General features: G+C 40.5%; 1 protein-coding gene across 1 annotated transcript; it reads left to right on the top strand.

Annotated features, from left to right (window-relative positions):
* The first annotated feature begins 15892 nt into the window (after positions 1-15892).
* Positions 15893-66302, top strand: SCAF11 (SR-related CTD associated factor 11). Its single transcript, XM_054399392.1, has 15 exons — positions 15893-15930; positions 34064-34142; positions 34965-35119; positions 44417-44494; positions 46158-46255; positions 46838-46905; positions 47513-47568; positions 50425-50531; positions 51462-51551; positions 52676-52782; positions 56074-58608; positions 60271-60614; positions 63589-63807; positions 64557-64676; positions 66062-66302. The coding sequence occupies exons 2-15, from the start codon at positions 34082-34084 to the stop codon at positions 66188-66190; spliced, it is 4167 nt and encodes a 1388-aa protein (XP_054255367.1). The 5' UTR covers positions 15893-15930; positions 34064-34081; the 3' UTR covers positions 66191-66302.
* Positions 66303-72089: the final 5787 nt, after the last annotated feature.

Below are 72089 nucleotides of genomic sequence, written 5' to 3'. Positions count from 1 at the left end.
GCAAAACATAAGGTTCCTAATCAGAGCTGGTCAAAGAGAGCTGAGGCTCTACATGCTCAGAAGGCTTTGCCTTCATCCATCATTTGCAGGCAGGAGCAATGATGCCATGTCCCTGCTCTTCTGGGGGTTGGATATAGCTCTAGTAAAGAACGGCCTAGCAAAGATTGTGCTGTCTCACCAGGAATTCCTCCTTTTCATCCTTGAAGTCTGTGGGGGCTGGTTTGAACACCTAATTCAGCCCTTCCTCTGGGGCAGCAGTTTTCCAGGTGAAGGAAAATGCTTGGAGAACAGCATATATTTAGCCAGCATGACTTCCCAAAACACTCAGGAATAAAGGCTCCTGCAAGTGACTACTGCATTAGTACATCCTTCTGCTTACTCTTCCCCTTCCTCCTTGTGCACCCATTGACCACACCTTATCTCAGTTTCACCAAAGAGCAAATTTACCTTAAGACAAGAAAAGCTGCCTGAAGAAACAAGGCCAAAGTTACTAATGTAAACCACCCTTTTGAAAGGTGGCAGTGACAGAATTAGGGCTCACTCCAGCCTCCCTCAAGTATTTTCAGCACTGCCTTAGTCCTAAAGAATGAAAGAAAAAACTGCACCTCCTGCAGTACCAAAGGAGGGTGTGAAGGGTCAGATGTCTTAGATGCTGGGTCTCCCCACTAGGGATAAATTGCCACAAGAGCACAGCTCACATTTAGGTCAAAAAATAAGAGCATATTTTTAAGAAGTGCCTCAACTTGCTATTACTGGCCAAGACATGTCAGTGTGAGCCCTCTCACAGAGAGTTCACTATCTCTTTGTAAATCCTGACTACTCATTTGAGAGCTTAACTGGGGACACTGGAATAAACATAGAATCGTAGAAACACAGAATTGTTTTGGCCCCTTGATCCCCTAATCCCATACCTTCAGCATGACATCTGGTCTCCTTTGGTCCCATTCCTACCTCACTCTCCACCCTCCCGGGACAACATTTTTTGTGTCCCTGAGAAGTAATACCAGGTAAGAATGAATTTAAAATTGATTCAGTCTAGGCAGCAATGTTATAATTATCTCTATTTTCTATTCTCTATAGCTTGCACTGCTGATGGGTAATGAGATTTGCTTTTCATCACAATCCTCCAGGTTGATGCCTAAGAAGAAGATTTACCAAGCTGGGAGGCAGGATTATGTGGGTTATGTAAGCAAGAGAGCAAAATCAATCATGAACAAAATTTAGACTCGTTCTAGCATTGTGTTGAACCCTGTCCTCTTCCTTCCAATTTGAGGAGAAAAATCGAGAGATCGGTACAATGACTTGAGAAGTAGCTTTCGAGCACTGTCCCTCCTACTCCTTTCCAGCTTGGCTGCTCACACTGCCAGCTGCTGCTGGCATCTTCTGCTTCAGTTATGCAGCACGTTCATCAGTACCACAGGCAGCAATCTGTGCCAAGGGGTTTCTCTCACACAAGGATGAAAGAAAAGTAGCACCACACGAACATGCAGTCCCAGCTGATTAAGTGTGCTCCTGGTTCAGCGATCAGCAAATCTAGACTTGGGCAAGGCAATGGTTTGCCCACTGAGCATGTGGTGACCATGGGGACAAGTACAGGCAGCCCTAAGCTCTCCAAGGATGACCATGGAGATGAAGAAAGTTGCAGAGACCTCTCAAGACTTCAGAGATGTCAGGCCTCTGTGATGCCCCTGTTGTTTGCCTTAAGAAACCTACAAGAGGCACTGTCTGGAATTGCCATTGTGTCACCATTTGGTGAGGTGGTTACAGCATGATCCTCTCGCTGAGAGGGCAAGGAGGGCTGCCTGCCTGTGTCCCTACCACAGCTGACAACCATCCTGCCCTTTCCTGTGCATCAGGTAGGCCACCCTGAAAAAGCAGCTGTGGCAGTGTAAGCCACCCATCAAGGTCTCAGCTGGTATTTTCCCTGCTGCTGGAGCTAAGCATTTTACCCATTTTCCTTATTAAAAAAGCAAGAAAGACGTTTTGGGTTTCATTGTTTTATCCTCCAAGCTTGACAACCAGACTGTTCCCAGTAACGGAGTTAAATTCAGACTAATGTATTTCCATTGTCAAGACTAATGTCTGACTCCACAAAGTTGTTAAGGCTCCTAATAATAAACACAAGCACCGGGATTGCCCTAAATTTCCAAACTGAAATGCCTGTGAAGATCTGGCTGTGAGTGGCCACATCAGTAGTTCAAATTGTGAGATCCCCTTAAATGTTCCAATGCAATGTTCAGTTCTGAAAAAGCTCCAGACGGTAAAGATGATATAAAAATAAGAATTTTTTATTTTAATTTATGTTTTGTCTAATCCAGTTTATTGTGATAAAATGAGCAAGTAGAATAGATAAAAATACTGTATTTCAGAAGTGTTATTGCTTCATATAACCTAAACTATTACTGGTTTAGCAGTACCTTTAAAAGTACTAACTCATTTTTAAATATATAGGATGAGATAGCACACTGATACAAATAAGAAGTTCACAGATATTATCAAAGCAGCTTCAATAATTGTTAAGTGACAAACAGATCCAATAGTATCTGTCCTCTATTTTTAGCTTTACTCCAGAATTCCCCATTGTCCCTGACATAGTAAAAATGACACCTTCCACAAAGACAAGAAATTCATTGACTTCACATTCTAAACAAACCATTGTTAAAATAGATGGAAATCTCTTAACTCTTAACAATAGTGAGTCAGATGGATCTGACCTCTGTGGGTGGGACTTGAATTATGTCTGCTGTGTCTAAGAAAGTACAGTATTGTAATAATATTATTCATTGCATACCAAGAGTTCCATCAAAGGCTTTACAATCCCAGGAAACGATGCACATCCTCATTTACAGTACTGCTAAAATGCTAAATATGTCCGGTCATATAAAGCTTGAGCCTGTGAAGTTTTGGCATTGTCACTCAACAACATCTCCGTCCGTCCCTTTCCCCATGGGACAGTCATTGTGCTCAATCACAGCTTGCCGCCTCTAGCCCACACTAAAAATGGATAACTGGGATAAAATCACAGCAAAACCAAGTGGTATTTCTGCTGCACAATGAAATGTATGTGAGGGGTGGGAAGGAAGGTGATGCAGCAGGGAAAGACAGGGGTAGGTAATTTATAGGCTGTAGAGGAAAGAAGGACTCTTGGAGAAAGGGAGATTGCAACGTGACATAAAAGTGGCGTCTCTGAAGAGCCTGCAGTCTCTGCTAGCCAGCTGGGTTATGAATTGGAGTTTCCGGCCACCCAACCACCCTCTCCAAGGGTGACATGCTGCCACCTACTGCTGCGGCGTCCAGCGCAGAGCTGAGGGCAGCTCAGCAGCGAAAAGATCCATCGGGAGCAAAAAATATCTCAGCATTTCCTTCAAACGAAGTGGCTAATTGATACTTGCTTGATAATTGTTTTTTAATTAATTTCATTCCAGTGAACAGAAACCTTGTCTGAAAGGAGTTACTGCAGGGATCATGTTGGGCTGCTTCTGGAAATGTAGGATGCTACTAATCAGTTATACTTCTTACTCACAGCTGATTGTGTCCACAGAAAATATCACACCCATATTCTGAGTCATAAGCTGTGTTGAAATATTTTTTCAGGTGGAAATTAGCCACAATGTTCAAGCATCTCTACAAAATTAAACTTTTCTTCTAATCTTGTATTTTTGTCACAGCAGTTGGGTCTGCAGATGAGGTCCTGTGCCCACTGGCATTTGCCTTTTGTTTTGGTTTGTTTTTGGGGGTTTGTAAGTTATCAAGCAAAAAAAAAAAAAGTACCAGCCGTTGGGAGGCAGCATCTCTCCTCCGAAAGCCAGGAGGAGCACCTCTTAGGATGCTTTGGCATTCCTCTCCTCAAATACAGCTCCACCCTGTGGTTAGTGGAGTTACTTTGCATCTTCTATAACTCCAGTGGTGTAACAGCTGCTTGGCGGCTGCTTTGCAAGAGCTGCCCCAGCAAAATTGTGTGAAGAGGCTTTCCAGCTACTCATCCCGACTCTTATTTATAGAAGAGACCCTATTCAGAGCGGATTTTGCATTATCTATGATTCTATTCGCACAAGCTCCATGGTTTTGAGAAGCAGCATGGGAGGACTGTCCACCTCTCCCACCACATAAAGGGGAACATGCAGAAGATGACAGCTGCTAGGTGGCTGGCAAGTGGAAGGAACAGAATAATTGCTCCTCCTCTTCTCCAGGCTAAACACCCCCAGCTCCCTCAGCCTCTCCTCATAGGGTTTGTGTTCCAGGCCCCTCATCAGCTTCGTTGGCCTTCTCTGGACACGTTCCAGTACCTCAACATCTCTCTTGAATTGAGGAGCCCAGAACTGGACACAGTACTCAAGGTGTGGCCTGACCAGTGCTGAGTACAGGGGAAGAATAACCTCCCTTGTCCTGCTGGCTACACTATTCCTGATAGAGGCCAGGATGCCCTTGGCTCTCCTGGCCACCTGGGCACACTGCTGGCTCATGTTCAGCCTACTATCAACCAGCACCCCTAGGTCCCTTTCTGTCTGGCCACTCTCCAGCTACTCTGTCCCCAGCCTGTAGTGCTGCTTGGGGTTGTTGTGGCCAAAGTGTAGAACCCTGCACTTAGCCTTGTTAAATTTCATTCCATTGGCCTCTGCCCACCCATCCAGCCTGTCCAGTTCCCTCTGCAGGGCCCTTTTACCCTCCAACAGATCAACACCTGCTCCTAACTTGGTGTCATCTGCAAACTTACTGATGACGGACTCAATTCCCCCATCCAGATCATCAATAAAGATATTGACCAGGATGGAGCCCAGCACTGATCCCTGGGGGACACCACTAGTGACTGGCCGCCAGTCCCTTCTAATTTCTGACATTACATGACAGTTACAACCCAGTCACTCTTATGGATCAGGTTATTTCTTGGGTCCATTGAAGAGACAATATGTTTACTTTTCAGACAGTATTCCAAAATCTGTCTTTCACCTCTGTGTCCCATGAGCCTCATTTGGGGGACATGTTCGTATGGTGGCAGTCCCACTGTTCCCCTACAAAGAGCAGAGAGCAGCAGGAATGGAGACCCTCACAGCATGTGCTGTGCCCTAAAGCTCAGGGATCCTGAGACTGCAGCACGAGGAGCATCAGAAAGTGTCCAGCCCACTTAATTCCTTTTGGGGAGGTTACCTCACTGTTTTTCATTATAATTTACAGGGATGAAGGTGCTTACAGTTTTGGTTTGATTTTTAGTGTTTTTAATTCAAAAGACTAAGAAAAAGGCTAAGAAACTTTCAGGTGGGAAAAGCTCCAGTTGGAAAAGTCATAGCTTCAGTGCTGGAAATAATTTTTTTCATGCAACCATAAGAGAACAAAAAAATCCCACCCAACAGTCTAGAAAAACTCCAAGGCACATGATGATGGACCTAGGAAATAATTATATTTGTGCTTAGTTTTACCTCCTGTGAGTTAAGCTCAGCAATTTGACAAAACTCCTCAGAATGCAGAAAGCTAAGCACCTCCTCCAGCCCAGTCCAAACCGTGGCTGTATGAGCTTGAGCACCATAGCATTAACAACTCTTCCACCTAGCTGTCTTTCCCCATAATGTCAACCCAAGCAGCTGCAGATAAACAGAGGGTCTTTCAAGTGTTATTTTGGGGAAGTGCCAGAATTAATTTATTTCAACAGACTTTTGAACATGCCGTACTATTATTCTTAGAGTGTATTAAGTGAGGTGTATTTTTAGTAGAGTGGATGCCTAGTTCTTGTTTTGGGTAAAAATATCATTTATCATGAACTAAAAATACACCAGCCATATTTTGTGTGATTAAGGGTGCCTTTATTAGTGAGTCTGTCATGAAAAATGTGTTTATGAGATAGCTAACAGCAGTTCAGTTTGTATTGGACCATTAGCTAACAACCTCATGGGTGACTCTACTGCTGTTTCTGGGTGATCAAATAGGGATTATTGCCTAGAGAATGTCATAACATAGCCCAGGTTGGGTGCAGTAAATCACTAATGTCCAAATTATGTTATCAGCATAAAGTATTTGATAATAATACAAAGCTAAATTACTCTTTGGAAAAGCTGATGATGGTGGTTGGCATTGATGTAATTCATGTGAGCTATACAGCAAATAATCTGAAGGCTGCAATGACATTTTTTAAAGTTATGTTCTTATTTTAGTCACTTAGATTATTGCCTGATGTGCTTGGGACTTGACATTTGCTGAATGCATTTAAAGAAACATACACAACTCTAAAACTAATCAATAGAATTTAACAGAAGAAATGGTCTGAAGGTCCTGTGAGAAGGTGCCCATTCCCTTAGAGCTGCTGCTTCAGAGCAGCTCCTCTTTCCACTTGTGTGACACTGAGCTACACTTCTGTTTTCTGCCTTCTCTGAAGATCCATGCAACCAACACAGGAAATCAACAAACCAACCCGACAGGCTCAGGCTTACTGAAAAGAAATGAGTTATTTCAAAAGAGAAATGATTGAGTAGTAAGATCCTTCCTTGTCATCACCTCACCAACTCTGACAGCTCTACCATGGATCATCTGCCCTCTCTGGGTATTTCCTACAAGCTTTGTTGACTCAGGTAGAGCAATCAAATCAGGTATTACTATCTCTATATCTATCTGCTTTTCCCTTTTGCTGATGGTTACCACCACATAAGAGGCAACAGAATCAATGTTTCAAACTGCAGAGTACATTAATGTAAAGCACCATCATACTGGAATTTATTGATCAATTTTTTTGTGTGTGGTGGGTTTTGCTTCCTGAAATGGAAACCTCCAGGAGAGAGGCAGATTACACAAGAGAGGAATGCCTCTTGGTATGAACAGACAGACATTTTCTAGAGATGCTGTTCTACACTATGTTCTTTAACGTCTCTTGGATCATGACTAGATGGCACAGCAAGTTGGATTTCACAGATTCCTGTTCATCCTCCAAGTTACTGCCATTGCCAAATCACAGTTATGCATACAGACCTCCTCAACAGGGGGAACTGCAACTGCGAGAAATTTTGAGAACTTTTCAAATCCTCCAGAAGGGCAAATGACAATGCAAGACTCAAAATGTTGAGCAACTCAGGAAGAAAAATATTTCAAGCTAGTTTTTTTCGGTTTTGCTGGGTTTTTTTTTTTTCTGAGCACCTTTGAACTGTAGTAGTTAATCAGTACTTTGGAGAAAGTAAGTCTGTGATAAAGATTTATCATTTTACATTATATATATGAGATGCTTCTAAAGTAAAACCAGTAAAGGCCAAAGAGTGTTCCTAACCTCTTGAAGCTAAATAAGGAAGATCAGATAAATTAATCCACCCTTACTTGTCATGAAAAAAAATCAACTGTCTGCATCTATTTAAAAAATAAAATCTTTTAGATATTCATCTGAGTACAAAAGTATTGATTCACATGAAACAAAGCTACTAAATTGCAGTGTTATAGTACTCTCCAGTATGGTTCAGACTGTATAAGCTCTTGATAGATGAGATGCTTTCACCCCTTATGGTAAAAAAAAAGAAGGGGAAAAAAGATAGGTCAGGAACACTGTTTTACAAGTTTACTGATGTAAGACAGCGCTGGTATACAATAGGAGCAATACCTCCATCTATGGAGTCCAGCTGTATGGTACAGATTATGAGTCAACATCCAAATAAAAGAATCCCAGTCAATGCTCCTATGTGACAGGGGTCAGAAGAGTTTTATTCCATAGGGTTTCACTAGGAGCACTTAAATCATTACGTATTATCAATAAACACATGAAGTAAAGAAGTCAAACTGATGAATTTGCAGTGAACAACTGCTTTAGTTGAAATACTGTGAAACTGTCAGAAAGGTGCAGTTTACCCATCCCCTAATTGATCAAGAACATTCATGACTTTATTCCTGTCAAAAGGAAAGAAAAGATGAAACCTTACATGAAGTACGTTAAGAAACAGCCATTAAAAAAAATCAGTATATAACTATAAATGTTCTTCTTTCTACTGCCATGTGGGGAAAGGACACATCATTTTCATTCCTATGCTTTCTATATCAAGATGATTATGGTAAAGAGTTTCCCAAACAGACGACTGAATCTGCTGCAGGGACAGACTGAAACAGAACCAGAAACACTTTGAATGTTGGCTGAGAAGGACGTATCAAAAGCTGTCTAACTGAGCTGCCTATTTAGATAATATTAAATGATAAAAGACAAGGGCACTGATCTATCTTAAATAAAACACTAATCACCCATTATTTGAGTAAATGTTTCTCCCTTGAGACATTCAAGATCAGACTTGATGTGGCTCTGTGCAGCCTGATGTAGTTGGAGGCATCCCTGCCCACTGCCTGAGTTTGGACAAGATAACCTGATGGAATCTGTGAATCTGTAAATACGCAAGAATTAGATAGGTAGGTAGATAGATAGATAGATAGATAGATAGATAGATAGATAGATAGATAGATAGATAGATAAATGAGTATGAAAGTATGAAACATAAACTAGTGCTTTTAGAAAGGAGGGAATGAAAACACAGAAAGGGACGGTCAGCATTTTGCCGTTCCTCTGTCTTTGGAGACTAAAAGGGTTTTGAAGAAGTGACTTATGCAGCTGCAATCATGTAGCACATCCTTGGGCAGTATCTGAAGTTAATCATAATCACAGCTACAGCCTGAAGCATGCAATCCCTGGCTGTAGCTTGTAGTGCCACCAGCTCCTATTATGTACACCTTCACAATGTACAGCTTGCATGCATGTTTCATGTCTGGAGCATAAGCCCTATGAGGAGCAGCTGAGGGAGCTGGGGTTGGGTAGCCTGGAGAAAAGGAGACCTTATTGGTCTCTACAACTACCTGAAAGGAGGTTGTAGCCATGTGGGGGTCAGTCTCTTCTCCCAGGCAATCAGCACAGAAAGAGATGACACAGTCTCAAGCTGCACCAGGGGAAGTTTAGGCTGGATGTTAGGAAGAAATTCTTCACAGAGTGATCGGCCATTGGGATGGACTGCCTAGGGAGGTGGTGGAGTCACTGTCCCTGGAAGTGTTTAAAAAAAGTCTAGATGAGGCACTTAGTACCATGGTTTAGTTGACTGGGTGGTTGGGTGGACCTGATGATCTCAAAGGTCTTTTCCAACCTGGTTAATTCTGTGATTCTGTGATTTTGTGATGTCAAGTTGGTCTCTAGCACTTGTGAAGGACATCTGTGTGACTGACTTAGATGTTAAGAACCATTATGTCACTTGATGGGAACAGGTAGCTAAGCAGTGTGAGATTCTACAGCTCAGTGTGAGAAAAGATTGCTAGAGGAGTAAGGAATCTTTTGTTGTATTTTTGCTTATTTTTGTTATTTGCACAACTGTAAAAGACTTGGCTTCCCCAAATATTCCAGCTGTGCTCTGTTTTCTCTTCCCATGATCAGTTAACTCTGCTCACTCTCATCCTCCTCTTGCTCTATCACACACACAGTCCCATAGCAAAACTTCTCCACCCAAAGAGTTCAAGCACATATGTGCCTTTGATTTGAGCTTAACTTGGCTTTTACTTAGCTATGTTCCACAGTTCTTCTAAGATGAAGGGCAGCAGTTACACCCAACACTTTCAATAATATTTATCTCAACCTGTTACAACAAGTTTGAGTGAAACCAGCAAGCCTGTTCAGGGTGATGCAGAAGACCTTGGCATAATGTGGTTCAGCTTAAGTCCAGTGTGCTAAATTGGTTAGACAGGTCACCACCCCACAAATTCGAGCACACAGTTTGCCACAAGGAAAGAACGCAGGCTATTTTTGCTAAGGACTGCACTGTTGGGTTTTTTTGTTAGAAACTGCAAGGTGTGCACATACTCTATGATGGTGTTAAAAGCTCTAGGCATTTTATGTCTTAATATTGTGAATAAATGTGGTTAGTCATAGCTCACTGCTAGAATATTTGTAAAATGCTTGTGTGAACTCTTGGAATAATTAAAGAATGGTGTCTCCAGGACACAGTAACACCCATCCCATTTCTTGCCAAGGAAACAGTATGGTCATATATTACAAATTATGGGTAATTATTTCACATCCTGTTTCCTTGTAGGCCTAAACACAGGAAGCCTTCTCTTTTTCATGATATTCAAATTCTGCTGTTAATAAAACCTTTTATTTCCACAGTGGGACATGCCCCAGAGGATTGCAGTCTATCTTCACAGAGCACAAAGTGGGACCATGACCTGGCATGGCAAGAGGAAAATTCCAGCCAACACCATTATAAAATTCCCCTGATCCTCCCTGAAAGGATTGCTGCTATCAACCAAGAACTAAGAAAATCTGATTTTGTAGGGTTTTGTTCAAGATCGTCAGCTTCAGAGCCAGAAATTACTTTAATTGAACAGGAAAGTCCAAGGAACTGGTGCATGGTGACTGTGCATGGAAATACTGTGAATCTGAAATGTCTTCTGCCAAATTTTATTTGATCTGATCCCACCCATCACATCCTTTTGAAGCACAGTTTTACCAAAGTTTAAACCAATGGGGTTTTTTGTGTTTACTTTACTGAATGGTAAACATGGCTGGTTCAAACACCGATAGCAGGATCAATAGTAGCTGATTAATCTCTTCTAATGAGTTTTAAAAACCAAAAAAGTCTGATCAACCAACCAACCAAAAATTCAAAGCAGAGGTTTGATAACTTTGCTTCCAATATGGCCTCCAGCATTTATTAAAACAAATACAAGGGGGAAAAAAAAGAACACTTGTCTATATTCCGACTCACATAGAAAAAAAAAATAAAAACAAAAGATATTTTTCTTTAGGTGTTAGACCAACCTTTTGCATTCCCTTTGGCTAAAAAGCCTAAATCTTTAATTCATCGTTACTGTATGTTAACTCATCCCACTTACTTTTATTTATAGAGTATCATGCTGTATTTCCAAACAATTGAGCTTACAAGCAAGGGCATACTGCATGTAAATAAAACCCATAATATCTCAAACAGTTTTTTAAAACAAGGAAAGAGTGAAAATCTCTAACACTGAAATAATATCCTCAGTGCAGCCAAGTATCTGAGGCATCTTGACATACAAAACACACAGCCTGCTTACTTGGATAGATATCCATATGGCAGAACTTCAAAATCAAAAATTCCCTAAAAAGCAGTGAGAAGACAAGTACCAAACACAGAGACTTCAGATCACTACATTATTAGAAAAATGAGCTAATCCACCTAGCTGATTGTCAGATATATTTTTTTTCATTATATATAAACACAAGCCAAGGTTGAATTTGAAATGCAAGCAATAACCAAAATTTATTTCTAGAAAGAGGGAGAGAGAGAGCCCCAGCACATTTCTGAAAAAAATAATCAACTAACTGATTTGTAAGTACTTCAGACATAAGAAGATAAGGACCAAGACTAATTTTTCAGGACTTTCTGGTGCCAAACCAATCTTACTTCCTCTTCTAGCAAAGAAACAGGCCACCTGGACAGATCAAACAGAACACTTATATTTTTATTAGTAGGCTTTTCAGTGCTGTTTAACTGACAAAGAAGATTGAGAAGGGATTTTATAGTTAAAAGCAGATAAAAACCTGTTGTAAGGAGAAAGGGGACAATCTGATCCTAGTGCTCACACTGAACAAGAGCAAACATACAGGTTTCTGATGCTGTAGGATGCATCCCAGTTATGAATCAGAACAGCTTTCCAAAAGCATAAATTTTAAACCAGAGAAAGAGTCTTCTTGAGGTGGCTGGAAGAAAAAGCCCACTACCAGCAACCTTGAAGAACAGACCGAATGAAGGAGCAACATATGCATGACTGACCCTGTGGGGGGCAGAGAGGGTGAATGAGCTCTGAATAAACTTTCAAGAGTCTGCTTCAGACTTTTTTAAATTTCATTTGAATATACATACATTCTAGAAAAACTCAGAATCAAAGAACCTTTAATTGCTCAAATGAGCGTCTGAAACCAGACGGCAAAAATATTGTATTATCAATGGTTCTTTTCTTCCCTGGGCATAGGATATTTTGTGGCTTGAATCAATCACTCCCAAAAACTGGAGTACAACTCCCAATTCACTATAGGAAGCACAAGTCACTATGCTAAATTTTTTCGCCGTATCTCCTCCAGAGAAAGAATGAAGTATTAGCAGCTTCAAGACTTCAACAATACCACTTTAGGTTCATCCAGGCTTATTACATTGAGAAAGTAATAACAATAATAATAATAATGGAATCACTTACCTTTTGTGCTTTTCTTGCAGTGTTCTGTAAATGATAAATTGCATAGGATGGCACAAGGTACTTCCAAGCTAATATTTCAAATTCACAGCATAAAAATGCAAGTATTTTCATCTCCCCCCTGTGCTACATGCCAACCCTAATTTCTGCACTCGTGGATAACTACCAGTTTGTCCTCCAAGAGTCCCACCTGTTTCCATGTCCCTGCTTTCTTGACCTGCCATCTCCTCTCCTAAGACATACTATATTATGTTCAAAATCTCTTAGGCTGTTCTGCCATCATTTCCCTCTCCCTTTCCCCCTTACACCACTCTTATTTCTAGTATCACATTCGGTTGCTCCCCTCTCCCAAGGACCATGTCCTCATTCACACCATTCTCCCTGCATCTCTTCCAGTTTTCCTCTGGCACATATAGCTTCTACTTGTTCTCACAGCTGCGCCACAAATACAGCACTGCTTCTGTTTCACACAACACAGCCCTCCTGAGAGATGTGCGAGTCAGAAAGTGTCTCAGCTTCAGGGAAGCTTCCAAGGGAAACTCTGAAAACACAGGCAGACTACAGCTCTTAAACCCAGGGCATACACCAAGGAACTACAAAGTACTGCAAAACACCATCTGCCTCCTACAACTTGGAGTTTACTCATGATCTTTGTGTAGAATATTCTGGAGCAAACTGGAAAATAAAGAAACGGTCCTACTTATGCCTAACTACAAAGACAACCCACAATAGTAACTGTGTTCACTAGTCCTGTCCTTCACCTACAAAGGATTTAGTGTTTGTGGTGTCCACCTTCACTAAGGACAATCTCTGCCATCAGTCACTTGAAGAACACTTAAAGCTAAAGGCTTTAGAATACATAAAAATAGACTAAAGAAATTGTTTTTACCGTCCTAAAGCATGGGGACAAAAAAGAAGGAAAAAAAAAAAAACAGGTAGAAAAAACACAAGCTTGGCTCCCAAATAATGATTCTGAAAGTAAAAGACTCCTTTTGGCAAAACTGACAGGTGCTCCCAACTCATCCCCTAATCCAGAAATTGTAACCATTATTTCTGCAACCAGAAGCTTTGTCCCAGTCTAATACCTCTTTTCCTGCCAGCTTCACCTCAACTCCCAATGATATTTCATCTATCCCTTCAGGCCAAACTGTCCCTCTGTCTTGATTTTCAACAAATACATTGACAAGTACATGAACTAGTAGAGCCTGATAAATTTATGAATATGCCAATATCATAACGTTTGCAGAAAATCAGAGTTCAGGACACTCTACTTCCATATCCCTGAACAGAACCTGAACCTCTGACTCCTTTCACCAAACACAAAGCAGGCAGGAGTTGCATCTCATGCTGCCCTCCTCCATTGACAGAACTTACCAACTGTTCATCCTTCACAACTTGGCCTGGGGAGCAGACATCCAGCTGGACAGCACTATCCTTCAGCCCCAGCTGGTCTGGAAACCTTTGCTGGTTTCAACTTCACCTACACATGGCATAGCTCAGGACATATTTGCCAGAGCTAACAGCAGTGAAGTCTGATTTTTTTGCCTCCATCATAAGGAGTGTACAGTACATGACCATCTCAAAAGGTGTTATGTTACTGCATATCTTCAAATTGTGTGAGTAGCTACAAAGGCCAGTGCTGGAATGGATGCAAGATGTACAGAGGATCAAACAAAAGTACAGATGGCACCTCAGAAGTGATGAGTGTTTCTCTTTGCATTCCTTTCACAGACATCTCTCTCCAGCTTGCCTGGCTCTTCTGTGCAACATGATTTATGCAGGATGAGTAGATGAGAGCAATGTCTCCATGACTTGTCATAGACATAGTGCATACCAAGGCCTTCTCTGCATCTGTGAGTCCCAAGTGACCTAGCAGGAATTTTAATTAAAAGACTTAACACTAAAAAATAGTAACACATAGCAGTTCTGTATAGCATGCCCTCCTTGCAACAAAACGTAACCTCTGTGGTCAGCTAGTCAGACAGCTGTTTTTCTGCTGCCATTCTCCCTCTTCTTAATAATTTCTGTATCTTGTTTTAGGATCATTCAAGATTCCAGGCTGGTCAAGCACTGAAAGTCATCTTTCTTACTCTGTAAACAGTTTATTCCTTTCTTTAGCTGACCCCGTTGAAGATTTGGGGAGCTCATTAACCGTAACAACTTTAAAGTCTGACTAACCTTAAATATTTTATTGCCATTCCTAAGTCTGGACTTTCCAACCTATGGCTACAGTCTTGCTTCTTACTACATTTCCCTGCATCCTGCTAGGAATCCAGTCCTTTAACTTCCTGTGACTGTCCCCACAGGCTGCTCTTAATTCGAGCTCTTCTGAGCTAATCCTAAATTAATACTCTGTCGGTAATCATGGACAACTAATAACGTATCATCATTCCTGAAAGACTGACGTTGACATATTTTACTCCACTCAGGCTGCAAACTTCGTTCTGGAGGCGAGAAGACACTCAGCCAAGCCTGCGTGTTTGAAGCAGCCGGTTCCCCTTCCCCGATGTTTGTTTCTGTGGCAGCTGCGCTGCCTTGGGGGATCAGCTGAGGGGTTTGGAGCTCCGCGGCGCCCACCACCTGCCTGTGAGCGCGTGTGGAGGAGCTACCGGGAGACTCGGAGAGTCTGGCAGTGCCGCCATGGAGATGTATAAACAGGACCGGCACGCCACAGAAGCTGAGGCGCACAATCACTGGCTAGCACCAACCATCACTGGTGCTTGCAGCAGCTACGCCGCCTCTTCTGGCACAGCAGCGGGGGGCGCCGGGGGGCTGTGGCCGTGTCGGTGGCTCAGAGCAAACACACAGGGACGGTGCCAGGCGCTCATTTACGGGCACAGGTGAAAGCTCCGCACCTTCCTGCGAGCCGCCAGGGCAGCGGCGAGCAGCGTACTGAGCCCCAGCCTGCCCAGGCCTCTCTCCCCACAGCTGCCGCTGCCGCCATCGCCCCTAGCAGAAGAGAGCAGGCCCAGGCGGGGCTTAGGCCGGCTCGACAGCTCCCATCGCCTTCTTACACGGGTAGCGTTTCTGTGGTCACACGACTCTATCCAAAGCTGGTTTTGTATAATGTTATTTAAATAGTTTTATTTTATTACATAAAGAAGGTCACTCGGGATTGCTCCACGTCACGGCCTGATGACATTATCGGCCAGACGTCCTACGACCACGCCCTGCGGCCCCACCGCCACAAGAGGGCGCCCGCGACGCGCAGCCACCCCCAACACCCCACTCCCCTTTCTCCTCGGCCGGCCCCGCTCTCACGCCATTGGCTCCTCGCCGACTGGCGGCCACGGGTCACGTGCCCCTCCCCCCCCCCCCGCCTCCTTTCGCTCTCTGGCGACTGCCCCGCCCCTGCCCCCTTCAAACGGCGCTGGAGGACCTATCCCACAATGCTCTCGGCTGCGGCGCGGGACGGTTTGGAGGCTGCTTGCTGGCGGTTCTGCGCCGCCTTCCCGCTGCCACGCCACCGCCTTCCCCCGCCCCTCCCCCTCGGCGGAAGGCGGCAGAACAGCGCCGCCCAGCGGTCTCCGCCGGAGCTGCGTACTCCCGGCCGCGCGCGGACATGTGGCCGGGCGGCCGCTGAGCGGGGCCTCGCCGAGCCCGCCCCCCCTCCCCCCGCCCCGGTCGCGCCTCCCGTCCGGGCGGACGCTCCTCGGCCTCAACGGCACGGCCTGTGCCGTTCCCGGAAGCCCTGAGGTGGGGAACCGGAACGTCCGCTTCAAGCGGGTGGCCGCGGAGCAGTGACCGCAGGAGAGAACGCCGCGGTACCAGGTGAACAGCGGGGGTCGGGGCTCGAGGCGGCGGGGGTCAGGCGCCTCCCTCGGGTCTCCGTGAGGCCAAGGAAAGTGCTTGGGGTTGTTCTCCTACGTGGACCGGCGGCGGGCTGGAGCAGGGTGCTGGCGGGAGCGACTGAGGAATGGAGGGGAGGAGGGCAGTGCTGCCGTCCCGCTCTCGCTGGGGCCTTCGCCTCCGCTCGGAGCCCGCCGGGCTCGAGCGTTCTCTCCTTCTTTTCGCTCCGCCGGGCAGAGGGCGGGGTTTGGGGCCGGCTCCGGCCTCGGGTTTTCTCCCTTCCCTCCTCACGCCGCCCTCGTTGTGGTGCCGGCCGGGAGGCTGGACCGGCCCGGGGCTGGTGCTCGGCCCCCGTGACAGGCCGCTGCGAGGTGTGGGGCGGGGGGAAGCGTCGTCTCCTGGGGCGAGAGGGGAAACAAAGGGGGGCGGCCGCGGCAATTCGCGGTGCCCGGGAGACCGCCGGCCCCCTCCGCGCCTTAAGCTTTTGTGAAGGCGCAACGGGGGGAGTAGCAGCCCGGCCCGGTGATACGTGAGCGGGGTTGGCGCGGGGATTTCGCCGCCGTGAGCTGCCCTGAACAAAGATCCAGGTCCGGGGAGACACTGCTGTCGCTCTTTTTCCCGGGAGCTTCAGGCTTCTGACGAGGGGAGTGCTGAACCGGCCACCCGGAGTTGTAAATCCCGGGAGCGTTTGGTGGAAGAGCAGGACTTAACTGGAAGACTTTGCAGTTGTGGAGGAAGTTCATGGAGAGACTCGGCGTAAAGCCCAGCTCTGCTCTTAAGGAATCGCGACAGACTGAAACATCAGTCAAGTTGCGCAGAGTAACGCTGAATCTTGGAAGTGATACGGTTATCAAGCCACTCAGAGACTCTCCAGTACTTGTGGTTTAGAGTACATTGTGTCCTAATTTTCTTTTTCCCCTTTGGTGAGTATTAAAGAATATTATTAGCCTGAGCTCCAAATGTAACTTATCTTCAACAACCTATCTCCACGTTTCTAACTTCAAAAGAAAACGATTTCGATAGGGCTAAAATAGATTCCCTTCTCAGAATATTTGTATTTTAGACTGCTAATTAATCTTAAATTTTTAGGAAGAATGAGTCAACAGAGAGAAAGGCCAGGTAGTTACTGTTTGTTTGGTATCAGTAACTAGGCACTGTTGGCAAAGAATGGTTTCTTTAAAATGTCAAGAGACAGTTAAGACTGTGCACATCTAAGTAGTAATTATATATAGTGGATCAGAATGCCTCTGATTATTGAACAGCTATTTTAAGATTGTCATTTTGTAGCTTTTTAGCTACAAAATCTTAAAGGGAGATCTAGCTAAGTTACTGTCTGATGGTTTGTGTATCACTAATATATTGGGGGTTTTAATTTTCTTTCAGTGGATCATAGTTTTAAGTGAAGTGTAATCTAACTAAAGAGTTTTACTATGTGGTATTGAGAATCTCTTACACATGAGGGAAGGATAGGAGAAGTATTTAGTCACTTTATTGTGGATTTATTTAGATCTTAGCAGAAATAAATAGTAGGCTTCTTAAATGACAGGATGACAAAAAAGTGCTATGATTTGGCTGATTATACATGGTAATAAATGTTCTTCTATTTTAACTGTATTTAGGGATTCACAGGATTACAAAATTGGATAGTATCTTCTTCAGTGACATGGAAAAGACTTGGAAATCATCCCAAATACTTTTTCAAATGTTTCCTTTAGAGTTTCTAGGAATACAGTGTTTGTTTTTCTGTTTCCTTTAGATAAAATGAGAAATAAGGGGATGGGGCAGGGAGCTACTTAGGCTTTTAGTCACAGTGTTAAATCTTTTGCAGCTTTTCTTTAGTGGTGCATATTTGCTGATACGGCAATTTCAGAAGTGATAACTGGTCCAAATAAGAAATACCTCAGTTTTCTTTCACATTCCACTTACCTTAAGGTCTGTTCGTGAATCAGCAGAACAGACAGCAGCTGTTGCCTTGGGTGGGATTGGGAAGTGGTGGAGGAGGAAATTTCTCTTGCAAGTGGTCTTGAAAGAGAATGTTTTTCAGACCTTTTTAATAGCAACAAATCTGGGTTCACTGGTTTTTCTCACACTCAAATTGTCTTTAAGATTGGGAACACTTTTTCAGGATTTTGATTTTTTTTTTTTTAATGTGAATTTATAGTGCTAAAACACAGTCTGTGAAGGTTGTTTAGTCTGACTCAACAAGAAGATGTAAGTTTTATCTTCCAGTTACTCAGCTATCACTTCTGAAATAGCCACATAATAGAGTTTTCTTTCTGCTTTTGACAAACTGTAGTTTGGCTCAGTTGATGCATAAGTTCTGCCCTCTGGTTTTATAAAACTGTTAGATGGTTCTGTTCATGACATGATGGTTTGGCTCCAGTTACAAATACCTGTTGGAGTTTTTGTTTTTTAAACCTGTTACAGGGATTCCTTACAGAATCTTCTCAGTTTTCCACTGTCCTGAATAAAAAAAAAAAAGTATGCAAAAAACCTTAAGATAAGGGACTTTGGCTTTTAGTAATTAAAGGGTGATTTTAATGTTGTATTTAAGCATCCATTACATTAATGGGGGTGAAAAACACTGCTGGAAGAATTTTCATGGACTGACTTCCCATGTTTGCACCAAAATGATTGAAGCATGGTCTTTTGTTAGTTCACTGTTGGGATTTTCTATGCCAGCAACCCAGGGAAATAGAAATATCCTTCAGTTAATAAAAAAAAAAGTGCAGTCCAGTTCCTGCTGATAGCTGAACATTATTCAGTACTGTCAACCATTGTTACCAATTTGCCTGAACTACTTCTGAAATTGTTACAATAGATTCTATAAATCTCATCATTGCCCAATTTTTTTTTTACCTTTTTTTGCAAGTTGGAGGTAGAGTGTTAAACCAGTTTATACCCTACCCCTTCTTTTGCAGTCATGTATACCAGCAGTCTCTGACATGCATATTCCTTAGAATGCTTCGAAGCAAGGCCTGGTTCATGGCTTTTCAGCAGTGTAGGCACATTTTGTTTCATCTGTATGTACTAGTTGCCCTGAAGAGCAGTGGCCTTGATCTGAGAAGATAGGAGTGCGGTATCTTCCTTGTCTCTTTTTGCCCCAGCATTTGAAGATATCAGAGTAGCTTGCAACTAGAAGGCAACAAACATCTCTGCTTTGATTGTGAAAGCTGCTTAGATTTGGTACCCTGAATCTATTTAAGTAGGGTGGTTTTCTTGTGTAGGAAGTTAGCTGTGGTTGTAAAGTAACAAATGGAGGACTGTAGCTGCTGGAATGTGAATGTGTGTCTGCCTTTCTAAGTTCCCTAGAGCTGCAGCTCTGCTGTTCTGAACAGTTGTCCATTACCTCTGCATCTGGGTCTGATAGGGCACTGAAGGTATAGTAACTGCATTGGAAGGGCTGTCAAAGGTTAAACATATGTAATCTGTTCTTCAGTGGCCCACACTGTGTTCAACAAGTAGCTCTCCTGTCAGGAGGTATTCTCTTTTGTTTTGAAAAATGAAAATGCTAAGGAAGTTGCCTCCTACTTTTAGAAATACTCTGCTTTCCTACATCTTATTTTTATGGTGCATCAGATAGTTTTCTTTAAGACTTTTAGTTGGAGAAACAAATTTAACTGAATGTGGATGTTGTCACTTGTACACTGAGAAAATTAACTGACTTGATAAAGGATGATGAAAATGCTGCATTTAATTCTGTATAAGTAGGCAAGATTAAAATAAACTTTGTATGAAATGCACTTACTCAGATCACAGGATGTTAGGGGTTGGAAGGTACCTCTGGAGGTCTAGTTCAACCCTCCTGCCAGAGCAGGTCCATAGAATCTAGCACAGGCTGCATAGGAACCCATCCAGATGGGTCTTGAAAGTCTCCAGAGAAGGAGACTCCACAACCTCTCTGGGGAGCCTATTCCAGTGCTCTGTGACCCTCACAGTAAATAAATTCCTCCTCATGTTGAGGTGGAACTTCCTGTGCTGTAGTTTATATCCATTGCCCCTTGTCCTATCTCAGGGTGCAAGTGAGAAGAGCCTATCCCCTCCCTCTTGACACCCAGCCCTCAGATATTTATAAATATTTAATAAATCCCCTCTGTCTTCTCTTTTCTTTGCCAGACTAAAAAGCCTCAGGTCTCTCAGTTTCTCCTCATGGGGTACATGCTTCATCATCCTTGTAGCAGAGTAGAGGGGGAGGAGAACCTCCCTGGATCTGGGCACACTCCTCTTAATGCACCTCAAGATACCATTTGCCCTCTTGGCCACAAGGGCACATTGCTGACCCATGTTTAAGTCGTTATCCACCAGGACTCCCAGGTCCTTCTCCACAGGGCTGCTGTCTAGCAGATCACCTCCTTACCTGTAGTGGTGCACTTTATTATTCCTTCCCAGATGCAGGACTCCACACTTATCCTTGTTGAACCTCATTAGGTTCCTCTTTGCCCAGTTCTCAGTCTGTCCACATCTCACTGACTGACCACACAGCCTTCAGGTTTATCAGCCAAGCCTCCCAGCTTGGTATCATCAGCAAATTTGTTGAGCAGACGCTCTGTCCTTTCATCAGTGTCATTGATGATGATGTCAAGCTGGACCGGACCCAGCACTGATCCCTGGGGGACTCCACTAGTTACAGCTCTCCAGCTGGACTTGGCACTCTTTGGACCACCACTCTTTGGACTCTATTTTGTAACCAGTTCCTAATCCATCTCACTGTCTGTTCTTCTACCCTGCACTTCTTGAGCTTGCTCACAAGGATGTTATGGGAGACAGTGTCAAAAGCCGTACTAGGGTCAAGGTAGACCACGGGTCTTCCTGCATCTACCCATTCAGTTATGACATCATAGAATGCTATCAGTCAAGCCTGATTTCCCTTTGGTAAATCTGTGCTGACTGCTCCAGATCATCATATTGTAAGTGCCTAGAGATGACCTCTGGGATGAGCCTCTCCATTGCTTTTCCATGGGTGAAGGTGAGGCTCACTGGTCTGTATTTTCCTGGAACATGTACACGCACCTCCATACCTGTAGGCATATGTGCGTTTATGCCTTACATTTGTGTGTATTGTGCTAAAAGGAGCATTTTCACCCATCTGTTTTTAGCAAGTAATGCTGTCTTTCGAATTATCTTGATGAAACTGTTACTGTTTGCACTTTTTTTCTCCATGAGAACATAACGTTTGAATTTTAACTCCAAAATGCTCTCAGCAAGCATGAAAAAGTAACATCTTTAGTTTTATGATTCTGTGCCCAGTAGTATTTCTTAACTTTCTGAGATTATTTCAGATTATTTCATATCTCTGTGTATAAATTAAAAATAAATAAAATTGCAGTATCTGATCACTTTTTCTAGTAGACACTAATAATGTCTGTCTTAATGTAGTTTTTATTTAAGGAGTGGTGAACTCCCATTAAAATGCAATCATTATTTCTGTGTTATTAGGTCTATAAGTACCACTTAACTGTGATTTGTCTTCAAAGGTGCCATCTGTGAGTGTAAACCTGAGTGATGCATTGAATGATATTTGGAACTTTTCCAAGGTTGTATGAAACTGCTTGGAAATTACTAGTTTGTTAATACTTGTCTCTCTGCTTTTTACCTGGCTTTTGTTACACTGCCAGCAGTATTGCAGAGTATGAAATTCCATGGGATCAGCATCTGATAAGTCTTTGAATATGTCCATACCTATACGTAGCAACACAGGTCAGAACTGTAGCAGTGGAAACTTGTACCTTTCTTGGTGTGTCACAGGAGAGATGGAGATCCTTACATGGAACTGAGCTGTAGTGGTATTCAGAACTTGAGTTTGAAGGTAGAATCTGAAGGCAGATGAACAATCCTAATTGGACCTCTCACTATCCAAAACAAATTACTTCCGCAGTTCTGGATGCAGGAGGGACAAGAAATTCTCTGCTTTTTATACATCCACTGAATAAGCACTTCTTGTATGCAGATTTGCTTGTCAAGAACAGTCGTAGTTTACTATGTGTGACCCCTGGGGATAGATAAGTATGACGGAAAGCAATTGGAAGTCCTATGAAACAGTAGGAGAAAAGCAGTCTATTAGGACTACCCTGAGCTCATTGGAGTTTTGATTTAGAGATGTTACCAAATGAGGATACCTATGGCAATGAAGGTAAAGCATATTCTTCTCTGTAAGCCTATACAGTTGCAATTTTTAAGATGTAGTTTTATCATCCTGAGCAGGAAAGGCACCTTATACTTCTTTTGGGTAAGTCAGTTGGTACCAGTGGTTGTGGTGGTTGTTCTAGCAAGAGACTTTGAGTGAGAATAGAGTTCATCATGGTGAGGAACTTCTAGTATTGCTGATTTGGGAAACCTAAGTTCTTTTTGAAGCTTTGCAATAAGATAGAATAATCAATTACAACAAAATCTAGGTTGGTTAGTTAAGAATTTTCAGTCAAGTAGTGCTTTGTTTTAAGTGATTTCGTGATGCCATCTACATAACACATAATGGTGATTAGCATTCTTTTCTGTTAGTGAACTCTCATTGTAATTTGAAAGGACCAGGTGATGGAATTTTGGGTTCAACATTCAGAAGCTGAGAAATAAGACTACCATGATGCAGGAACAGGAAAAACGATGGTAGTCTGTAATTGGACAATTTCTTCCTTTGCTGGTTTCATCCCTTTTCTAGTCACCTACCACTCTGCTTTTGTTTCCCCATTCAATTTTTGCATCTTAAATGTGCTTCTTCACATTGCTACTGCCCCAGAGCTTTTCATTTGAGTTCACTCTTCCTCCATCAGTTTTGCCTGTTGTTTTTCATCTGCTGTTTAAGGGTCTTAACTTTTCCACTTTGGTCTTTGTGAAGTCTTTTGGTTCTGCTCCTGCATCACTGGTGTTTTAGTCCAGCTATTTGGGCATATTTGGGATCATATTAAGAAAAATAAAAAATAATCTTCCTAGTTTCTTTAGCATCAGAGAAATGATTGCAACAGGTCCTGCTGTGTTGCCATAGCACTGGCTGAAATAAGCTCATTCATCTTGTGGGAATGCTCCATGTGCAGTGTAGCAATGGGACAGGAACTTCAAATTATTAGTGTATGCCTAGCACAGGTCTAGTTTATGGGGAAAAAAATTAAATGCAATGACTAACGAAGATATCTTGTGTAAATACAGTCTTTTTTTTTTTTTTTTCTTCCCCACTCTCCCCAGATCTATGACATAGCTAGATTTGGAAGGATTGCTTGTATGAAAAGCGTGTTCTTGATCTCCATGACCCACTGCCAAGTATATGCTCTTTGGTGGAGAGCATGAAAATACTAATGCTTCCAAGTGGGTAGAAAAATGTACTTTTTTTTTTTTACTGTTCTTGGAAATGGGTGAGCCGTTTTTGCTGACTGTGGTATGTAATGCTATCTCTTCCAGCTGCGAAAGTATGCATGTGACTAAGGACCCTCAGCAGCAGAAGACAAGGTCATGAGTTTATGCTGATTAGATTTAGTTGCTTGAACCATATGCACCATGACAATAGTACCTAGTTCTCAATTAGTCCCTGGTATTTATAAATCTCAATTTCACCCAGTTTAGTCACAGACTACTTGAAAGAAACACTTAAGTGCTGAACTGTGCATTTTGTGGGAATGTTATGTATACTATTTTTTCATATTCCTTTGTATTATGTTAATCACTACAGTACTTCAATGTTTTGTTAGCAGTATAGGAAATAGCATGACAGCCCCTGGCATACATGCATGTTCTCTCTAGAAGGGTGGTTGTGGTATGGTGCTTCTCCAGTTGGGTGGCTTATCATACACATGCATGTGTGAAATGGCAGCAGAGTACGTGTGTTGCTTCCTATTGAAAATACTGCTCTGGAAAGCAAAATAGAGTAGTCAAAATTTCTGTGAATATACATTTCATCATCTTGCATCAGGCTTTAGAAGGTTCTAGTCATCCTGTCTTCTGTATAAATTAAGCTGGTTTTTCCTGGGGGAAGTTAACTATGGCTCCAACTGTGGCTGTCAAGATTATGTCTGGGATTGTCTTGTGTAAAGAATGTCTTTGGAAAGCAATGTTATGATTGGCAGCTTTATGGAGGAGCTAACTTGCAAAATTGCCTTAGTTCAGTGTGTAGGGAAACTTCATAGCTTTGTTTTCTGTGCTCTTGCATTATCGAGAGCTGATAGAAGTTTAAGTAACCTAGTTTGTCCTCTAGCAGAGCAGAAAGGGGGTTTCTCACAAACTTGAGAGATGTCAATAAAGAGCCAGCAGGGACGCAAGCATAGCTTTAGGTTACAGGTCAGATTGATCAACTGTGAATGTATAATTTGAATCAAATGAGACTGCAGTCTGACAACTCTTTAAACTTGTTTGGGGGGGTTGTGGGTTTTTTTGCTTGCTGACTACCAGGTTTTAGCTTCTTGTAGTTCTTGGTCTGCAAACTACGATTTGCCTAAGCACTGGCCCATTGTAGTTGTCAGTGGTCACCCTGAATGTAGTGACAGTACAGAACTGCCATTTCATTATACTTTGGCATGTAATGTCATGTGGTCTGATGAGTTAACCTTACAGCTGCTGGCAGATGTCGAAAGTGGTAGAGGGAGAGTTGATTTAGATGGACTTGTGGAGGAAACTGCTGAAGTACAGTATCTCATTGCTGCTTTCTGGGTATGAGTCCTTAAAATGAGTTCAGGAGACATCCTAAACTTCTGCCACCTATCCTAGTGGAACAAAGTATTTTGTTTGACAATGCAGAAAGAAGAGAAATGAAATTTGCCTTCTATAGATAATTACCCATCACTGCCAGTAAGGTAACTGTAGTTCAGTATCAAACTCAGATTTTTCATGTCTGAAAGGTAACTGCTGTGTAATCGTCCTTCCCTCACCTCTTCAGGATCCTCCTAAGAAAATGGGGCTCAGTCTGATGTGATAGCCTTGTGAGAAATTATATACACTTACGTCTTCAGTGTGGTTTTGACTTGTGGAAGTATCAATATTTATATGGATGATTCTGATGAGTAAATCAGTGTTTGAATGTGTGTGGTCTTTAGGGACAGGAGGGGTGATACAACAGTGTTTCACAACCCTTGGTGTTTTGGGTTGTCTTATGTTACTTAAGACTGAAAAAATGCCTCACTTATTTGAAGGTTTTCTTGGGATGTGGAGTTTTGCTGAAAGACAATAGCTTATTATCAGCTGAATTTTAGTACAATATTTTTGAATTTGTTACTGTTACATGTTTACCAGTACTAATGTTTGTTTGGTAACCTACATCCTTATTTTTCTTTATTATTAGGTAAAAGACAATGAGAACTAGTTACTTTTAGAAGAAAAGGAACATGAGGTCAGTTAGGTTAGGGGGCCAGTTGTGTGAGTGAGATTCTGAGGTGAGGGGATGCTTGTCCCATGTTTGAATTGCCCAGTACAGAGGGAGATGTGAGGTTGCTGGGAAACATTTGTCTTTTAAGGAGAAAAACAGAGATATGGACAAGTTTGAGAGGGGATTGTATCAATGCTTATCGATATTGAAAGGCCAGAAGTCAAGAGGAGTGGGCCAGACTCTTTTCAGTTGTGTCCAGCAACAGGACAAGGGGCAACAGGCACAAACTGGAACACAAAGTTCCATCAGAACGTGAGGATGTTTTTACTGTGAGAACAACAGAGCACTGGAAGAGAGAGTTTGTGGAGTCTCTGGAGACTTTCAAAACCCATCTGGACATGTACCTGCATTATCAGGGTGTTCTATCAGATGATCTCCAGAGGTCCCTTCTAATCCCTACCATTCTGTGATTCCTGAATAGATACCTGTTGGTGATAGTAACTTTGTTACTGTTCCCAGTCTCTTGTATGCATGTCTGAGTTTTGGGTTTAATAATGCCTTGTAGGAGCATTAGATTGGCATCATGCTGTTGTCAGGTATTAACAGCAAAGTACAAGTGTTCTGATATTTATATGTTGCCCTTTTTTCAAGTCAGTAGTCTGTCTGGTTTGGTTCTGCATTGTACTGAAGCTTTTTTTTTTTTGGTAATGACTTTTCTAAGCAGAGCTACAACACAGTTATTCACCCTTACACTTCTGAATAACCTGTGATGAATAAAGTGTTCTTCGCTTACTGTTAGAAATTGTGGAAAAATGAAGAAACTTGTGGATCAGTATGGCTTGTCAAAGCACAGATACATGAATTGGTATTACTGACATTGTTTGGCCAGCTTCGTGTACTGTTCAATAAACTGAAGTGTTTTAAATGCTAGACACTAGAATTCATTCAGATTTGTAGCAGCATTTAAGCACATAACATTCCTTACAAGATAGTGTGTCCCACAGTTATAGAATATTCTTAAATACATAAAGTCTGATAAAATGACATCTTTTTACTTGATTCTTTGAATGGCTAGACAGGTTGATTGCTGGTGAGCCTGTGCATAACTTCCTCAATCTGTACTTGCACATTTCCACTGAGTTCTGCATGCCTTCCTTGCTTGGGAGGCAGCTATTATGTCCTGTATGCTTCTATGAGTGCTGACTCGGGGTGAGGGTTGAGTGGTCCATAGCTGCTGTTCAATTTGTTGTTGAGGTGGCCACAAAAAGGAAAGCGTTGAGTCTAGCAAGGACGTAGCTGTAATCAGAGCAGCTGCAACGTAAGAAGTGTGCTTATCAGTGTCTTCCTGCTAGGTTGTGGAAAAAGAAATCCCAAGGGGGATATCCACTGTATTTTGGTGGTGGGTTTTTTTTTGTTTGTTTGTTTATGGGGTTTTTTTGTTTGTGGTGGTGTGGTTTGGTTTGTTTGTTTGGGTTGTCGGTGTTTCTTTTTTGGTTTGGTTTTTTGTGTGTGTGTTAGGGAAGGGGAAGTCCAGCGGAAGGCACTGTGCTGTTTGGGATGGTGTAATTGTAACTATTTGGCTGGGACAGTTTTCGTCTGTGACTTCACCTTGCATTTTCATGGACTTGGTAGGCAATCTAGGTACTGCCATGTTCTTGAAAAGGGGCAGTTTGACAGCAATAGCTTTAGCTATTCTACCATGTTGTCACTTCCAAAAGGGGCAGTCTCATTTTCTGTCTTCCTTCTTCCTATTCTGTCACTTGTAATTTTTTTTGCATGCATGTGGCTCTTAGCTGAGTCTGCTCACCATCACTAGTGAGAAACAGAGCTGCTTCTTTTGGTGGACCCAAGCTGTTAGATTAGATTAGCTGTCTTGGGTAATTGCATCCTTAGAGGGTCTGGAAAGAGTCTTAAATCAGCAGTGTCTCCTTGCCTGAATAGTACTGATTCTTTCCAAGACAGTGGATCTACATGAATAGGCTTAAATCACCTATAGAAAAAGGTTTCTCTTTCTGTTCTCCAAAGCATAGCACTAGTCTCTTTCTCTTCATCTTTGTTGGTTCTGTGGCATTCCATTTGGGGATGCAGACAAGGTGCAATTCAAGCATACAAAGACTAAAGATCCTCTTTAAAAGTGTGCCTGTGGTTCTATTCTCACTAATATTCTGGGCCAGGAGATTTTACTACACAAAGGAGCAAATCCAGTATAAGTGCTTCCAGATCCTCAGTTTAGCCTTCATTTACTGGAGGGCAAACAACATACTGAATTGTCACTTGAAGCAAGTCTACCAGGCTCTTCAGACAACTTTAAAAGTTTTTCCAAATAAAAAGATCTGTGAAAGTTCTTGATGTACTTTTACAACTACCTAATAATGGGTTTTTTGTTTGGGGGTTTTTTTGTTTTTTTAGTGTATGTGTTGCTTAAATGTAGCAACACAACTAATCAATGCTTTTCAGATGTTCACTGGAAATATTAAATGTTTCCTCAGCTCATGTCCAAAAAATGTCACAGGACTTTTCGCAAATTTTCATCACAGCATGTACCCCATAATTGTCCAGAGGTGATGGTGAGCCTGTATGGGAAGCTCCTGAGGACACTCTGTGTTCTGCCTTTAATTTAAAAAAAAATTCTCTAGTTCTGTAAATGTTGCTAATTGTCAAGATCTGTTTTTTGTTTAAAAACATTCTGGCTGATGGAGAGTCTTAAACCTCCTACCAAGGTTTCTTAAGGCCCATGAAAACATATAGGGCAGAATAAAGCCCTACTTATTGTTGTCCAAAAGTTTGATGGAGTAAGGAGTGTTACTGTAGTTCTATTAAGAAATTTCTGTAAACTGAATTTGTGGCTGACTTCGGTTTCAGTTTTGAAACTGATTATTTCTTGAGTTGATAAATCAAAACAATGGTCCCACAAATTATTTTTAAAAGAAGATAAAGTCTTTTTAATAGAGACACAACAGTCAAAATAGGCATTCCTGTAAGTGTTGATGCAACATGTATCCAAGAAGTTAAAAGGCTAATTACAGAAGTTTACTAAGTTAAGTCTATTAAGGGAACAAGAATAAGCTGGTCTTGGACATCATTTTGGAGTTGCGTACTTGGAGGTCTTGCTGCATGTGTTCTTGATTTTTTTTTTTTTTTTTTTTTTTTTAAACCTCTCTTTTCCAATTGAAAAAATGTAGTAGGTGGGTCCCTAGACCATTACTGCATTGGAGGCAGAGTGTATTTAGCTATTGCATTTTATTTGCAGGAGATAACACTTTTAAAGACTGTCTTGCAGTTAGTCAGAAAGGAGATGTCTGGTTTCATGTGTTGCATATAATTAGACTAATACCAGTTTACATTGGATTATTTTTCTCTTGTGTATTTAAAGATTTTAATAGATTTTGGTTAATAGGAAATTCAGTTACATGAATTCAAACAGACAAAGTATTTTCTCTCTGCATGCACAGTGGATCAGTGTGAAGTACCTCTGTATTTTTAGGTTATGAACTGTAGTTTGTGCTCATAAAGGTAAATCGCACATTTTTGTGATATGGAAGATTTAGTATTTAACTGCCACATATGAGTCTGGTTTGTGGAGTTCAGTACATCATGGAGCTACGTTCCTCAGAAAGTGATGAGAATATTCCCATTTACTACAGTTAATTCTGTTTAAGGACTTTTGTTGGCAGATGTCTTTGGCTTCTGCCCTTCATGAAGGTAAGAACAGGAATTTCCTTTGAACAGCTAGGGAAGGTGTGGACCCCCTCAGAAAGGAAACAGGTGAGCTGGTAACAAGTGACATGGAGAAGGCTGAGGTTCTCGATGACTTCTTTACCTCACTCTTCACTGGCAAGGGCTCCAGCCACACTCCTGGAATAACGGAAGATAATGGTGGGGGCTGGAAGAAGGAAGTGAGTGAAGATCAGGTTCATGACCATCTGAAGAACCTGAAAGTGTTCAAGTCCATGGGACCCAATGAGATACACCCATGGGTGCTGAGGGAACTGGAGGATGAGGTTGCTAAACCACTCTCTATTATATTACAAAAGTCATGGCAGTCTGGGGAGGCCCCCACTGACTGGAAAAGGAGAAATATAACCCCCATGTTCAAAAAGGGAAAGAGGGATGACCCAGGGAACTATAGACCAGTCAGTGTCATCTCTGTGCCCAGTAAGATCGTGGAGCAGATCCTCCTGGAGGCACTGCTGAGACAAGAATAATGAAGAGGTGATTTGGTACAATCAGCATGGCTTCAGCAAGGGTAAATCCTGCCTGACAAACCTGGTGGCCTTCTATGACAAGGTCACAACATTAATAGATGAAGGTCAAGCAGCTGACATTTACCTGGACCTGAGCAAAGCTTTTGACGCTGTCCTGCACGACATCCTGGTCTCCAGGCAGGTGCAGTCTGGGTTTGGTGGATGAACCATTCAGTGGATAAAGAACTGGCTTGATGGCCGCACCCAAAGAGTGCTTGGGATTGCCCTGACCCAGACGCAGGACCTTGCATTTGGTCTTGTTGAACTTCAGGATGCTGGCTTGGGCCCACCTTTTCAGCCTGTCAAGGACACAGCTTGGTGTCCTCAGCAAACCTGCTGAAGGTGCACTCAATGCCACTGTCCATGTTGCCAACAAAGATGATAAACAAGACTGGTCCCAGTACTGATCCTTGAGTGGCCTCCACTTGGACATGGAACAATTGACAGTGTGGTGCAGCAGACACGCTGGAGGGAAAGCATCCATCCAGAGGGACCTTGACAGGCTGGAAAGGTGGGCCCAAGCCAACATCCTGAAGTTCAACAAGACCAAATGCAAGGTCCTGCATCTGGGTCAGGGCAATCCCAAGCACAAATCCAGGCTGGGCAGTGACTGGCTAGAAAGCAGCCCTGAGGAGAGGGACTTGGGGGTGCAGGTGGATGAGAAGCTCAACATGAGCTGTCAATGTGCACTTACAGCCCAGAAAGCCAACCAGAGCCTGGGTTGCATCAAGAGAAGCTACAGCAGGTCGAAGGAGGTGATTCTCCCCCTTTACTCCACTCTGGTGAGACCCCACCTGGAGTACTGTGTCCAGTTCTGGAGCCCCTATTACAAGAGGGATATGGACATGCTGGAACCTGTCCAGAGAAGGGCCATCAGGATGATCAGAGGGCTGGAGCACCTCTCCTATGGAGACAAACTGAGAGAGTTGGGGCTCACCATGAGGGTGGTGAGGCACTGGAACAGGTTGCCCAGGAGGGTGGTAGAAGCCCCGTTCCTGGAGGCTTTTAAAGCAAGGCTGAATGTGGTTCTAAGCAACCTGATCTAGTGTGAGGTGTCCCTGCCCATGGCAGGGGGGTTGGAACTGAATGGTCTTTGAGGTCCTTTCCAACCCTGACAATTCTGTGGTTCTGTGATAATTGCTTAGAAACATAAAATGTTTAACTCCTTTAAATATAACAAAGAATGTACTTGTGGTAGTGCCCCTGTTCACTATTCACTTTAATATACCAGAGTGTTCTTGCCTTTATCTCAGATCTGATAATTTCCTATTAATAATAGGATATTTCTCTTGAAAAATAACTCCATTGAAACTTAAAAGCACTAGAAAACTATCATCTTAGCTGAAATGCTTTGCAGTTTTTAGGCATTCTTAGAAAGTATTTCATTCATAGAGTTGTGGGAGGATTGATTTGATTTTTTTTTTTTTTTGGTGGTGTTTTTTTTTTTCATCATTAATGTAGTATAATGCTTGTTGCTGTCTTGTCCAGTGCCTTGCGTTTGTAGAGCTTGGATTGTTTTCTAATATTTCACATCAGCCACTGAATGATCACAACTAAAACACACTGGTCAGGAGTCGGTGGTACCTGGTAGAAGTACTCTTTGGATCTTAATATTCTCCAAATATATACAAGCCTGATTGGACATGGTTAGCCATGAATATGGGCATAATATGATCTTCACATGAATGCATATAATTTGGTGACTGGGAGAATGAGAAACATTTTTCTTACTGCTTTTCGGCATCTTTTCTCCAGCCAAAACTACAGGTTCTTGTATGGGATGCAGATGGAATGTCAAATCCTGAGAAGTAGTTCCAAATTTTGAAGTTTAAAAGAATCTAAAGGAATATGTCATATTTTGGGACAAACAGGAGTTTTGTTGTCTGTGCTGTCTGCTCCTCCTAAACCACTAAGCTTTCTTTTTTTCCTAGTTTTGTTTTTAATTGTATAAATTGAGCAACAGGTTTTAGTGTTGACTCTTCTGCCTGTGATGCTCCTTTTAAAGTAGTGGAGAAAATAGTCTATCCAAAGTTAATTCTTTAAATAAAATGTAAATTTTCATGGTCTTTTATTTTAATATTCCAGTAGTATTAAATTCTTCTTGTGAGAAATGTGGTGTCGAAATGACAAAAAGCTGAGCTGTGAAATGTATTAGCAACTCAGTATCTAAGTAATAGCTTTGTGAAAAGTGATGTAATGCTGCATAAATGTTTTCAGTTGCTGTACTTTTTGAGTTTACTGATATTCCATCCAGGATCTCTGTTTTTGTAACTGATACAACTGCAAGAATTTCTGGGATGTCTTTGTGTCCAGAAAGAGTACAATGGAGGAAAAAAACACCAAATCAAAGGAACTTATGTGGGTTTTACTTCTGCAGTCTGCCTTAGTGAACTCAAGACTTGTGTTACAATAAGCATGTAAAAGCTTTTTCTTAAGTTACAATTTGGTATGTAGATTTGTGACTAAGTAAAACCTTTTCTGTGGATGGATGTAGAGTGCAGAATTCTTGATCTTTAAACTTTCAGCTGTGAGGTGTCCTGGGACTTGGAGCATTGAGAGATGTAGCACAGCTTGTGGGGTTTTCTGCTTCTGTAAAGCATTGCTGAGGTTTTGTTAAAATTTAGAACAGATGGGATGTTGTTATGTTTTACATATATAAAAGTATATATATCACCACACATGTGATTTAAACTTTTAGGACCAAAGTAGTGTTACAAATCTGAGTGAAAACAGACCTCAGCCCCATATTTTAAATTCAAATCTGCTTTTGGTGGTTTTACCTGTCGCGATTTGATACGGATTTTGCTTGTTTAAACTATTAAAATTTAAAGTAGCAGTTCAGCTTTTGTCAAGTTTCGTCTTGCCTATCATTCAAAGAGTTATCACTCTTTGGTGATAAGTGATGGTCTGGTCAGTAGCTGTTCTGCTAACAGAAAACTTCCATGCAGCTTATGGCATTCACTGCAATGCAGTCTGTAATAATAGTAATGCTAGCATGTCCTCTATAGTGCCATCCTCTGATGGCACTTGCCATAATGATATCTTTTTAAAGCAATTTTTAAAATAAGATAGCACTATAGGAGGAGAACTCCCTAGTAGCTAGGTTTTCCTTTCCTTTTTCCTTCCTTTCCCCCCACCCTTGATTGACTTGATTCATATATTCCTTTCATGAGATTAAAAAGTAGTTTCTCCTGGGAACATTGAAGCCATTTAGAATTCTAATTACAGTTTTCTAATTAGTTTCACAGTTTTGACCATTTCTTTAATGAACTGTTTGAGACTTGCAGATCAGAGTTCTGCTTTCTCAGATTGCTTAAGAAGGTGAGAAGCATTTTTGTGTGATGGGTAGCTGCAGGAGTGTTTCTTTTCTCAGTAAAAGAAATTATAATTAAAACGCTTCCTGCTGCCAAGATGAAGAAATAAGGTCCTGACCAGAAGAAAAAAGACTGGGAGGCAAATTCTGTCTCCCCCCACGTCCTGGATATCCAGGTGGTAAAGGGAAACCAGTGTAGTTTGTAAGTGAAACAGGAAGAAGTTAAGAAATTTGATTGTGACATTCTTACCTCTCTCCTGCTGATTTTTTTTCTAGTAAAAGCATTAAAAACTACAGTATGAAACCTCAGTCAGTTCACTTTGGGTTTGAATGTTTAAGTTACCAGATCTTGGTAATGTCTAATTTCTTCAGTCTCTTGTGAAGTTTTAATTTGTTCTTTTAAATAATTTTTAAAGCTTTATGTAGTTCCAAAGAAAACTGCTGGTCCCTCTAGGGCTTTTGGGTGGGAGATTTACGTGCTTTTATCTCGTCTCTGCTGGCTATTCAGCCTTTGGTGTAGATTCTGTTTTGGTTTGGTGTTTGGGTTTTTGGTGTATTTAATTGTGTGAGTAGGTAAGCCTCCAAAGAATATATACTCACTGTTTCTTAGAGGTTCTTTCCACCTATATGATGTGGATCACAGGGATATTCTGTGTTATTTTGTACTGCTGCTTTGCAGATGAGTTAAAGGGTGCATCCTCTCCCCATTCATGATACTGCACTGCATCTGTTTGTGATTTGTTCCTTGATGATAAACTTTCCCTGTGTTTTCTTCTGAGTGCATTACATTTAATTGTATGACAGAATCAGGAAGAAAGATGCTTTTGTTTTTCTCAACTGACACTGCTCCCATGATGTAAGGTGTGGAGGAGCAACTAACTCTTCTGGTGCTTGTGTGTTTAATTTTGTTGCTTTGAGCATTTCTAAAAGGCAGTTTGCAGATGTTGACAGAGTGGTTTGTGCTGAAACTTATCAGTGCATTTAACTTTGAAAAGTAAAAGCACCATTGGTGGTCTTAAAACACTGCAAAAACTTTGCATTTGTTGAACAAAAAACAGTTTTCAAGTTGAAAATACCAGTTGTTGGACAGCATTAATGATGCTCCTAAGTTGCAAACAGATTGTAAATGTATATCTAACTCTTAATGCCATGAGTTTCTACTCTACAAGAGTATAATGAAATGGAGAGCACTGGAGAGCACTCATTAAATCCATAGCGGTCAATTCTATTTTCAAGTTGCAATCTAAATGAACTGTGTGAACTCTCTGTGTTTTCTAGAGTACATTTGGTAAGAAGATGAAGAACAGAAAGCAATATATTCAAGACACTGAAGGTCAGAAGCATGAAGGCATGGAAGGTAAAGTCTCTATGTGTGAAAATGTTCAAGTCTGTTATTCAGGTTCAAGTTGTGTAGGTCAGATTTTACATTTGCTCTCTCAATTAGTATGCTGCTTGTTTTGAAAGAAGTTATATAAACATAACCACTGCCTCAGCATAATATTTTTCCTTTGGCCTGTGGCATCCTTAAATCCTTTCTTGTCTCTTCTGTTTATTATTATTGACTTCTATTAGCAGAACAAAAATGGAAAATGCAATTGTTATTGAGAAAGAATAATTAGAGTAAAATTCCTTGAGGAAAAGTTCTTGCATTTTTATATTCTGAAAGCAATTTCTAACTTTAACAAAATTGAGAGCATTTTTTATTTAATATATGTGATTTAGGTAAATATTTGAGGATGTTCAGGTTAAAATAATTCTAAGACTAGAAAACTAGAATAAAGGCAGACAGTGTATATAAGATAATGAACATAGAGTATGCTGGTCTAATTTATTTTAGACAGAGAATGCAAACATCCAAGGAGAAAGAACTCAGGAGAACATAGTCTACATAACTGTGTGGCCAATAGGAAACTGTGTGATGCTTGCTTTATTTAAATAACCCTAGACCTAACTTTCCTTTGGTTAATGAGAAATATTGGTACAGTTCCATGAAATATGTTGCATAGTATTTTTCACGTGAAATACATACTTTCAACTACTCCTGGCCAACATCTTGAGTGCATTAGACATGAGAACTTTGTTTTTAACTAAGAAAAATGCATCTTACTGCCTTATTCAAGTCTAGAAGTACTTTATTTCAAAAATTGTCAAAAATTCTAAGTGTCAATGTTAATACCAGGTGAAGAAAAGGAAGAAAACTGTTCCTGTTCTACTTTATTATATGATGGTGATACATGCCCCATCTGTCTGAACTGCCTTCTTGAACAAGAGATTGGTTTTCCTGAGAACTGCAGTCATACCTTCTGCATGACTTGCATTCTTAAATGGGCTGAGGTAAGGCTAAGAACCAAGCTGTGTGTTTATTTTTCAGTAAAATCTATTGCATTTAATAACTACAGATTTATTTATTTTTAAGGAAATAAGTTATGCATTCTGACTACTTGTGCAGAAGGTTTCAATGAGCAGTTCATAAATCCCAGGAAACTTTTTCCTTAGTGCAATAAAGTACTTTGTGTTTTCTTTCACTAGACATCCTGACTTAGTAATAGTTACTAAAGATTAGGGAACAGTGGGGAAAAAAATGGTGTTGGCTCTTTGGAAGATCATATAGTATTATGTACATGTTGTAATTTTGTGGTGTCATTGGCTTAATCCTATTTTGTTACCCCTTATGCTGTTTGTCAATTCTTAGGGCTGGGACCAATACGTTTTCATATTAATAGAAATGTAAGTCTGATAAATCTTTAGTTTTCTAACTGCAAAGAGAATTCAGCTGAAAGGTTTAGTGCTAGTTCCAATGCTATTCTGAGTTACGTTTTTATTTTAATAACAGTTATGGCTATTATTTGATGGTTTTGTAGATAGTTCTGGAACCATAAAGAAAAATTACTTGTTGAACAATTTCTTGATGATCTTGATCTATTTTGTTCCTTTTTCCTCACGTATGTCCTGTAATGATTGTGTTAAGTCTTTAGTATCTATCTTTCCTGTAACTTTTTCAGTTGTCAGTGCAGTTTGGGGTATGCTCAAATGAGACGCTGCTTTTCGTCCTGCTTCTCTGCAGTTGAATGAGTTGTTCATTGTAGTAAAATTAACTACTTGGTTTCTTTGCACTAACTTTTTTTTGAAGTAAATTATTTTGGTTTCAGTATGTCCTTTAGAAGACTAGTATCACTTGTATGTACATATGCAATATAAGTATATATTTTACCTATTATATTTTAATGCTTTATTTCTTATTTAAGGCACACAGTAACATCACTTATTTCTGAAGATTTTGTATGAATTTCAGTGTTAAACAAAGGTTATTAGGTGAGACTTACTTGAGATTTGCAAACAAGGTAATAAATTAAGTCTCCCTTTGCCAGATTTTCTGTTCTGCAAATGATTAATTACAGTGCTCTTATAAATAAGAGAACAGGAAATTCTCATCCACAATTTTATCCTGACTTCCTTAGCTGGTTGTTATAATGGCAAATGAAAGGCAATAAATAGTGACATGCACAGGAAAACAGTACAGTAGATGGAGGCTTGCTGCTGGATTTGAGTTTATTCACATTGTCTAACAGATGCTTTTAAGCCCAAAGAGGAAGGAAAATTATCTTGCTTTAAAGAGGCAAATGAATGATACAACATGAGGTTTTTGCTATGTCATTTTGGTACAAAATACTATCCAAACAGGATAAAAACAACTTCTGCTCTTAAGCATTTACAGGTGAAGCAGATATGATGCCATAAAAATGGTGAGGTGTCGCCTTTAAGGCTATAAAAGGTTTCTACTGGAAAGAAGGAAAGAAGTTTCCATTAATAACATCTAATGGGTAAAACCATCTAGCCTCCTTTTCTTATGATACTTGACAGTTGGACCTGTTGAGTTCATAAAATTCCATTGCCCAATCTAGTAGTTTCAGTTTTATAAGGCGGGGGGGAAAGTGCTGAGAACTGGCTGACAGATGTTCAGAGGCTTCAGCTATGAGAAGCAGTTGAGATTTTATAGCTTGGAATGGTAGAAACCTATTACAAGCACATGGTTACTTGAAGCATGCTGATGCTATGTGGGTTTTGTGTCTACTATTAATACTTAGCAAGTAAATATTTTTCATCTTTTTTTGAGAAGTACTGAATGTGGTCTAGGTTTCTTTACTAGTTTTTGGTTGATAAAACTAACAATAAATAAGAGTAGTTAAATTTCAGTCACTATGAAGAGTGATGATACCTGCCTTCTGAAAAATACACTACCAGGTTCTGTTTAAAGAACAGTCTTTTTCTGCTGAAGTACTGGACAATAACAAAATTAAGAATGAGGTTATTGGAAAAAGGACCCTAATGTTTACATTTACTTGAAGTGCTCTTATCTGCAATTATGCTACATAAAACACTTAAAAGGCTTTGCCAGCAGTCCATGTTCAAGTTGGGTATTTTCTTTATCCTTCTGTGTTGGATCTGGACTTAAAAATACAACAGGCACAACTACTTCTATTCACTCTTGTTTTGAAATTGTATATAATCACTGTTCTTCTGACAGTTTATGGCTTTAGTTATAACTGTTTGGATTCTAACTAAACTCAGGGTAGTTTAGACATACAGCAAAAGTTTGTTTACCATTCTCCTCCCTCTTCTGTGGGAGATTTTCAACATTGCAACTGCAGTTAAGTGTCTGGTACCTGTGCTATTAGACTCATCTCCTGTGCCTTTGGCCATGCTAATCAACACTCTCCCAAGAACTGCTGGGCAGCACTGGACAGGCAAACTGTTGGGGACTGTTTTCATTAGGTACACAAAGGTGGATTTAAATGCAGCTCATCCTGTGCTAGCTGTCAGCAGCCTCTGTAAACCAACTCTGTAATTTACTAGTGCAGACTTTCAATCTTGAGGCTTTGTATTTCAGTGAGGCTATGTTGGAACATGTTCAGAAGTAAAAGGGACTAAATCTGGTGCTGAGGTTATTTGGCACACCCTTCCCTGGATATGATGAAGGGCAGCATAAGTGAAGGGTTAGTTTTGGTATAAAGAACATGTACATGATAACATTATTCTGCCTACAAAACAAAAGGAGAGCTTTGGCTATTGATCTGTGTAGAAAAGAGGGAGGGGTGAAACAACAACAAAAAAAAAGTCCCATCTAGAGCCTTGTAAACATGATCTATGCTGTTGTGTTACTCCAAGGGAAGTAATTACGTTACGTGTTTTTCTTGTCTGTAATACCACCAGTAGATTAAAACTAGTTGGATCAAAACTTTGCATTTCTTTAGCGTTGTTTTTCTGGTATGCTTGCATTTTGCATTTCTATTGGGTAAGCACGTGTGTTCTGGTTTTATAATCATCAGTTCTAAAAGTATTTAAGTAAATCCTAGTGTGAAGGGAGTTTAACTAGGTATCTATGGCAAGCAGATGCATGAATTAGCCAAAACCACCTCAGCTAAGACAACTTCTTTAGCAGCAATATTATCTTCCTACATGCATTAAAGAAGAACTCTTCTCTCATATTCAAATAAAACAATCTTAGAAGTAGAAGAGATAAATATTCACTCTGCTTTATTATAGGCTTTTGAACTTCCCTTCTGTTTTTCAGAATGCTAATAAATATTTTTGAGATTACTATCCTTGCTTTTCTATCAATGCCTCTTATGAACCATCATGTGAGAAGAGTGCTAAAGATTCAGTGTATTGTCTTTGCTGTCACAATTAGTGTCACAGACATCTGTTTCAGTGACCCTCCCCTACTAAGCTTACATCTCTGTCTCTGCACCTAGCTTCCCTCATTCAAATCCTTCAGATAAGTAAATTTGAAAGTCAAGTACATTCAGCTACAAATTCTCCAAAGCATTGGGGTATATTCAGGTAGGCCACTTGCAGTATCAGTAGTTGACTTAAGACTAAGCAGTTGGCATGAGCTGTCTTGCACTACATTTCTAGCAGATATTGTGATCTTAGAATAGTTGTTTCCTTTGTGCTGGTATAAGGTTTGGATCATTGATTATGTAGAGTATGCTGTGCATATATATTCTTCTGAGGGTGAAGAGTTACCTGTATGATAACTGGAATTCCTAATGTGGTCTTTCTGTTCTGGATTTTTATTGTTCTAAAGGATATAGGAAGGAATCAATTCATGTGGCAACAAGCTCCACAGGGGTCTTCAGTACAGAACACTGTGGGCAGGATTAAGATTACATTAATGAACCAAATATGCAGTGTGTTCAAAGATATGCTAAACTTAAACCCCAAAACAACAACAAAAAACCTTGTTCAAGTGTGTCCAAGGTGATGTATATGGAGACAATGCATTTGACAACTGCACAGAAAAGCTGTATAATTCAGTTCTTTTCAGAAAAATCTAGGCTTTAGATACTTCCCCCCCTCCCCCCAATGACATGTTTGTCTTTGTGGTGTGCAGTTGTTCTTGGCATGTTCCCCTGCTTAAGCAGAGTGGTTAAAGCATAGTGTAAAAGTCTGTGTGCTTCTGAGTTTGACATCAGTTCTTTCAATAACAGTGTCAAAGGAAGTACAATAACATGCACAGTATCTTATGATAGAATTCACAGATCCTTACAAATACTGAATCATTTTGTCCTTTCCTAAAGGCAGCCACTGTTTCAACAGAACTTGTCAACACTTCATGGCAATTCTGGGTTGGACGTAGGAGTAGCCAACTGCGTGATACAGGTAGAGAGAAGGGAGCTGTTTAGAGTTGTAACTAGGTCATCTGTTAGTTGTTGAGACTAGAAACTCTGGGTTTATGCACTCTCTGTCTTTATTATCCATGAATGAGATTTAAAAAAAGTAAAGCAACTAACATCTCCTGTCAGAAATGGTGCTTTCCTAAAGCATAACCACAAAAACTTCAAACGTACTTTTTGTAAAGTAGACTGAAAAAGATGTCCTTTGTTTATATCTGCTTCTGGGAGACAGTGCAATTCCCAATACCATCCTCCTTTCATCAAAATGCGGAGAGGTGTTTCTCAATACATGTGTTGGTATAGTCTCCCTTTTCACTGAAGTTGGAGGTGAAGTTGCGGACTTTTAATGCGCTATTATTACTAGGCGGAGTGAAACATACAGACATTATTTTTACAGTCTGAACCTTGCTTTTAAGCCTGGTTTTACTTAAGAGATTCTGGTATTGTGTAGCAGCTTCTCAATAAAGAAGCAGTAAAGAGCACAGCATTGTGTTTCTCATCGGACCAGCTTTTCATAGAATCATAGAATGGTCTGGGCTGGAAGGGACCTCCAAAGGTCATCTAGTCCAACCCTCTCTGCAGTCAGCAGGGACATCCTCAACTAGATCAGGCTGTCCAGAGCCCTCTTGAGCCTCACTTAGAATATCTCCAGGGATGGGGCCCCAACCACCTTCCTGGGAAACCTGTTCCAGTGTTCCACCACCCTCATGGTAAAGAACCTGTTCCTAATATCCACTCTAAATCTGCTCTTTAGTTTGAAGCCATTGCCCCTCGTTCTGGTACTGCAGGCCTTTGTAAACAGTCTCTCTCCATCTTTCTTGTAGGCCCTCTTCAGGTACTGGAAGGCCACTATTAGGTCTCCACAGAGCCTCCTCTTCCCCAGGCTGAACAACTTCAGCCTGTCCTCATAGCAGAGGTGCTCCAACCACCTGATTTTTTTTTTTTTATTTTTTTTTTTAAATGGCCCTCCTCTGGACCCACTCCATCTGGTCCATGTCCTTCCTTTATGGAGAGCTCCAGACCTGGATGTGGTATTCCAGGTGAGGTCTCACCAGAGCAAAGTGGTAGAATCACCTCTCAGAATTGGCTGGCAATTACTCTTTCAGTGCAGCCCAGGATGTGATACAGTAGTTGAATACGTTTTACTATGGGCCACCTGAAGGAAAAAAAGTACATAGGGAAAGAGATTTACTGCAACAGTTTAGTTCTGTACTCACATCTTGTTACTACTTGTTATGAAATGTTGTAACATGGAACTTGCTGAGGATATCTGCCAAAGTTACTTTATCAGCCGAATATGTTTGGAGATTAGTTTGCACTTATTTGTATAGCTTCCTGAAAATTCCCAGCAGGAATAAAGTAACTGCTTCAGCCTTTTGTATACCCCACTTTGATCAAATATTCTTTGAAGTGATGCATTTAAAACCAAGAGATGTTTACTTTTTGAGTTTCAAGATCAGTGTTGTGGTGGTGTAGCAGTTACAGGAGTATTGAGTATTAAATTATGCCTGTGCAGCTAAAGCAAGATTTTTCTTAGAGGGTCATCAAAACCAAATAAACTACTATGAAATGCTTTCTCTTGAAAACTTCCAAACAAATGCACACACCCTTTTGGACAGCTTTTTGGGAGTTGCAAATTTTGTGAATGTGTCACAGGTTTTGTGAAGAGAATTCTTCAGATATCACGGGATAGGTGAAAGAATGAATCACTGCAGTTACCAGTTTTAACATGTAAACTATGAGTAGGTTTGTGTGGAGAGTAAAACAACTGAAGGCACTTTAAAGTGTGCTGAGCAACTATTCTGTGCTTTTTGTCCAAGAAAAGCACTGTTATGAAGAAAAACAAAGCAAATTACAATTGGAGTGTATTATAGTACAGGTAGTGATAGGACTAGGGGGAATGGAATAAAGCTGGAAGTGGGGAGATTCAGGCTGGACGTGAGGAAGAAGTTCTTCCCCATGAGAGTGGTGAGAGCCTGGAATGGGTTGTCCAGGGAGGTGGTTGGGGCCCCATCCGTGGAGGTGTTTAAGGCCAGGCTGGATGAGGCTCTGGCCAGCCTGCTCTAGTGTGAGGTGTCCCTGCCCATGGCAGGGGGGTTGGAACTGGATGATCCTTGTGGTCCCTTCCAACCCTGACTGATTCTATGATTCTATAGTATTTGCTGAGGTTTTTTTAACAATCTGCATTAGAGGAAGATATTTTCATGAACCTGTGCTTCTTCAAAGGTTGTGCCTCATCCTACACTCCTCCTTCATGCACAATAAAAGCGATAGCTGCTCCCTGGAGTTGTTCTATCTCAGGGGCTTTTTCCTTCTTTTAAATATTTTTTTTCATCCTTTCCCCCAAACAAACAAAAAACCCCAAAGCAAAACAACCCACACCCAAAAACTAAACCAAACCACCACCAACACATCCAGTGTACATTTGCTTACTTATGATGCTACTTGAACAGAAGCTTTGGAGGAAGGAAGACTCAACACCTTTTTTACTGAACCATGTTGTCAAAACCAGAAAAATAAAAAAGGAAGACAAGAACCACCACTCCTCATGACTGCTTCTTGTAAAAATGTAATTTTTTTTTTGCCCTCACTCTTCTCTATAGCAGCACAAATTAAGCCTAACTGTTGGAAAAATAGAGTATTTTTTCATTTTCATTTTAAAAGACTTGTTCTTACACATTAGCTGACAGATAAGGGCTGATGCCTGTTTAGACAAAGGTTTTACAGATGGCGTCATCTCTAATTTTCCTCAAAGGCTATCCAACATTTGTACTGCCCTAGGGGAGCCTTAGGGTGCACACAGGACTGTCCAGTCTTTACAAGAATTTATCTTGAGATAAATTGTGAACTCTCAGATAATCCTAGGGCTATGAAAAGCAACTGAGTAGGACTGGAAAGAGCATCTGCTCTTTCTGAACATACCTGAACCTAATGTAGCTTTTGTGTCTTCCAGATTGTTGGGTTTTGTTTATTTTTGGTTTGTTTTGTTTCTTTTTTCTTTTCCTACTACTGTATATGGCTGTATGTAATTTTTAAACACTTGACCAGAAGAACTGAACATGTAACAGTGAATATTTTTCTAGTGGAGCAAAAACACTTGTCATTTCTATTGCTGGTAGTAACACTTAGTGGTCTGTGATACTTCATTGCAGTGAATAAACAACTTTCTGTGACATGAGAGCATCACTTAATATTGATGTGTAAATTTAATGTAGAAACAGATTGTGTTCTTGGAAAAACTTTTCAGCTAAGGTAATCCTGAACTCGCACTGAAAATGATTAAGAATTACCTTCCTTCCATCTTTGGCAGCCTGGTCTAAGAATCAAAGTGTTTACTTTGAAGCCTGCAGCTGATTCAGCAGTTACAGTGCCTTGTGTACTATCAAATCCCCCACCTGAACAATGCAATGCTGTTACTGTGGGTTAGCTTTACATTGACTACAGGACAAAATCTGTCTTCATGATCTGAGTCCATAGGGAGCTAGCCTAATTACTCAATATGCTTTTCTTATCAAGGCAGGGACACTGCAGGGAACAATGGCATCCCCCAAGAGGGGAAATCTTTAGTTAGTATAATATACCGAAGCATCAAAAGGAGAGGTAATGGCTTTAACTTACACTCTTGTTCAAAAACGTGTTCATGAAACTACTCCTGGGTTGTTTTTTATTTTGTTTTGTTTGGTGTTTTAATGAGTCTTAACTTTGTTCTATCTACCCCATGTGAAATCAGAAGCTGCCTGAATGCATGAAGCTTGGGGGCTTTGTAGGTGAAAGAGAAGTTGAGCACTTTGAAATTGAGAACAGAATGAACTGGGAAATGAAAAGCCCCAATGAAAAGGCACAAATGAAGTTCACGGAATGTCAGGGCCAGAGTTCACACGCAAGTTTCTCCTAACTGCTTATGCAATTCTAATACTGTCTTGCTTGCATAAATAAAGTGTAATACTCTGGTAGTTCTCTCACAAGCAGAAATTGCATGTATGCATGCCTCTGAAGGGCATACAATTCATATACTTGTTCAGTGGATGAACTGGGGCTGGAGGCTGCGTGTGGGGTTTTTTCCTTTATTTTAGAAGAGTTCTGAAGTGTGCTTGTGAAGGCTAATGGAATGAACAAGGACAAAAAACCCCAAAACAACAAACAAACAGAAAATCCACCAACTTACCCACCCCCCCTCCAGCATGTCTGGAGTTAAAATGAATAGGCAGATCTCTAGCAGCAAAAATTAATATGTAATATGGATTTCTTTGAAAGTTGATTCGCTACATGATCCAGTTGGATGGAACTTCAGTTGAAACTTCCCTATTTCATGGTTAATAACATTTTATTGTTCTCTGTGTGTGTGTTATCTGATGTAGTGCAGCCTCAGTAAGAGGACATTGAGGTGATCGAGCAAAAAACAATCTATATTTCCATCAAGCTGTGGGGTAAAATAACCTTCAGTTCCATTCCCTTGCAAAGTGATTTGTAAAATTGTATTTTTCTTACCTGTGGGAATCTGTTCTCCCTGCTGACTGCAATGAGAGAGAGGTAGCATAGTCAAATATGTGAGACGAAGGAATCCCAGTCTTCCCGGATTTATGTTGTGAGGGGACATACAGCCCAACGTGTTCTGTTGAAAACGACATTAAGAAATAAGACACCAGAACTATGAAAAATGAAAAGGACAGTTGGTATAAAACCAGCTGCATTAAAGGAAAAAAAAAATGTAGGTAGTGCGTTGTAAAATGCTTTTACTTCGGAGATGCAGTCTTGTTTCCTTCAGATTTTCCCCTAAGGAGAAATCTGTTTGTATGAAACAAAACAGCAAGTGCATGGATAATGTGTAATTATCTTTTCTTACTATGAGCAAGTGGTAATTTGTTGTCTTTCTGTAAGCTATTACAATAGCAGAAGTATAGAAAACTTACTCCAACTTGGTAAAAATTTTGTAATAAGAACAATAATTTTTCAGACACAGGCTTCATGTCCTATTGATCGCAGACCATTCCAAGCAGTATGCAGGCTCAACACATTAGAAGAGCAGATAAAGGTATGTTCCAGGCTTATTTTCTTAAATAACTTCATTTGTAGCAGCACCCAAGTTATTATGCAGCCTTATTCATATGTCTGTGTTAAATAAGCTTCTCTAACAAAATAATTATTCATGGTTTTATTACTTATTTTAGCTAATTAATTATTCTTTTCAAAGCAAGCGTTTACGCTAGTAAAAATAATTGTAAAACTGCTGTTATGCTTTATAGTATTTTTGAGCATTCCTGATATATCCAAGAATAGAAATACAGTAATTGGTCTCAAAGTGTTTTTAACTGGGTTTTGTAAACAAGTACTGTATCAATTAGCATGCACTCTTGCCTTTTTTTTTTTTTTTTTTTTTTTTTTTTTTTTGGTCTGAGGTGAATCTAGTGCACTTACGGTCTCCAAGTCACAGTCAAAACCACATGAAGGCAAGAGGAATTAATTAATGCCAGGCCTTGTTCAACTTTCTGATTTTGTATATTTATTTATTAGTTGTTAATTCCGCTAAATATTGCTGTCAAGAGTGGTTCATCAACTAGGAAAATAAAATTTGGTTCTTGAAAATGTATATAGAGAGATGCTGATAATTCTGCGTACAGTTCTGAAATTCTGTGGTGAAATTACGGGTTTAACTAATTCCTATGTTTGGGGGTTTGCATCTTGTGATGTTATGAAGTGGGAGTTCCACCACTCATTTCTTGTGCTTCTGGCAGCCTAGGTAGTCAACTGCAAAGGAACCGTATTGACAGCTCTATATACTTCCCTCTCGTAGAAAGCCCTGCTAGCATATTTTATCATCTTCATTTTTGAAGAATCAAGGAAATAGCTGTAAAAAAGTAAACTGAAGGTTTCACTTGGAAGTGTGTAGCAGCTGTATCAAAATTCAGTCTGAAAGGTTCTTTATAGAACTACAGTGTAAACAGATGGGCAGAGAACAAAGGTCCTGCTCTGAAAAAGAGCCACAGAAGCAGTAGGAATACATGAAGTCTGTAGTGAGAATTGCGTTCATAGTGATCACTGTTAAGTGGCACTCTCAGGAGATTTCCTTTTGTGATACTCATAATTGGAATGCTCCTAGCTTAAGGAGTTGTATATAAAGCCAAGATTCTAAAATGTGGAAATACAGTGTCTAACACAAACAATTGCAACATGGCTATGGCAGCCACTTCGTGTTGTGTAATTGTATTGCTTTCATAGAATTTTAAAGTTTGGGGAGGGGAAGTTATAAAATCTGTAATTTATTTTACTATTGAGGAAAATAGGGTGTTTTTTAATTAGGAATAAGCATTTGAAACTGAGTAGTAGTTCAGCATTTCCCAAGCCTGAACCTTATCTATTCAGATCAACCAGCTTAGTTTAAAAAGCTTACCTTCTAAGTTGTCAGTGGAAGGTGGTGTATAGCTTATAGGTATTTGTCATAGTGGTCTGCATGCTTAGAGATTTTTGGTTTATGTGGAATTAGTATGTATCTCTGGCAGAGCCAATATATATATCCAGGTGGGGTATTTTCCATTTCATCAACCAAACAGATTTCAAATCTGAAAACTGGAAGATAATGAAGTAATGATATCAAATGATTTCAAGCTATTTGAGTTTTATTTTCTCTGTAGACCTGAATTAATTTAAAGCCCATGTGTACTGAGATTCTGTTGATTAACTTTATTCTTTCCATACAGGTTCAGATTAAAAAACAACTAAGGAGGAAGGAAGAAGAGGAAAACTGTGCTTGCAATAAGGGAAAACACAGACATGCAAAGATGAGAAGTTTTGTGAGGTTGGTTGTACATGTGATTGCATGCTTTCTAACTGGAATATTCAAAATATATAAAATCAACTGTTTTAAAAGGTACAGCCTGGGAAGTTTTTTCAAATTAAGTTTATTTTTAAATAAACTCTCTTCCAACAGTGGTTTACTTTTATCACTGATGTAATTCCAACACAAATAGCAATTAAGAAGCAAGATACAGTGCATTTCTTGCATTGAGCTCTGTGGAAGTTTCATTTTTCAAGCAATTCTGACAAATTTCTTGATTTTTAAATAAGATTTTATGGCCAGATCATATTTTAACAATGCAAATCTTGAGTTGTCTAAACAGATGTCCTCTTTTCATTGCAAACATTTGTGGTGTTCCTCTTTTACTATAAAACATAGTAATCAAGAACTGATTTCATTCTTGTGAGTCTTGAGAGGGATCTGTGTCAATGTATTTTTTTTTCCATCTGGCAGTCAGAACTCTCTTTATGTACATGAAATAAACATTTCTTAAAATAGGAGCTGTTTATGTTTCGATGCATATACTGTTAGCTTAAATATGCCCAGAAGTAACTTCTGTAATATCTTTTGTTAATCTTGCAGAGGAGTTGTATGTCCAGACAGAGGGCCATTAAGAGCAAGACTGAGCAAAATTGTGAAGAAAAAGTGCAGTAAGTTGGGATTTGTCCTCCATTTGCTAGAATTCCTGGGTTTTATTAAGGAACTCTAGACTTTTTTTTCTTGATGAGCCAATTTAATATTTTTTCCTTAATTACTTACATTTGCATGTGAAAATTAAATATCAAGGAATAGAAGCATGGAACTTGAGAGCAAAATTACAGTATGTGAAGCTACTGGAGAGACTGTTCAATTTCAGTCACAAGTGAAATGGATTTGGTTTCAGCCTGAAGTAATTTTCCGCATCAGACAGTTTGGTGCACAGCTAATGAGTAGTTTTTATTCACAGGAAGTTTTCTAGTGAGAGTTCAGACACAACAAGCACTAAGCTGTATTTTGGGGCTGCCATTTTGAGAGGCTTGTTCAATGGATGTTGTTCGGTTGTCGTCCTAACATCTGAAGTTAAGCCAGTATTATAAGAGGTGAACACTGCTAGATATATAAAACACTATTGTGAAGGTGCATGCATTTTAATTTTACTCAGATTGTACATAAACACATTGTAAGTACACTTGAGATGATTTTCATTGCAATAATAATGTTGACAACAGAGAAATCAGTATGCCAAAGTTAAGATCAAAGTTTTGTTTCTTATTGCAGGTAATATTTTATATGACAAACAAAACAAGAAAGCTTTATGTATGAAGATAAACAAGGTTGGTCCTGATAATTAAATATTTTTTTTTCCTTGAAAGCATTTTTTAAAACTAATTTTCTAGTTACTTTAAGGTTAATTTCTCTTTGTTGATTTTATTGTGATCTCAACTCATTTATTTGTCATCTTTTGGTTTGAAGTATATTACATGAGCTTCTCTCTCAGATTAAATTTAGTTTGGTGATGGTAAATGTTTTCATTTAGATTAGGGTGCTATATTATAGGATACTCTAACTACTCTGTTTTCATCTTCCTTGTCCGAAAGATGGTACTGGCTACAAACTGTTAGGCAAGTATCATTGTGTGAAAGATAGGAAGGTTTTCATTGTTTTCTTGAAAATACCTGGTTATAATCACCCAAGTAATAAGCTATGCACACTGCATCAAATTGTGGGTTCTTTTTAATGGGATATTACTCCCAAGAATGTCTCTTTGTAGGATTTTTGTTTTGTTCATAAATTTAGCCTATAACACAGGCTTATAGTTTAGAAGGAGCTATAAAGGCTCCGTTGCTTAGTATCTGCCCTGCCTCTTCAAAAATACTTCGTGTCTGGGACACAAGTTTGTGATCAGTGCTTTCCCAGCTCATAGTTGTTCCTGTAAATACATCTGCATGAAACAGAAATTCATGGCTTTAAACTTATAAATGTCATTTTCTCCTTAAATTCTCTCTTACCTGAACTTTAAAAATCTGGAGGGAAAAACTGTCTTCAGGTCCCTGTTTTGACTACTGCCTGGCTTTTTCTAGTGTATGGGTACATACCACCTCATGTGTCTTTTCTGTATCTGGTAACCTGAGCCATCACTTTTATTTGGTGCTTATGCACCATAGTTCTCAGTGATATCTTTGGCTCCAGCCTTCTCCTTGTAAGTCAGGTATTTAGATTTTTCAGTTCTGTACCCATATAAAGTTAAAGTACCTTTAGTTGAGTTGAATCATTTTGAACTGGAAGGTTAAGGCCTCTAATTTTGCTTCAAGATTGGTGAATGGTTTCATATCAGGTTTCACTGATTTTTTGTGCACTATTTGTGCCTTAATGTCTCACATTACTCCTATTGCAAAAGAAAAGGTGTATAAACAAAAGTAGAACCATTAAAAACTAAGAGTGTTAGGTACAGGGCTCAATTAGCCAATAAAGGTTTGAAATTTAAAAGAAAGCATTGATTTACTAACAACCAATTAATAAGGATGTTTGTGGATCATCTAAGTAGCTTATTTAGGTGGAGGAAGAAGTGTTAGTGTTCAAAATGATCGTATTTTAAAAATAAACCCAAAATCGTTTTAGGAGAAACTAACAATTTGCACAGTGATGGAACAGGGCATCAAAACCAGCTCCGTATCAAAGTTGGATGGAATGTATGGATAACAAATGCATACTTGAGACATATATTCTATTGCAAAATTTATTTTTCATAGAATCACAGAATTTTCAGGGTTGGAAGGGACCTCAAGGATCATCTAGTTCCAAGCCCCCTGCCATGGGCAGCGACACCTTCCACCAGATCAGGCTGCCCAGAGACACATCCAGCCTTAAAAATCTTCAGGGATGAGGCTTCCACCACCTCCCTGGGCAACCTGCTCCAGTGTCTCACCGCTCTTATGATGAAGAACTTCCTAATGTCTAATCTAAATCTACCCTCCTCTAGCTTGGATCTAGCTTTTCATCAGAGTAAAGACAGCATTTCCCCACATTTTCTTTCAGAATATCAGTTTACATTTTAAAACACCAGTCATAGGGAATGAACAGGAATGTTCTAGTCAGATGCACGGTGGCATTAACCCTTTAGGTGAAAGGCCGTAAATGGCAAAAAGGCGTCAGTGTAAGTGTGTCAGTCTGGAGGGTTGTTGTTCAGTCAGCTCAGTGCGCAGCAGCAGAGTGTACTGCTGGCAACGCAAAGGGCGGTGCGCTGGCATACACTGGGACAAGGCCTTGTTAACAATTGCAGTGATGGGTGGTGGTCATTAAAGCGTGAGGTGGGTTCTAGATGTTGTGTCTTTGTGTGAGGGCCCGGTAAACAGACGCACCAGTCAGTCTTCAGTTTTTTAATCCTACCTAAAGGCAAAGGAGAATCCCAGCTGTTTCACAGAATGTTAAAGGTTGGAAAGGACCTCCAGAGATCATCGAGTCCAACCCCCCTGCCAAAAGCAGGATCATTTAGGGTAGTCCACACAGGAATGCATCCAGGCAGGTTTTGAAAGTCTCCAGGGAAGGAGACTCCACAACCCTCCTGGGCAGCCTGTTCCAGTGCTCCATCACCCTCACAGTGAAAAAGTTTCTCCTTACGTTGAGCTAAAACCTTCTATATTCAAGTTTGTATCCGTTGTTCCTTGACTGTGCACCACTGAAAAGAGATTGGCCCCATCCACTTGACACCCACCCCTCAGATATTTATAGATGCTGGTCAGATCCCCTCTTAGTCTTCTCTTCTCAACCTTAGGTTTTCATGTTACTGTAAAACCAGACATTCAGTGAACTGCTGTGAAGGGGTCTGTGTGAAGGTGCTAGTGCTGTGATCCTCTAGGTAGTAGAAATGGGCATTGTAAAATCCTGAAGAACAAGCTTATTTGTTCATACGTTCTATATACAGCATTAAATATTTTTGCCATGGGTAGCCTATGTGAAGTATAAAGTTTCTCTGCAGAGAGCAGGTGTTGGAAATTTAGAGACTTAGAGAGAAAATTCATTTGCCACAACGAATCTCAGCGAATCTCAGCATAGAACTATAGAGCTACTATGGTGCCTGATTTTTGTGAGCTGCAGTCTTGCGGACTTGATTTAATTTCAGGATGTGTTTAGGTATTAAATGTAATTTTATTTTGTATGTCTTTAATTCTTTTGTTTGGGTGCTTTTGTAGCCCAGAAGACAGACCCACTGGAATGAGTGCTACAGAACTAATTTCTTCAGCACGCTTCCAGCTGGTGGTAGTAATGAAGAATCCTATTCTACCTGTAGAAATGACTGGTTGGTATTTACTAGTGTTTAAAAACTGCTGGGTTTCTGCATTGTAGATGCTCAAGTTCCTTCTGCTTCTGCCTATATAGTGCCTACAAATATTTTTAAGATTGGTTGCATTTATGAAGAGCTGTTAAAGGATAAACACGAACATTTTAAAATGGGTATCATTAAGGGCACTCCCCAATTTCTGTCATGCGTTCAGCATTGAAATACTTAATGTTTGGACTTTTAATCTTGCTGATTTAATACTTCTTGCTGAGTTGAAGCCTAGCAACAGGAAAGAGCTAGTCTCTTTACAACAGCATTTAGCAAAAGAGTTAGCAGTAAATATCCTAATTTGTATCAGAAACAAACTTTTTGTTGTTCCTTGACTCCAAGAGGAATACAGGAATACTTTAAATACACCATGAAGCAGGTTTGCTTTATGAGTCTGATACATTTACTGTATGTAAAAAAAAAAAAAAAAAAAAAAAGCCCACACAACTTTTTGGCCAAGAAGATGAGAGGAAAACTATTATTTGGATAATACAGCTTAATCAAAAAAATCGATGTGTCTATGGACTCTGTTTTCAACAGGCTATAAATGAAAAGGCGGGGGGAAGGGAAAACAACAAGGACAAACCAAACCAAAAAAATCCCCACAAAAACCAACCCTTGTTGCCATGCATGCAACAGTGTTAATTTGTCAAGGATGCAAAGTTCATCTTTCAGCTCCCTAGAAGACACATTTCACCTCCTGTCTTCTGTCTGCCTCATTGCTTAGGACTTCTGTTATGTTTAATATGACTACTCTTTCCCTCTAAATTACTGTGCATCATATCTGTTGAGAGTTCTAATATAGTTTCCATTTTTAAAAAGTTGTTGATAGAATCAAGTATTAAAATGCAAAATTTACATAGTACAAAGTTAACTTTTTGTATAAAATTTGTATTTCAGTACAGAATTCACAGAAATTGACACAGTGATCAGACAGAAGAGACAAGAACTGGAATTGTCCTGTTTATCTGTACTGGCTAGAGTTGAAAGGTATGTTTTGTATTTATAGTGCAAAGAATCTTAATAAAAAACTTGAAGTTTGACATCTGATTAATGGAAATTGCTCTTTAGGTAGAATACATAAAATTAAATAATGTTTGCATGTGACTTTCTAAATTTTTGCTGCATGTTATTTTTATGTTAATTTTTTCTATCTTAATGATTTTTTTTAATATGACCAGCATAGTAACTCCACTGATTTGTGCCTCTTAACATGTCACTTTTTCACAGAAGTGCAAGTTTAATTATATTTTCTAGTTGAAGGTTAGTGTTCAGTGTGCTTTTAAAATTATTTAAATCGTTGGAAATTAGGCTACATTTGCTTTAAAATCAGTCTGATTCTGATTCTATCATCCCTGTCCTCTGTTTTCAGGGATTGCTTCTAACATTTCTGTAATTGTTTATAAACAAATGCATATAGTAAGAGTTAAGAGGGATTCTATCATACGAAAAAGAGGACATAAAACATTTTATCAGACAAAAAGAGCAAGTGAAGAGATTGTTCTTCATTATAATTAAATGTTGTACCTGCAATTTAAATCATTAATTCTTTGCATGTGTATTTCTTTATAGAAAGTTTCATTCCATGAATAACTTAAAAATTGTAGGTCCATAACTAAATTATAGGTTTGTCCAAGGTTTGCTGAGGGAGTCTGTATAAGTATATAGTTAATTTTGTATGTTTAAAAACAAAAAAGGGAAAAGAAAAAAGCCTTTGCTCAGTTGTTGTGTAGACTGTTCCTCATTTTTCTCCAGAAAAATTAACTTAGCTCTTCCGCTAAGTACTAAATCAGCATTCAGAATTTTATGTCCAGTAGTATAGCCTACTAATTTGGAGTAGACTGTCAACAGTTCTGTGTTTGCCTTTAAAGAAAGACAAATGTCCACGGCTTTAACATACCTACCTTGTTCAAGCTGTATTGCTAGATTTTAAGCCTTAATGTAAGCCTGAAGTAAAGTAAAAGAAGGAAAGATTTGTTTTCTATCAGTTTTGCTTTTCTCTCCAACTGTGATGAGCTTGGAAGTGTTATGGTTGCCTAATGTTTTGGGTTTGTGTATTGCTAACTTATTACAAACAGGTAAAATGACAAATGTTCATGCTTTTGCTTTTCCAGAGTTCCTTTAATGTCTTATGGAGCTGAAGCTGAGACCTTTCTTTTCACTTCTGCTGCAGTGGCTGGGACAATTTTTCCAACAAATATCAGGCCTTTGGAAAACTTTGGTAAACTTTTTTTTTGTAAGTTTTACTTATAGCTCATGTGGAGTATTGTTAAAATATGATTCTTGGAAACCAATGCAGAACATTTAGTTAGAGTTAGCAGGGGGTGCAAAAGTAAAAATCTGGTTTGATTCAGTTTGGTACTGTTTCAAAACCAGCTTAGTTTCTTTTTGAAATTAGAATATGAGCCAGCCAGCCAAAAACTTGTTAAACTTTGTTAAAGGTTCTTATTTCACCTCTGCATTCCCCAGTGAAAAATAGGTCGATTCCTTAGGCCTCTGGTGTCTGGCAGTGAAATTTAACTGATCCATAACCATTTCTGCTTATCGTTGTTGATAATATCAGCAGCTGATCCACAAATACTGAGAACATTGTCATCTCCAAAGCAGAGTTTTGGGTGGGAAAGCAGCAGATTTTGACTTTGAGTCTTTATAAAGAACAAAAAGGAAATTGTTTTTTCCACATATTTTTGTTTTAAACATTATATGTAGAACAGAATTTTCTCATTTGTCTTGATTGGAACGTTGATACTTTTATATAAGTATTCCATTTCCTCTCTTGCTGAGATGTGAAATTACCAAGCTAGCAAGATAAAGCAAAAGATTCTTGTTACTATGTTATGTCTCCAAATATTCTTGCTACACCTGAACTAAAGTTCAGATCTTAAATGTAATCTGTTACACTCTGGACAAAGTTGAATGCAGTGATCAAGACTAAATTCTAAAATACTGTAGCACGTTGTCATTAAAGTTTGAAGTTAGCTTCAGTTTGACTTAAAGACTTCCTACTGCTAAGGAGCATGCAGGAAGTAAGACACAGAGTCTTAAAATTTCTTAGGGAAACTAGGGGATGTTGAGGATGAAGATGCCAAGGACTTTGGTTACATTTTGTTGAGTGAGTGTTCCTTCCCCATTCAGTTTTTATACAGTGACTGAGCAAAAGGCAGGCATGCACAAGAAAAGGTGAGAACAACGGCAAAGAATAAAAGAAGAAAGGAGCAAGGCCCTTTTTACAGGAGGTAGAAGAGACAAAGGAAAAGGCAGAAGAATGGGGGAAACAGTGGAACTTTCTCCAAAAGTGGAGAACGGGAGAAAAATTAATGAAGTAGATGCATATCAAAAATGGGCAAACTCAATCTTGTGACTCTTACTTGTGAGAAAGAGATGGTAACCTAAGCATTTTTTCCCCCTTATCTCTTGGTCATACATAAATTATACAGAGTAGTTGTTGACAGTTGCCTATGGAGTTGTGCAAGGAGGCATACAGATATCAGTTCAGTGATGGTCTTCTACTGCTCAAAACTTCCCTGCAGCTGTTTAAGTTTTTTTGTTTCTTTCACTATTAAATAATCTTTTTATTAATTTGACCCAAAAGGGTATTACTGACTATACAAGTAGCATTATGATTTAGACTGGCTTATGCAGTTCTTTCATGTGATTACAACGTTTTTATTTAAAAAATTATTTGTTGAGCTGAAATGCCTTGTATTTAGTCCAGGTCCAAAGATTGTGAAGCTTTTTTGTTAAAATTTTGCAAGTAAAGAGTGCTCAAAATGGGTTCGTATTTCACAAGCAGACTTTGAAAGTGCTACGAAGATAACTTGCCTTTTAATTCTGTCAGGATTCCAACATCCCATTTGTATTCTGATTTTTTTATTATTGCAGAGTGATTTCCTCCTTTTTGAAGAAAATCATCATAGATACTAAAAATTCTTAATGGCACATAACATCTGACTTAATGTAGCGGGTTTGAAGATGTAGTTAGCCTGAGACAGTCAAATGTGGCTGAGCAACTGCTGGTAAAGCACCATAAAGCCACTTTCTAACAAAATTACTGGGCAGACTGTGCCTGTCACCTAAAACTCCTTTGCAAGTGCTTTACCACACACGTTATTTTCTTTTAAATATATAGATCCTTCTATGCAATTGATACTGTTGGTTTTCATTACCTTAGCTGGTAACTTCTTCAGTGGACATCCAGGTGCTTGTGGAGTTACATGTTGGATTATTACACTGAGTAGACAGTGATAGGCTTTTCATTCTGCTAACAAAGTAGTAAGTGGTAGAAAGAGGTTTTTGTGCTGTTACTTCTCTAACGCCTATCCTATTTTTAGATAATCTGTTTAAGAATACGTTAAACAAATAATTTAGTGCAGCAGAAGCACTGGAAATAATGTTACACAGAGAGTTAGAATCAAGAGTCTGTATGATGTGATAAATTCATTGCAAAGTCCATAGCAATTAATCTTTCTTAGCAAGTTTCCGTTCATTTGTGTATGAAATTTAAGCTGTAAAAAGAATTCATTTCAGCACCAAATTCTTGATGCTTTCTGAAACCTACACAAAGTGTGAAACAAATGAATGGATGTCTCAAGAAATTAACTTAGTTCTGAGAATGAGTATTACATTCAAATATATTTACTTAATTATCATTAATCTTTAATTTCTGAGCTGTCTCTCATAAGCTTTTGTAGATATCAAGAGTCTCTTTTCCTTTACAGTGAATATAACCCTTGGCTTACCTACAAAGACTTCTGTCAAATTGTGGACAGCATGAAATAAATTAATAGTGTCAACACAAGGATTTCTGTGCCGCTGTGTGCAACTTTAATCTTTCTTCTTACAGCTTTGGTTTTTTGATCCCCCTAGGCTGCCCTAAAACTTGCACTCTATTCAGCTTGTTAGTTTAAGTCCAGTTCGCCATGGGGTTTGTCTTATAAGTAGTGAATTAGTTTGCACTGTTTGAAATTGTATAGAGAGGAATGCTGTCATTGCTGCTTCTGATAAACTGCTTTTAATGGTTATCCACTGATAACCATTTAAAAATGTCACTTTCTGGAGTACTGAGGCTTCATTGCCAACAGGGCTGCATTATAGAACAACAGGAACTGCTGTATGTTGAGGGTGTTGTGTGGTTAACTCTTTCCCTAACAGCTAGGACTCTGGCTATCTTTGAACAGCAATATCAATTAGCGTTTTCCTTGTGAATGCTGTTACTGCCATGCAACCATGCCAGCACTGCTTCTAAAATGTGTATTTAGATGTTGAATGTGTCACTTTGTTAGCTTGATTCTGTTCTGTAAAAAACCAAAAGCAAGCAAACAAAAAAAAACACCCCAGACTGTATTAAAAATTAAAAAAAAAAAAAAAAAAAGGGCAAAGGGCATAATTGTGGCAGCATTTCATACTAAATCTTAAATTGCACTATTTAAAGATATCTGCTAAACTGGGAAAGGTAATTTTATGTTTGGATAAATGGTTAGTATCAAACTTTAATGTGTTCTGCTTTCATTAGAATCTCTAGGCAAAGGACATGCTGTTGCATGTACCCAAGAAGGAGAAGAGAAAAAGCAAGCTTCTGGTTCATCTGGCACCAGAGGAACTAGAAGGAAATCAGTTAATACTACTCCTACAAGAAGGTCTGCACGAAACAGCAAAAATGAGCCTCTGAGTCAGTCTCGGAGCTCACCTCGCTCAAGCAGTTCTGCGTGCGGTGCCCCTGATGGCAATAACTCATCCCTGAATAAATCTCCGTCAGAGTCAGAGAAGCCTCCGCCAAGGCGGAAGTCTAAAAGAGCAGTCAAACAGAAAACACCTGTTGGTAGAAAGAAGCTGAGAAGATCTGCACGTTCCGAGAAATCATCCAGCGATTCGGTGGAAGACGATGACGTGGCTGAGTCTGAAGCAGTTGTAACTGCAGATCAAGAGCAGCAGTCAGATGATGACAGCAATAGTGCAAGCCTTCTGCAGAAACACAACGCGGAAACAGAATCTGCTAACGGATTGGAAAGCTGTGGTGAACACGCAGAAACGGAGGAAACTGCAGTAGAATGTGACAAAAGTGAAGATAATTCAGGCAACGTGGAAGTATGCTTTTCTGTCCAAGAGTCTCCAGTACTAACCTCAGGGGATGAAAGTCAGGAATTCGATGTCAGAGGAGTTAGTGAAAAAAACGTTTGTCTTACCAATGAGGACGTCTGTGAAAGTGCTCTCGAACAAATGGAAACAGTGGCTAGTCCCAGAGACGAAGTACGTGATGATGCAGCTTCTGAAAAAGTAGATCAGACATTGTGTAGTCCTCAGAATGAGTTGACAGAGAACGTAGAAACTCTGACAAAAATAGATCAACCTGTCGCTAGTCCAGAAAATGAGCTCTTGGAATCTCCAGAACCTTTGGGAAAAGACCAGCCACTAGAGAGCCCCAGAAGTGAATTGCCCAAGCACCCAGAAACCATAGAAACAGATTATTCTGAGGCTGAAATAAAAACAGTAGTAGACTGTGCAAGTACAGATATTCAAAACACAAAAACTACTCAGGATGAAGAGCCAGCTACCTTAATCTGCAGTACAGCTATGGACAGTACATCAGAACAATCCTTAAAGGAACATGCCATGCCAGAAAGTGAAGAGGGTGGAAATCCAGAGTCACCTCAGGTAAATGCTGAACATAAACATTTTGGTGAAGATAACAATGAAATGATACCAATGGATTGTGACTCATTTTGCAGTGACCAGAATGAACCTCAGATTGAGCAGTTACCACCAGCTGAAAGTACAAAGGAAGAAGAGAGCTCTTTACAAAGAGATGTGGGAGACTGTGCATCAGTTTCAGGACTCTCTGATGAAAAAGAAGAAACTGTAATTCTAGATGAAACTGTAACTCAAGAAAGAGAGTGCCAGTCAGAACTCAAAAAAGATAAAAAGATTCGAACTAGGAAGTCTAGATTTCACTCTCCATCAACAACCTGGTCTCCTTCTAGGAAAGAGGGCAGGAAATCTCAGTCACCATCCCCTAAAAGGGAGATGACCAGAGACAGGAGCTCGCGATCACCCAAAAAAGAAACTGACAGGGAGGGAAGAAGATCCTTATCTTGGTCGCCAAAGAGAGAGACAGTCAGAGATGAGAAAAAAACACCATCTCGATCTCCCAAAAGGGAAACTGCCAGGGAAAGCAGGAGATCATCTTCTCAGTCAAGAACTAAGGATTCATCTCCAAGGCAAAAGTCTAGATCTCGAAGCAGTGATAGGGATAGTCAAAGAAGAGATCGTGACAGGGAAAGAAGAAGTAGGAGGAAGTCCAGGTCGCGGTCACGATCTAGGTCAAGATCACAATCTAGGACAAGAAATAGAGGTTCTTCCTTCTCTAGAAATGAGAGGGACAGTCATTCACCTCGATGGAAAGAGAGGTGGACAAATGACAGCTGGAGGTGTCCCAGAGGAAATGATCGATGCAGAAGAAGTGATCAAGAAAAACAAAATGAAAGTCTTAAAAAAGAGAAGGACAATACAGAACAGAGCAATGATGATCAAAGTTCTTCAGACAAGCGGAGGAATGATTGTCCAGACTGGGTAATGGAAAGGATAAACTCTGTTCCAGAAGTCAGGAACAGAGAAAGAGATAAACCGCACTGGGAAGACAGCAGGCATGATAATTCAGGACAGTCTTGGAACAAAAACCTTGGTTCTGGTTGGATTCCAAATCGAGGGAGAGGTCATCGTGGCCGAGGTGGGCGTGGAAGAGGCGGTTTCATGTATGGAGACTGGAGCGAAAATCACTGGCAAAACAGAAAACCTCTCTCAGGGAACTCAAATGGTTCTGGGAATGAAACTTCAAGGTTCCCAGAACATCAGCCATACAAGCGTAAGAATGAACAAGATTATTCTTTTGACACACCTGCTGACAGATCTGGGTGGACATCTGCATCCAGCTGGGCTGTAAGAAAGACTTTACCTGCTGATGTGCAGAATTATTATTCCAGAAGGGGACGCAATTCATCAAGCCCACAGTCTGGATGGGGAATGAGACAAGAAGAGGAGACACCTGAACAAGGTATTCATAGCTTTGAAACATAATAGATGAGTCACAGCTTCAGCAGCCAAGTAAACTACTCCTCACCTTGACCTATCAAGTTAGTTAGTTCTTCAGAATAATTCAGGGTGAATCTATAGTCTGTCTTTGCAGTATGGAGATTTGCAGGTGTGGGGCTTGGGGATTTCCTGTGTTTTGATGACTTTTCTGGTTTTGCCTAAAGTTAGATGTAATTTAAGGACTATGCATTTGAAGAGTATTATTTCAGTAAAGCAGTTTGGTTGAAGAAGCAGCAAGTTTCCTTCTTCCTTATTTTCAGCATCTGCACACCTTTTAAAAAGGGCAGGTTTTTTCAAGGAGACTAGCATTTCACAGAATCAGAATACTAGAGGTTGGAAGGGACCTCCAGAGACCATCAGGTCCAACCCCTCTGCATTTAAAAACTGTAAAATCCAGTTCTGAAGGCAGCCATGCTTTGACTTCCCCAGTGTCTCATTGCTTTTTCTTTCATTTTTATCCATTTTCATCTTACATGCCAGAAGTTTTTTCCCACTTTTCAGAAACAGCTGGATCAGTGGCTTCTTGTGAGGCAACGTTGTCAACCTTCAATCTGCTGCAGGCAAAATTTATCAAATCTTTAACTGAAGGTTTTGTGTGATTTGCAGTCTTTATTTCACATAGTTCAGGAACAATCACACTGCTATATTCACTTTTGGAACCTGGACTGGGCTGAGTGGTCACTCAAAACTGGATAAAAGAGGCTGGGTTGGCATCACAACATGGTCCTGGGCAGCCTGCTTTTGCTGACCCTGCTTGAGGAGGGAGGGTTGTGGCTAGATGGTCTCAATAGGTCCTTTCCAACCACAGTGATTCTGTTATCCAATGGTCTTTAAAAAAGGGGGTTTGGGATGAAGCATAAGGGTTTAAATTAGGCGACAGAGTGCCTGAAGAGGGGGGTTCTAAGGGAAGAATATCTGAATTACAACCCCATCAGCCTTTTCTCTGAGCTGATTTTTTGACTTCTGGAATATTTGCTGCATGTATCTAGACAGTAACTCTTTAGGCTTCTGTTAAAGACAGAGTGAGAGAGTAATTTTTTTTTTTTTTTTTAAAAGAAACACCACCCCAAGAGATTATTTTTACTTCTAGGCTTTACACATTGTACCATCACAAGGTTTTTGGAACAATTCTTTGAATATCTTTGAAACTGGTCAAGGGTGTTTCAGTGAAAGAAAAAGATCAGAGTGTTGCTGTAGTTACCAGGAATGGCTGCAGGGAGTGTGGGTGAAGGAGGCCAAGGGGAGAAGAGCATTGCATGTGTGGTGACATATGGCAGAAACTAGATAAGCTCTGTTGTCATCTTTGTTCTTTGAGGGAGAATTACTGTGCCGTTGTGACAAAATAATTTATTAGCTGTGCTGTGCCAACAAGTAGAGAAAATAGAAATTCAAAGTGCAGGCTTCCAAGGTAACCTGAACTTTTTTAGAAACTACCATGTGGCCCTGTGACACATCTGGAGAGGAGTATAACAACATACTGAAACAGCTTTAAAATACCCAGATGATAGAAATTTTTTTTTTGCTTCTCCATACTTCATGAAGATAGTAGACACCTGGCTCTGGGTTTTGCTTTATAGCATATGGATTTGCTACTTCATGTACTGTTTGTTGTTTCTCTTGATAGATCCAAACCTCAAAGACCAAGGCAACCAGCAAAGCGATGGTTCTCAGTTACCAATAAATATGATGCAGCAACAAATGAATGTAATGCCACAAGTGAATGCACAGCACCCACCTATGAATATCTTCCCGTATCCAGTGGGTGTCCCTCCTCCCATGATGAATATGCAACGAAGTCCTTTCAACATCCACCCTCCAATGCCCATGCATCTCCCTACCGGAGTGCCTCTCATACAGGTAGCTGCTCCCACAAATTTGTCTCAGGGATTACCTCCGCCTCCACCTCCACCCCCACCATCTCAACAAGTCAGCTTCATTGCTTCACAGCAAGATGGAAAACAGTTGCAGGTATGCTTTGTCAGAAGCCATGGCAAGAGCGGCTTCTTAAATCAAATACCACAGTCTTAATAAATTTATACAATTTATACTTGCAGTTACTTTCTCTCTTGCCTGTCTTATTCCACCCCACACCAAATTTAAAGTGAATGTATCCATGAGGATAAGGGGGGGTTGGGCTGTTGTTTTATAAATAATACACCACACCATAGCTGGGTTTTTGTGGAAGAGTTCCAGCTGGTAATGAAACACTGAAAAATTTCATCAGTGTTGTCCATTGCCTTTTTCTTCCTAGAATTGACTCGTTTCCCAAGACTTAAGTTTTGCCTTTCAAAACTTGATGCTTTTAAGCTTTGGAAAATGCTTGAATCCCCTTGTCTGTAGGAAGTGACCTAAATGTCTTTGTTGCAGTCATCATCTCATGGGGAGCATCAGTGGAGGAGAACTATCTCGAGTACTGCATGGCACCCATTTGTTCCACACTTCCATTCTCCAGCTGTCATTATCACTACCTCAGCAGCTTCCCCACACACATGCATTTTCTATTCTGTTTAATCTTCGAAGCCTTTTTGTTAATAATTTCCAAACTCTCTTTGGTATGTTTTATTTCTCTGTCCTTGCCTGAATCTCCTGTTTCTGTGTGCCCTGTTTGAGTCCTAACCCTCACTTTGATTCTCCAGTTTCAAAAGGGCTGTGGTGCTTGTGGCAGGTCAGACCATCTTGTGCCCTGCAAGATACCTTAAAACAACTTTTGTCTGTGTGAACTCCTCCTGTAGCCAGCTGTTTATGTTAAGAGCATTTATATCAGGGAAGGGAATATGAACAACTTCCAGGAGGATGCTTGGCCCTGTGATCAGATATAACACTGCATGTGTGATGTGTAAAGGACTCTTCGGGGGCTGACTGAGGTTTGTGCTTTTCTTCTGTTTCTGACTGCCTGCTGTAATCAAAAATTCTTTTCCTGTCATTCCAGGTTTTAAAAGTGATGTTCTAAAACAGTAATTTCTCACCCTCTGTTTTCATGCATTAAAGTGATAAGTAGCCTACATTCTTTTCCCTTCTGCTGCTTTTATCATGTTAACTTAGAACAGAAGAAGTTAAGTGCTGGGGGAAATACTGAGTGGGGTTACAGGCCCTATGAAATACTTCAGTTCAAGGTAAACCAGTAAGGTACTATTGGAAGTAAAACACTGATGGATTGCTTGTTGATGTGATTCATGCCTGATACCTGTAATTAAAACTTCCAGAACTGGAGATAGAGTAGGCTTAACCGCTAAAGAACACAGGCTGTGAGTCTTGGTGTAATACAGTATCTAGTGCAGCAGTGAATCTGTTTCTGTAAAGACTGTGCACTGCTCCAAAATGACAACTACTTGTTAGTTAAGCCTGTGTTACAATCAATCCTCCTACCTGCTGTTGTGGAATAGTGCCTGTGAACCTGAATGCTCTTGGCAGCTGCTGCTGCTTTTTCCTTTCAGCTTCTGTTGGAGAAGTCTTTGGTGGCAGCACCATAGAAATTACATAGAAATTACAATACTGCAGGACTCCATCTGTCCTTCCTGTTGAGAAGAAGATGAAGAGCATGCACTGGGAAGTGTTAGCATGCTGCTTTTAACAGCTCAGTATCTCTGTCCTTTCCAAGGAGGTCAAATTCCTGTTTCATTATCTTCCACCTGGATAAATGCAGATGTGAAAAAAAAGTAATGCTGAAGACATGCAAAAAAGTGGCATTTAGGGTAGCCTGACGGAAATATGTTGGGTGAATGCATTCTTGGCTTTTGCCAAAACTGACCTCAATCCGAGGTCTGAGAGTACCCAATTTCTGAGTTCCACAGCATCAGCAATGCTGGTGCTCCTTTGGTGCTGTTTGGAAATGGACAGAAAACAGCTCTTCTTGAAGAACAAAACGGGTCCTGGCTTCAACCAGCATTTCACCTCTAGCCTTGAGCAGACTTGCAAGTTCAAGCTGATAACCAAGTTAAAATAAATGTTTCCAGAGCAGCATCATTAGATGCAAGAATGCAGGTGGGGTTTTAACTTGACCTCTCATGTATATTTAGGTGCTGATTTAAAAAAAAAAAAAAAAGTTCATCTGTTACACAAAACAAGGCTCCTGAGACAAGCAGAGAGGTTCCGCAGCCATAAGCTTCTGTTCTAGTTTTGAGCAACGAGCTGCCCAGGGCAGAAGGAGAGAAAAGATATTTTACGCCTTCCCAAGGAGTAAATAAAAATGCTCCACAGTGAACTGGAAGTTTAAATGGAAATTCTGTTTCAAAAATATATACAAAAGGCATTCAACTGAAAGGAATACATTTACAAATTAGGCTCAGTTCTTCACCTGGGCCTACCAGGCCAAAGCCTTCCAGAGCATTCCAAAAACCTCCACCCCACTCAGCCTCAGTAGTCCCAAGAGCAGCAAAACTGCCCTCGCACAAGGCCAAGGCCAGGAGAAAGCCTCTCCCCACAAACCATGAAGATTATAGCCTGGGCATCCTGAGACAGAAGAGAAGAGAAAATTGGCTGTACACTCCCTTAAATAGAGAGATACAGGAAAATGGAATAGAATGACAGATTACAATATCCTGGGACAAGCTGTGAGTCTCTCTGGGACTCTGTAGCCTCTGGAGGACTTTTCTTTATGGTTATACCAATTAACTCTTGATTTCCCTTAACCTACAACAGCTTCCTTCCCCTTGCGCTAACCTCTTCCATGCCTCTTTGCAGGAGTTTGTTTCATCACTGCGATGTGAGACAGAATCTAGTACCCACCATGGTGACGTGGAGGTTGCCTTACTTTCCAAGCTTTGTTTTTTCTTTGAGTAGATTTGACCCCAATGTGTGTACCTTCCATAGTGATGGATAGTGTGGAAATTGGCTAATGAACCCCAAGCATGGAGTGTCTCTGTGCTGTCTGTAGCTTCCAGGACTTCTCAAGAGGTTCATTGTCATGCTCAACATGCTAACTACTGATAACTTTTTGAAACAGGGTGTTCCAAGTGCTGCTCCTGTAAGTAATAATGTGAGTGCTCCAGCCTTGCCTGCTCCAACAGCAGTCCCGGGAAACGTGGGAACAGTTCAGGGACCAAGTTCGGGTAATACAACGTCGTCAGGTCACGTCAAGAGCTCTAATGCAGCTGTAAAATTGGGAGAAAACAAAGCAAGTGTAACAGTGGAAGCGAGTGCAGATAGCTCAAAGAAGGACCAGGCAAGTTCAGAGTATATTTATATATACTTTTTTTAATACGTTTATATGTAAAATGTATGTGAATTTTGATATACTGAAAAAGTAGTCAACTATGGCAATACCCCTTATGTGACTGTACTTGATGCTATCATAGAATGGCCTGGGTTGGTACCTCCAAAGGTCATCTAGTCCAGCTCACTCTACAGTAAGCAGGGACATCTTCCACTAGATCAGGATGCCCAGAGCCCTGCTGAGCCTTGCTTTGGTATCTCCAGGGACAGGGCCCCAAAGACCTCCCTGGGCAACCTGTTCCAGTGTTCTGCCACCCTCATGGTAAAGAACCTGTTCCTAACATCCAATCTAAATCTGCTCTTCTCTGGTTTGAAACCATTGCCCTTGTCCTATCACTGCAGGCCTTTGTAAACAGTCTCTCCATCCTTCTTGTATGTGATCATCTCACATATGTGATACTTTCGTGGCAGCTCTTGGACATAAGCTAGCAAACTGACTCTTTTGACTGTAGCCTTCTTTAAGACAGTACTATGATGAGAAGTCATGGAGTTGCTGTGGGCTAACCTTCTGTTGTTTGTAAGATAGGCAGCTCTCAGGAGAGCTGAAACGGGAGTGAGGAGTGTGAGAGGTTTTCTGGTCTTCTGTAGTAACTTTTTTCTGTAAAGATTTAATTTGTGATAAAAGGATATGGATGCAGGCAGTGAGAAATAACAAGTTTCTTGTTTTGTTTGTTTGTTTGTTTGGTTTTTTTTCATCAGAAACTGTTAATTCAGGAAAAAGCAGCCCAGGAAGTCAAACTGGCTATTAAACCTTTCTACCAAAATAAAGACATCACCAAGGAGGAATACAAAGAAATCGTGCGGAAGGCTGTAGATAAAGTAAGTTGATCCTAGTAATCCAAAGTGCATGCATATCAACAGAGATAAGGTTTGGGGTGGATTTCTTAATCTTGTGGGAGCAACAGGTAGTTGCTGGGACAGGGGAAGAGGAAAAATAAAAATTCATAGTATACCAAAGGACCTCAAGAATCATCTAGTCCAACCTTTCAGGGTAAGAATATAGTTTAAATGAGGTGGCCCAGCACCCTGTCAAGCCATACCTTGAAACTGTCTAATGTAGGGTATTCCACCACCTCCCTTGGGAGTTTATTCCAATGTTTAATAGTTCAAAAGGTGAATTTTTTTTCTGGCATCCAGTCCAAATCTCCCTGGTAGCAACTTGTCCCCATTACCCCTTGTCTTTACCATGGGACTCTGTAAAAAGGGAGTCTCTCCCCTCATGTTAGCCACCCTTTATGTACTTGTACATGGCTATGAGGTCTCCCCTAAGACTTCTCTTCTCAAGGCTGAGCCAACCCAGTTGTCTTAGCTTTCCTTCATATGACAGGTCTTTCTGTCCTCTGATCATTCTTGTGGCCCTTCTCTGGACCCTTTCCACCCTGTTCTCATCCTTCTTGTATAGCGGGGACCAAAACTGCACAGTGCTCAAGGTTGCAGCCTGACTAGTGCTGAATAAAAAATAATACTTTTGTCTTTCACCATGAGAGCCTTCCTAGCTCCCCAGAACTCATTTATTGTGTGAAAGAGTTGAATTGGAATTCAGAAATATTTGGGAATCAACTGAGGAAGCATTAGGAGTTTCATAAAGTTGTTCTGCTTGAGGTAGAGAAACGTGAAGTGTTGGGAAGAGAAGTACTGTGGAACAGTGGCACATCAGCAAAGATGTGTCTTGGTTTTGAGTGCACAGAAACTCTTTTACCCTTCGCCAGGGGAGCACTCCACGCAGGATGGGAAATTTAAATGGAAGTAGTATTCACAACTATATACAACTGTACAAAAATATAAAAAATATACAAATGCACATTCAGCCTTGGCCCAGTTCTCTCCATCATCCAAAACCTTCCCCCCATTGGGTCAAAACCCCAGGCCTCAATGCCTGCCCCCCATACCTGCCTACCCAGACTCGAATGACCCAGGAAAAATTATCCAGGCTGCTCAAGGCCAAAAGCCTCCCAAGAATTCCAAACAAGAGATAGCAGGAGAGAGGGGAAAAAGGGGCAGAACTGCCTATGCTGTCTGTTTATAAAGGGGAGATGCAGGCATGATGGGATGACATGACAAAAGATTACACTTTCTGGTATCCACCTCCCTGCACCTCTCTGGTACATGGAGGACTTTCAGCTTCATGGTTAAGACATCCAAGTTCTTAAACCCACATGTTTCAAACTTTTTTTTTTTTTTTTCTGTCTTTAAAACCTTTGTAGGTTTGTCACAGCAAGAGTGGAGAAGTGAATTCTGCCAAGGTGGCCAATCTAGTGAAAGCATACGTAGACAAATACAAACACTCACGGAAGAAAAACCCTGAGGAGGTGGTCTCGGGTGAAAGGAAATGAAAAAACCACCTTTTCAGTTTGTCATTTTATTCTCTCTGCAAAGTGCAATTTCAAGATGAACCATTAACTGAAAACTGATTCAAGTCTGATTTTGATAAAATTATTTTTCAATGTAGTATATAATGTTTTGTTCTAAAGAAATTATAGATCTGCAGGGCAACTTTATTCCTTTTTAAAAAGAAAACAAACAGATGTCTAAAACAATCAAGATGTAAAGAAGAATCATTAGGGATGTATGATTGTGTGGATACTTAGATGTACAGCATTTTGACTTGAATAACAGAATACATGAAATTAGAAACTTCTGAGGACATTGGGTTTGCAACATGTATGTACAGTAATTGGTCAGATTAAGTAAAATTTTTCTTTTGATTTTCCTTTCCCCCACCCCCTTAATTATAGCAAAGATAATGTATTGCCTTGACAAATATTTCTAGCATTAACTGGACAGGCTGAATGCAGAGGGCGTGACAATGTGTATATAAAAAAAAGGCACATGGAGTTGTCTGGACAGAACTGTTTAGTTTTTAAAAAGAAAATTGATAAACAGTAAAATGCAGTGCCCAGGACCATGGGCCTGCAGGTCTGTTGTAACACCAAATAAAAACTATGCTGCTTGGTTTTGTTTGTGACGTTGGTGAATTTGTTTCAAGATAGTGGGATGAGCTTGAATGATTTTTACATGCTGAAAGCCCTCAGTCACCACACACTGACAACCTCAGTTCCTGGCTCTAACCCTGCCCTTAGCTAGTATGGAATTACTGTTCTAGAGCTGGTTGTTCAGAAACGTATACCAAGTCAAGTCAAAAAAGCTGGAGTTTGTTACTAGGCTCCCTGTTGATTAGAGCTCACCAGTTGTGCTAATCCTAGCTGCATAATACTTTGCATAGTATTTTGCTTTGTTAACTAGGGACTGTAGTGTGGATCACCAGACTGCTGTCACTGAATGTGTGCAATCTGAAGTCATGTACAGCATCTTTCCTACTTCCCTGAGCACTTTGGCATAGAGAGGTCAGTAGAGATACTGCAAGCATTTAAAAGCATTGAATGTGCTAAGAGAAATGCCTACACCTAAGGTAAAACCAGTTTTACTGAGGTGGCAGCAGGGAGGGTTGCTGAAACACTGAGATGACTATGTGCTCCTTATGGAAGGAACAACTTGGTATCCTCCTGGGGGTGACTGGAGAAGGAGCCTTGCTCTGAGATAGTGCTGTCTGAGAGTAAGGGAGTAAGAATTTCTATTAGTATTTCAGCACTTTCCCTCCAGTCCTGCCACACAATAGCAACCTTTGGTGTTGGCTCAGCCTAGCTCCTGATCCAGCCCAAGGTCTCCTGGCCCAAAAGCATTAACATGAACCATTTGGACAGAAAATATCAATGTGACTTTTCTGATCAATTACCTCTTCCTAGCCAGTAGCTCCCACATTAACTTTTCTCAGCAAAGGCCACAGTCTTATCCTGTAAGATGGAAGCCCTGTCCCTGGAATTCTTTTAGGCCAAGCTGGATATGGCTCTGGGCAACCTAATCTAGTGGAAAGTGTCCCTGCCCCATGGCAGGGGGGTTGGAACTGGATGATCCTTGAGGTCCCTTTCAACCCTGACAGTTCTGTGATTCTGTAACTTTTATAGAAGCCTGAGGATGAAATGAGGGAGACAGCCACATGGTTGTGTACCCACATGGTTACACAAAGAGCTCTCTCTGTGCACAGAAGGTGATGCTGGTCCCAGCGGTTGGTCACTCAGTTTTAACATAACTTTCTGCAGAGTTAATGAAGCATTTGACTGTCTGTATTTATTTTTGTGTGCCTAAATACTATGTAAATTAGAATGCATTTTCTACAGTCAAGCCAGGTTTTAGATTTTGTTCAGAATACCCAGTTTGACACTGGTATCAATTTGTATGACCTCTTGAACTATTTGAAGCTAAAACTGGTTAGCACCTTTTGGAAAACGTTGTAGCAGATTGCTATGTCTCTCCAGGTTTTTATCGCTCCGTGCGTCTTTTCTTACTTTTACTACACTTCTCCTTCTCTAAATTTTTGGATTTTAATGAGTTTTTGTAACTTTTTACTCTATACAGTTGAGCCTTGCTATAAAACTTCTTTCAGGAGCCACATAAGTGTTTTCTGGGGTTTTTGTTCCGTTTCAGAGGAGAGGTAGAAACTGGGTGATAAGGAGGAAGGGAGTATTTAAATTGGGAGAGGGGAAGGGGCATTAGTTTCTTGTTTTGCAGCTCCTGGCTGGAAGATAAAACTGTCACTTGCCTGCCACGTTGTTGGGGCAGTGACTTGTAGTGATGCTCTACTGTATTTCAAAAGGTTAATGAAGAGTATCAGAGTAGCCTGTGACCAGTAACTCTGGTTTTGACAATGGGATACTGTGGAACTTAGTAGAAACTAATGCAGTTCATTACAGTTTCTGTGTAAAACAAACATTGTATTGCCTTAGTCCATTGCTTATTCCTACTTTTCCCAAAAAGCAGTGAAGTCTTTGTTGATGCAACTGTCTACTACTTTAACCTCATAGTCATGGTCTTGTTCAAGTAGCATGGAAGCTGTATTCCTATTTATTGAAGCTCCTTGTACCGAAAGTCCCAACATGCACTAGCAGCTAAAGGCAAAGCGATTGGGACACTGAGCCCTTCTGATGTCTACAGGATCAGTCATTCACTCGTTTCAAATGGCCTCAAGGAACACAGGTACAAAGCTGTATCCCTTCAGTGAACTTATGCAGCTCAAAAGGGGTTTCCCTTGCACTCCTTCCACTGTCTCATTGTGCATGCTGCTTGAATGTCTCATCCTACAGATGTATCTTAGGAGCACAGTGGCTGTCCAAACTGTTTGTAGCACAAGCCTGGAGTGCTGTCTATGGGGGGCGGGGGGGGAAACCACAACAAAAAACCACTCTAAAAACTAGTTTTGTATAGTGCCTAACAGTTTTAATAAATTCTTTTCACTAAGCTGGCAGTAGTCTGTGTTTGGTCTTCAGAAATTCTGGCTCAAGTGGTTTAATTCAGGAAGCAAGGTAATTATTATTTTGCACACACGTATTTAGCATCATTCTATGTTGTCTGGGCAGCCCCTCCTTTACATCTTACTTGTTTTCACTTCGTCTATCTTCACCCTGCCTGGCCTGCCTGCAGATGCTGCAAGATAAAGAAAAGCATGCATGTGGCAAAATATTTACTGCAAGTGCTGTAGTGCCCAAACAAGGGCAGGAATCAAACCAAACTAGGCCATGTCCTCCCTACCCGCTAGAAGTATTGATCAAAACAATGGGCTTTGCTGAAACAGCCCAATGCAATATTCAGCACCTGATAGCCTGCCCTAGTTGGAAGGGACCTCAGGAGATAAAGTCCAGCAGCGCCCACCCACCCCCCCCAAAACAGAACCATAGAATCTAGTGCAGGTCACACAGGAATGCATCCAGATGGGTCTTAAGGAGACTCCACCACCTCTCTGGGGAGCCTGTTCCAGTGCTCTGTGACACTTAAAGAAGTGTTTTCTCATGTTGAGGTGGAACTTCCTGTGCTCTAGTTTACATCCAGTGCCCCTTGTCCTATCCCAGGGTGCAAGTGAGAAGAGGATGTCCCTTCCTTCTTGACACCCAGTCCTCAGATACTCACATCTATTAGATTCCCTTCTCAGTCTTCTCCTCTGCAGACTAACTTTGCTGTTCTTCAGGGTGGCTGGCTGGTGGCTCTGTGAAATGTAGAGAAGCTTTGTAGAGGATTTGGGTTGGATTAGCTGGGTGACACATCCATGGAGGGCAAGGATTGTCTTACCTTGATACTGCTCCAGGTGCTGTCTTGTTTCTGCGTCTAATGAACACGCCCTAACTGACAGGCCTGTAGTCTTAGGAAGAGTGTGCCAGTTTGAGGAGCAAGGGTAGACATTAAGGTCAAGGCTCAAGGCAGGGGGGGCTTGGTGTGGATGGTCACTGGGAAGAGGGAGGCCCAGAGGTGTCAGTTACTTGAGGACAAGTTTTGAGACAGAAGAGCACTGAGAGCAGGGCCTGCAGTTGTAATCATCTGGTGATGCTGGGCTACTGAGATTAAGCCAGAAGGTTTAGTCTTAATCTGTCATGACATTACCTCAAGTAGGTGGAGATAAGAGTGAAGATCACTGCAGGGGAGGCCAGGGTAAGACATGGTGAAGGACATTACTTCCAATAAAAAACAGTCTTGAGGAAAGTAATTTAAACCAACTGACTGCAGTTAATGAAAACCATTGCCTAAGCTGTAAGCCAGTCTTGTTTCCACTTGCCTCCTTGGGGGCATGGACCTTTCCAAGCATCCTAACAGCAAAAATCACCACTTCAGCTACTGCTGCAAGTACCTTGTTGGTACATTGGCTTGATGTAAGCCACATCTGCTGCTGCTCCCTTGGCCTTCCTCTGCAGTTTGCTGCATGCCCCACACAGGCATTGCCGAGCTTTTGGTTTTTTGCACAGGTAAAGATCTTGATCTGGGTCCTGCAAATACATGCACGGCAAGCTTAAGCAGGTCAGCAGTTTCATGCACCTACTCAAATGACATGTGTCAGGAGAACCATCTGCCTGCTCTCCTCAGAGAGAATGAATGTGAGCACAGGTAGAACATGCGAAGAGGAGAGGGACATGGCAACAAACAGCAGGAGCAGAAGCAGCTCATAGATGAGGACTTCAATTTTTGCTGAATAAGTACCATTGCAAGCCAATTTACACAGCTAAAGCATTTCTAGATCCTGAGCCTCTGCAAGTAGTGCCTTGAAATCTGTTTTGCTGTAGGGATCACTGTGTTAGAGGCTCCTGCCAACGAAAGTGTTTGGCGTTTCCCCAGAAGCCACATCTCAGGCATCATAAACACAGCATTGGTGTGTCAAACAAGTAGGTGGATTCCAAAGTTCAGCTTACACTTTTTGAATCATAGCAATGAAGCTACTGTGACAAAGATTTTCATTAAGTATTGCAATAATCACATTAATCAATAGTTTATAAAAGAGCAGAGATGAGTAAGGACAATAAAGCAGATCACTAAAACTGGCTATTGAGTATTTACTAAATGCAGCAGTCTTCAAAAAAATGAAGACTTCAAAATCTGTGAAGATATTTTTAAAATCACTAACCTAAACAAAGCTTAAACAAAAACAGCTCAATAAGCTACTTGCATTAGAGGAGATAGAGCTGTGAGAAGGCACAGGCTGGGATATGAAAATTTGCTTAATTAAATTAAGTAATTTACTTAAACTTGGCTCTTACTTTTCTGCTATTACTCACAACTTCCTGAGACACACCAACAGTAAGCTTCCAACCTGCCCTTTATTTCCACAGATCATGCAATAAATCCAGGGGGATTACAGCAATACAGGAGCTGCTCATTCCCCACAGTAAACAAACCCAGAGTGGAATCCAACACAGAGGAAAATTACTGCAGGAGCCAAACCAAATTAATTCTGGCAGCAGGTTAACACATCATTAGTTCTAAAGTGCTGCAGAAATGAAATGAGAAGCATCAGTCAAAAATGGCTGTGGATTCCTGGATGCTTTGGCACAAATGGCAGCTGGGATTAAAGACAGGAACAACTCAGAAGCCAGAGTCTACCTATAAACTCTAGAGCCTTTTACAGAAAGTCAGGACTCTCAAGGACCAGGAAGGTAGCTTACACATGATGGGTAAGGTCTTCTCTAAAACAAGACAGGAACACTGCTGCCTTCTTTTCTCTCCACAAGTAACAGAAGGATGTCAGGTGTGCAAGTATTTGCAGTGCAGACATTTATGAGGAGCGCTGCTGGTGAAAGCACAGCCACTGGCTCACTCTGCTGGGTGCCAAGAGAAGAGCACCAGGGCCCCCCTGCACCATCTGCAGGTGTGAAGCCCAGAGAACACATGAAAAAGAAATGTCCCAGTACAAACTATCTA

Source organism: Indicator indicator, chromosome 3, assembly GCF_027791375.1.
Source record: "Indicator indicator isolate 239-I01 chromosome 3, UM_Iind_1.1, whole genome shotgun sequence".
NCBI classification, from domain to species: domain Eukaryota; kingdom Metazoa; phylum Chordata; class Aves; order Piciformes; family Indicatoridae; genus Indicator; species Indicator indicator.
This window is presented reverse-complemented; position numbering and strand designations above follow the sequence as displayed.

What these genes read in the sequence shown, in the direction of transcription:
- SCAF11 (XM_054399392.1), top strand. Translation starts at nt 34,082, where the DNA reads ATGAAGAACAGAAAGCAATATATTCAAGACACTGAAGGTCAGAAGCAT. An exon ending in CAGGCCTTTGGAAAACTTTG is followed by an intron (nt 52,783 to 56,073) that starts GTAAACTTTTTT and finishes TGCTTTCATTAG; the next exon opens with AATCTCTAGGCAAAGGACAT. An exon ending in AGAGGAGACACCTGAACAAG is followed by an intron (nt 58,609 to 60,270) that starts GTATTCATAGCT and finishes TTCTCTTGATAG; the next exon opens with ATCCAAACCTCAAAGACCAA.